The following is a 72,089-nucleotide window of genomic DNA, read 5'->3' as shown; positions in this document are numbered from 1 at the left end:
TTGAAGTTGCGAAGAGTGTTTTAACGAGTAAAGATCGAATATTTGATTGAAAATATCTTAATAAAAGTACCTTTTATCTCACTAAACCTTTTTAACCTATAAAGATTGAATCTTTGAAACAAAACATGTGACGACCCTGGTTTTTAGGCCAGCGTGTCCTGTGATGAACCGTAAGGATGATCCGATAACGGATCCGAATGCGGAAGCGAAAAAAGAAAACAAGACTCTAAGAAGTCAAAGTGACCTTCCATGAGGTCGTGGAACTCAACAAGAACTGATACTGAAGCAAAAGATCGAAAATATGACAAATAAGCCCCCAGGGGCAAAATAGTTATTTTTGAAAATTGTAGATTCGGGTGCCACCGAGCATACCGCTGGAAGGATAACGAAAAACTAATCAAGATGGACTCAAGAATCGCATGATTTGGAGTCCGGACGAAGGAGAAACGGCATGACGAAGAAAAACGAGCACTTAAGGCAAAAAGAGTAAACTGGTAATTATCCAGGAAGAACTGGGTGCAATCGAGCACACCGTTGGAAAGACAGCGAAAAATTAGTTAAGTTCAAAAAAAAATTCACTTGAATCGGAGTCCAAACGAAGGAGAAAAGCCCAAAAGAAGAGTTGACATCGCGGCGGCCCGAAGAGGGGGCCATGACAGCCCCCATACACGCCCATGCACGCCACGCTCGCGCTGGGTGCACCATCGCCGGCAGCAGCAACCCATAAAGCTGCTGTGGGCTTATTTTCCAGAAAAATCCCGAACAGAGGCTGAATTTGGAGGCCTAGATGAATTTTTTTTGCAAAAACACAAAGAAGAAACCCCCCTCAAAATTGAGTTTTCTACGTGACTCACGAGAGAGTTAAAAAAAACGCAATGTAAAATGCCCAAAATGCCCTCCCAAGAAATCTGGTCCAGAGGGTCGAAAAAGCTGCTATATAGAAAACTGAAAGCTGAACTTCGTAAGCGATTTCCGATGCCAAGACGACATTTTCTGGAAAAACACGGAAAAGAAACCCCCCCTAAAATCATGTTTTCTATTCAACCACCATGAAAGGTCCATAATTCCCCTAGATCAGAATATGCAAAAAAAATGCGAAATGAATTCACAAGAGGCTTAAAACACAAACGATAAGGTTTTGCCCGGAAACGACCATGCACGCAAACGTAACTTACCTATTTGGACGTGCTACAATGGTTCACGACTTAAAAATACCACCGATACAAAACCCGACCCCCCAATGAGCAAAAAGGTAAAAATAGAACTTGGAATGAAAACTCGGAATCCAAAAATATAAAACGGCATCAAATGACCGTTTGGCCCTTGGCCACACTTCATATAAGATTAATAAGACCCTATAAAAGAACGAAAATGGAATTCCCACACCCGATGCAACCATGGTGAAGCAATGACTTGCGATTTTTCAAGATTTTCACAATATTTCATGAAGTTAAAAAGTACATAGAACACAATATACATGTCATTGGCCTCCGGCCTTGTCTCGTACATATCAATTACATTGAAAGGAGTGTACTTAAGTACACATTACATACATGGAATCAAATATACATATTTTGACATATAAGTCTACAAAATGACATTTCATGCTAACATTTACGTGAAATGGAAACTTGAAAGCTACACGACATCCAAGGAATGCTAGGCTTCACGACCTAAGTCTTCGTACCTAAAATATGCCCCAGTATCGTAGGGGTGAGTAACATAAAGCTACTCGTAGGAGATGAGCATGCATCGACCTAGCATTTTACAAATTTATCACCTTAAGGTGAAACATGTTAAAGGGGCTCATGCCACCTGACGTCTATGTCCAAGTGAGACTCGGGGAGCATCCTAAGCTACCTTAGAGTCTAAGCAATAAGAATCATGATATACATACGTGTATGAAACGAATCATGGTTGGGATAATCCAAAGAACATGACAAGAAGGATGTTTGAGCATAGATTAACATGAATTGCATTTTCAATACAATTGAACTAGGTCTAGAGTAATTCATACAACATGACAAAAGCATATTTGAATACAAGTTAACAAGAATCGCATTATTCATGCAATTCAACAACAAAAGAGCATATTATACAATGAAACAAGGTTTAAGTTCTCAAAGCCATCAACTTAGAATCTAAAGCACAAAATAACAGTAGTGGTTCATGCCACCTAACGTCTATGTTATAAATGAATCAATAGGATCAATCCTAAGCTTTATTAGAACGTCAAAACACGATTTTCAATATCGATGCAATTTAACCAACATTGGAACTTCCAATACAACGCATAAAGCACAATTTCACAAAGTTAACATCGTGTAACTTAAAATGGAACGACAAATAAGAAACAACAAGTTACAACATCATCTAGTTATCAACTTGAAAATGAAATGCGAAATCAAACAAAGAGGATATTCGGACGTCACGCCGGATCAGACCGACAACATAGTTACTTTAGGGTTACTAGCCCATGGGTAACCTCCCTATATGCGCACTAGACCATATAGAGGGACTATCCCCCGTACTAGAACCACGTCATAGCCATAGTCAAATAACGACATCCCCAAGTTTCCAAAATCAACAAGTTGTGCAACAACGCATATATCAACAGGAATATGCAAGATAATTAACTATCTACTAAGCACAACCAAATTTGGAAACCTATACAATACATGCTCTAAATCCACAACTAATATGATATGATGAATGTCGAATCTTCAGTGTGCGATTCGTTACACGCTATGCATGAAAGATGTTAAACACGAAGTGTACAAATCATTACACAAGGCAACAATATATTCAATAAGGAAAGCATATTCTCATGAATACAAACATAGCAACTATGTTATCCAATGTTCAAAACATAACCAAATGAATATACAACAAGTTTAAGTCCATGATTTGAATGTAGAAACCACTTCTAAAACACAACTAGATCATGGAGCAAATTGATAGAATTTAAATAGATAAACACAATTAAATTCTCTAGATTTCCGATTCAATTTCAATTAACCTCAATTTAATACATGTTAAAGGGCATGGCAAGGTCATCACCTATATCCATTCTAAAACTCAATTAGGTTGTTGGAACAACAAAGTAGAACTTTAATTAAATCATGCTAATTTAAATCCCATGGTTCTAAAACAACTTCAAATAGTCCCAAATTAATATATACTAGTAAACAAGTCATGGCCAATACAAACATCAAGTTAAAACCTTAATTAAGCTAATGGGACCATAAAATAGATTTTAATTACTTCTTTTAATTAAAATCTCTAGATTTTCAAACTTAACCAAATGCTCTCAAATTAACCTATGTTGGAAAACATGTCAAGGACTAATGTAATATCACATTACAAGTTTATTTCATTCAATTTAAGACCATGTGAATTAAACTTTCACTGAAGTTAAATATAAATTAAAAGTTGCAATTCTCATGCAATTAATCCCAATTTAATATATGTGAACAACTATACCTAAGCTTAATTTTCTAGCATGCCACAATACAATTCCAAGTTGTATATCACCATGAGGATTAAATCTTAAACATGGAATTTAATTAAAAGAAAGGTTTCAAAACCTCACCGAATATTCTAAATCAAATATATGTGAAGCTATATGGCATGTAAATCAAGAATATCAAGTCGGAATTCAAATAGAGTGAATAGTGCACTCGGGGCAAATTAATTAATAATTACTAATTTTCAAAACACCTCCAATTACTTTCAAATTCAACTATGTTGAAGAGCATGCCAAGGCCTAATATAATATGCTAACACATATTAATTTCAAGCTAGTTAAGGCCATGTGATTTAATCTTTCACCTAAGATAAATATTAAATAAAATCTTTAATACTTATTCAAATGTTCCAATTTTAATACACGACAATGAGCATATTAAGGGGCAATATAAAATCATGCTATATGTTTAAACCAAGTCATGAGCAACCGGAAAAATTAGATCCCGTACAAGAAAAATAAATAATAAAATCTCTAGATTTTATATTTAATCATGCAAACAAGTAGTATAAGCATCACAAGCATGCTATATAACAAGAATTTAAACCTAGAACATCCCCTACCTCAATTTGAGATGAAAATCCCAAAGGCCCACTAAAATAAAAGTGCACCGAATTCGACGATACCGAGAGGTTTTGTCGGGGACAACACCGTGAACATAACCCTCATCAAAGCCCCATCAAAGTCATAACTTTACCTCAAAACCAAACTTAAGAAATGGTCAAATCTGAATTCTAATAAGGGGGAAAGGTAGAACACGGCGAGGGGAATAACAAACGTTAAGGCCGAAGACTTTCCATCAAGGAAAAGTGAACCAAAAGAGGAGAGAGAAGATGGAAGCACCCCTTGGGCTGCCGTGGGAGCTCCAGGTCATGCATAAAGAGGGGAGAAGATGAAAAATGAAATATCTCACCCCCCTTTTATAGAAATCTCGAAAAGTGCCCCGAACGGGCCCCGTCGGGTCCGAAAAAGTAAATTTGAGCAGACGCACTCAAATGGCAAAACTTTGTGAATGAAAAAGTTTCAAAGTGATAAAATATGAATAACGGAAGAAACAGCGTTAAAAACCGAGTCCCGAGTAGAAAGTTATGCCCAAAACAAGTTTGGGAAAAACCGGGGCTAAAAACCCTGAAACTGGAAAACATCGACCAGGAGGAAATTCCAAGAGTACACAACTCGACGAAATGTGAAAATGAATCCCGTACGAGGATCCAGGCTCAAAACAAGGCATTTTGTAATAACTTTCATTAATTGCACAATGGCCCCTCCAAAAAGTGAAAACTACACTTATGGCCCAGAATGAAAATATCTTCCAAAAATATTTTCTTAAAAACCCCTAAAATAAAATATCTTCAAAAGATATTTACGAAAAATACCCAAAGAAAAGAAAATAATTTCAAAGAACTTTGCATCCATGCCCCTATGGACACCGGGAGCAACCAGAGTACTTTCTTGCAAGAGTAAAGATACGTATTTCGTGGAAACCACTCAAGATGAAGACACGTGGAGTCAAAAACCAACTCCGAGCATGAGAAGTGAGGGTGTGCCAAAAACTGACAAACGGAGATAAGACAGAATAGGAAAAATGACGAAATAGCGCATAGTGTCGAAAAACGAAAAATATGAAAATGACTCGGTTCTCAAAGGAAGTTGTCAATCCACGGAAAAGAGTCTTAGGAACCAATTCGGAGCACTCGAGATGACACTAAGCGACACGAAACAGAGCTCAGAAAAGAAAATTAAACGAAAAAAATTCATTCGTAAAATTTCAAGAAAAAGAAAAAGAAGGCAAATGACCGGGTCGTTACAAAACAAGAGTTTTAATTTTAAATTATTCGCGTTACCTATTAAGTCGCGAAGAGTGTTTTAATGAGTATATGTGGAATCTTTAAAAGAAAGTACCTCAATAAAGGTACCTTTTATGAAACAAAATAAGGTTTTTGAGTTAGACTTATTTGAGTTTCCTTTGACGTCCCGTAGAGTGTTTTACAGAGTAAAGATTGAATCTTTGAATGAAAATACCACAATAAAGATACGCTGTATGTCACTAGACCTTTTTAATATAAAAAGATTGAATCTTTGAAAGAAAATGAGAGTTTTGAGATTAACTTTTTAGAGATACATATGAAGTTGCGAAGCGTGCTTTAAAGATCAAAGATTAAATCTTTGAATGAAAAAACCTAATAAAGGAACCTATTCTGTGATTAGTCCTTTTTAATGTATTAAGATTGAATCTTTGAAATAAAATGGTAGTTTTGAGTGAAACTTATTTGAGTTCCCTTTGACATCGCAAAGAGTGTTTTAATGAGTAAAAATGGAATCTTTGATTGAAAATATCTCAATAAAGGTAACTATTATGTTACTAGACATTTTTAATGTATAAACGTTGAATCTTTGACAGAAAATAAGAGTATTGATTTAAACTTATTCGAGTTACCTATGAAGTGGCGAAGAGTGTTTTAAGGAGTAAAGATCGAATCTTTGATTGAAAATATCTTAATAAAAGTACCTTTTACGTCACTAAACATTTTTAATATATATAAATTGAATATTCGAAACAAAATAAGAGTTTTAATTTAAAATTATTCGTGTTACAAGTGAAGTCGCGAAGAGTGTTTTAATGAGTATATGTTGAATCTTTAAAAGAATGTACCTCAATAAAGGTTTCTTTTATGTCACTACACATTTTCAATGTATAAAGATTGAATCTTTGGAACAAAATGAGATTTTTGAGTTAAACATATTCGAGTTCCCTTTGACGTCTAGTAGAGTGTTTTACAGAGTAAAGATTAAATCTTTGAATGAAAATACCTCAATAAAGGTACCTAGTATGTGACTAGACCTTTTTAATGTAAAAAGATTGAATCTTTGAAAGAAAATGAGGGTTTGGAGATTAACTTATTCGAGTTACCAATGAAGTCGCGAAGCGTGTTTTAATGACTAAAGATTAAATCTTTGAATAAAAATACCTAAATAAAGGAACCTATTATGTGATTAGACCCTTTTAATCTATAAAGATTGAATCTTTGAAAGAAAATGAGAGTTTTGAGTGAAACTTATTCGAGTTCCCTTTGACGTCCCGAAGAATGTTTTAATGAGTAAAAATTGAATCTTTGAATGAAAATACCTCAATAAAGGTACCTATTATGTTATTAGATCTTTTTAATGTATAAACGTTGAATCTTTGAAAGAAAATAAGAGTATTGATTTAAACTTATTCGAGTTACCTATGAAGTGGCGAAAAGTGTTTTAATGAGTAAAGATCGAATCTTTGATTGAAAAAATCTCAATAAATGTACCTTTTATGTCACTAAACCTTTTTAATCTATAAAGATTGAATCTTTGAAACAAAACAAGAGTTTTAATTTAAAATTGATCGTGTTACCTATGAAGTCGTGAATAGTGTTTTAATGAGTATATGTTGAATCTTTAAATGAAAGTACCTCAATAAAGGTACATTTTATGTCACTAGACCTTTTCAATGTATAAAGATTGAATCTTTGAAAGAAAATGAGGTTTTTGAGTTAAACTTATTCGAGTTTCGTTTGACCTCCCGTAGAGTGTTTTACAGGGTAAAGATTGAATTTTGAATGAAAATACCTCAATAAAGGTACTTAGCTTATAACTAGACCTTTTTAATGTAAAAAGATTGAATCTTTGAAAGAAAATGAGAGTTTTGAGATTAACTTATTCGAGGTACCTATGAAGTCGCGAAGCGTGTTATAATGACTAAAGATTAAATCTTCGAATGAAAATACCTCAATAAAGGAACCTATTATGTGACTACACCTTTTTAAAGTAAAAAGATTGAATCTTTGAAAGAAAATGAGAGTTTTGAGTGTAACTTTTTCGAGTTCCTTTTGACGTCCCGAAAAGTGTTTTAATGAGTAAAAATTGAATCTTTGAATGAAAATACCTCAATAAAGGTACCTATTATGTTAGTAGATCATTTTAATGTATAAACGTTGAATCTTTGAAAGAAAATAAGAGTATTGATTTAAACTTGTTCGAGTTACCTATGAAGTGGCGAAGAGTGTTTTAACGAGTAAAGATCGAATCTTTGATTGAAAATATATCAATAAAAGTACCTTTTATGTCACTAAATCTTTTTAATCTATTAAGATTGAATCTTTGAAACAAAACAAGAGTTTTAATTTAAAATTATTCGTGTTACCTATGAAGTTGCGAAGAGTGTTTTAATGAGTATATGCTGAATCTTTAAGTGAAAGTACTTCAATAAAGGTACCTTTTATGTCATTAGACCTTTTCAATGTATAAAGATTGAATCTTTGAAAGAAAATGAGATTTTTGAGTTAAACTTATTCGAGTTCCCTTTGACGTCCCGTAGAGTGTTTTACTGAGTAAAGATTGAATATTTAAATGAAAGTACTTCAATAAAGGTACCTAGTATGTCACTAGACCTTTTTAATGTAAAAAGATTGAATCTTTGAAGGAAAATGAGAGTTTTGAGATTAACATATTCGAGTTACCTATGTAGTTGCGAAGCGTGTTTTAATGACTAAAGATTAAATCCTTGAATGAAAATAGCTTAATAAAGGAACCTATTATGTGACTAGACCTTTTTAATTTATATAGATTGAATCTTTGAAAGAAAATGAGAGTTTTGAGGGAAACTTATTCGAGTTCCCTTTGACGTCTCGAAAAGTGTTTTAATTAGTAAAAATTAAATCTTTGAATAAAAATATCTCAATAAAGGTACCTATTATGTTACTAGACCTTAATGTATAAACGTTGAATCTTTGAAATAAAATAAGAGTATTGATTTAAACTTATTCGAGTTACCTATGAAGTAGCGAAGAGTGTTTTAATGAGTAAAGATCGAATCTTTGATTGAAAATTTCTCAATAAAAGTACCTTTTGTGTCACTAAACCTTTTTAATGTTTATAGATTGAATATTTGAAACAAAACAAGAGTTTTAATTTTAAATTATTAGTGTTACCTACGAAGTCGCGAAGAGTTATTCAATGAGTATATATTATGTAACGACCCAGATTTCTCAACCCGGTGCATTAGTGATGAACCGGAAGTTGACCCGATAACGAACCCGAAATGCGGAAGCGAAAGAAGCCAAATGACCTCAAGAGATGTACGTCATCCCTAAGACCCCAAAATGACTCTCCATGAAGCCACGGAACTCAAATGAGCAAAACAAATGAAGCAAGAATGCCTAACCCGAAAAGAGATGAACTAAAGGCAAAATGGTCATTTCTCACTGAAAAGGGTGCCACCGTGCACACCATTGGAAGGACAACAAGAAATATACAAAATTAGACTCTAGAATCCTCTGATTCTGAGTTTGGGCAGAAAAGATATGAAATTCCAACACCCGATGCGAAAGTTATGAAGCAATGACTTAACATTTTCTAATATTTTCATAATAAACTTTGAAAACAAAAGTGCATAGAAAACGAGATACATGTCATTGGCCTCCGGCCTCATCTCATACATGTTAAATACATTGAAAAGAGTGCACTTACATACACTTTACATATACGAATCAACGAATACAAGTTTAAACAAATAGGGCTACAAAGAGGCATCTTATGCTAACACTTGCATAAAATAAAAACATAGAAACTGTAAGCCATCCAAGGAGCAATGGAATCTTCAAATCTTGAGTCCTGTACCTGAAATATGCCCCAGTATTGTAGGGGTGTGTAACATAAAGCTACTCGTAGGAGATGAGCATGCATCGACCTAGCATTTTACAATTTTATCACCTTATGGTGAAACATGTTAAAGGGGCTCATGCCACCTAACGTCTATGTCAAGATGAGACCTAGGGAGCATCCTAAGCTACCTAGATCATTTCTATCATAATCACATTGTTCATGCAATTCAAACACCATGGAAACATGTTATACAAGGCAACAAGATATAGATTCTCAAAGTCTTCAACTTGAAATCCAAAATACGAAAACAACAAGTGTGGGTCATGCCACCTAACGTCTATGTTCAAAATAAATCTATAAGGTCATTTCTAAACTACATTTGAACATCAAAACATAAATTATGATATCGATGCAATTTAACCAACAATGGAACTTCCAATACCACGCATGAAGCGTGCTTTCACAAAGCTACATCTTAAGCTCAAAATAAGAAATCAAATAAGGAACAAAAAGTTACGATATCATCTAGTTATCAACTTGAAATGAAATACAAAATCAAACAAAGTGGATACTCGGACGTCACGCCGGATCAAACCGACAACATAGTTACTTTAGGGTTACTAACGCATGGGTAACCTCCCTATGTGCGCACTAGACTGTATAGAGGAACAATCCCCCGTACTAGAACCAAGTCCTAGCCGTAGCCAAACAACGACATCCCCAAGTTTCCAAAATCAACAAATTGTGTAACAACGTATATATATCAACATGTATATACAAGATATCAACTATTTATCAAGCACAATCCAAATTTTGGAAACTTATACAATACATGCTCAAAATTCACAAGTACTATGGCATGTAAAATGTCCAATACAAAGTATGCAATTCCTTACACATAGCAACAATATATTCAATAAGGAAAAACATATTCTCATGAATATAAAAGTAACAACTATGTTATCCAATGCTCAAAAGTAATCAAGTGAACATACATCAAATCCAAATCCATGAGTTAAATATAGAAACAACTTCCAAAATGCAATTAAATCCATGGAGTAATAAAGTAGAATTTAATTAAACATAAATAGTTAAATTCTCTAAATTCCAAGTTAATCCAAATAACCTCAATTTAATATATATTGAAAGACATGTCATGGTCATCATATATATAACATCAAATGACAAATTAAGTGATTAAAATACTTAAAACAAAATTAATCAAGCTAATTAATTAATTTCCTCTAGATTTTTAAACAATCTATGTTAGAGGACATGCCAAGGCCTATTTAAATACCACATTACAACTTGATTTAATGCTTGATACAACCATGTGATTTAAACTTTCATTAAAGATAAATATTAAATAAAAGTTGTAATTCTTAATCAAATGATCCAAATTTAATATATGTTAACCAACATATCTAAGCATAATTTCCTAGCAAGTTACAATTCAAATCCAAGTTATACATCATCATAAATTTTAAATCTTTTACAAAGAAATAAAAATTACTAACTTTCTAGATTTGATACAAGGCATACATATATGTTGTATAATCATGGCAAATACACAATACAACACACAAATAATCCTAAAACATTCCCTACCTCAATTGGAATGAAAATCCCAATTACCACCGAAATGAAATCGCCCCAAATTTTCGGTCCGCAAAACAGATTTTTCAGCTTGCTACCTTCAACTTGTAAAATTCATAAAAAATTCAATTCTAACCCAAATTGAATGAATCCAAAGCCCAATGAAAGCTTAAACACTGTAATTTGATAATATAAATTTAATTTAACAAAATATTTTCCCAATTGAAATAGTTTTGACCCGCAACTTTGAAACAAATTATGCCCAGAAAACACATTTTCAGCCTGTAGCTTCCAACTTTGAAAATTCATTTGACATCCAAATTGGGCAAACATAATTTATTTAGGAAGTAAACATATGAAAGTGTAAAACTAGAAATTTAAGTCATGATCCAATGTCAAAAGGTTAGTGAAATAAATCATCTAAAAATATGTTTTTCAGCTGCAATAAAAACATGGATAGTAGATAGTTTCGGATTTTTAAAAAAATTTAGAAATGCTCTAAAATCGTGAAAAAATTCTGAGTAGTGCAAAACCCATGGGAAAGTTTCAGTAAAAATTTCAAGGCAATTGAAGCACCACAGCTCCATATAAAAAATTCATTTCCGGACTGAAAAGGAAAAGCTCCAAATTTCCAGCAACTACCTTGCAACTGCAAAAATTCATAACTAATTCATTTTAAATCCAAATTACATGAAACCAAAACTAAATGAAAGCTAATTGAGTATATTTTCATATTCTATATTTAATTTAACAAGATTAATTTCAAGTTAAAACAGTTTAAGGGAAAAATACAAGTCCTTCTCTTCCATGCGTATAAAACACTCAATAATGACATAAAAATACTTCAAAATAATAGATCAATACCTCACTAGAGAATTGAATCTCTAGATACCAAAGTAAAACTAGGAGTTAGGTTAGATCCTTCAAGGGTTTTGAAGAGGAGAGTGGGAGGAGCCTAAAGTATTCCAAGTTCAAAGTTCTAAGGTGAGTGAAAGGGCACCAAAAATGAAGTCAAAGCTACTAGTCAAGCTTTTCTCCAATGGTGGCTTCCTTAGGGTTCTTGAGAGGAAAGTGATGAATGAATTAAAATGTGTAAACCCTAAGCTAAATTGGTGGGCTTCTCCACTCACTAGGTGCTCTTGCACTACCTCTCACACACACACTAATGCAAGACTAAAGGTGAGTCCTACACTTGTCATGAATCCAAGTAAGCTTCTAAGATTAAATATTAACCCTACACTTGTCAACCATTCATGCCAATAAGTGCACCAATCCTAGGACAACAAGTGGGTGAATCTCCACCCTCCATGTGTCATGAGATTAAGCCTCCAAGTGGTTCCACCACAAAATCAACAAGTGGCACCATAGGAATATGACACTTGTCACATTTTTCAAAAATTGCAAAAAGGTCCTTTTTGACAATATCTTCCAATTTAATTTGCAAAATGGTCCCTAAAAAAAAAATTACTTTATTTAATTACCCAAAAATCCCTCAAGTTATGGATAATTACAAAAAATCTTGTTTTTATGGCTTTTACAAAGAAAGTAAGCATTTAATATGCATTTCTACCAAAGTAAAAATGTAGATGTCATGGAATTTAAATATCATGGACGTATGCCAAACCAGAATCAAATCCGAGCACAAAAAGTGAGGTTAAGCAAGGAAAAATGAAAAACGACTAAAGGACAAAAAAGGGAAAAGACGAAAAAATGAATAGTGTCAAAAAAACAAAAAAAGTGGAAATGACTCGGTCCTCAAAGGAAGTTGTCAATCCAAAGGAAAGAGTCTCAGAAACCATTTCCGAGCACTCGAGACAACACTAAGAGGCGGGAAATCAAATCCGAAAAGGAAAAGACAAAGAAAAAAATTTATCCGCAAAATTTGAAGAAAGGGAAAGAAATGAAAATGACCGGGTCATTACATATTGAATCTTTAAATGAAAGTACCTCAATAAAGGTACCTTTTATGTCACTAGACTTTTTCAATGTATAAAGATTGAATCTTTGAAAGAAAATGAGGTTTTTGAGTTAAACTTACTCGAGTTCCCTTTGACGTCCCGTTGAGTGTTTTACAGAGTAAAGATTGAATTTTTGAATGAAAATATCCCAATCAAGGTACCTAGCATGTCACTAGACCTTTTTAATGTAAAAAAATTGATTCTTTGAAAGAAAATGAGAATTTTGAGATTACCTTATTCGAATTACCTATGACGTCGCGAAGCGTGTTTTAATGACTAAAGATTAAATCTTTAAATTAAAATACCTCAATAAAGGAACCTATTATGTGACTACACCTTTTTAATGTATAAAGATTGAATCTTTGAAAGAAAATGAGAGTTTTGAGATAAACTTATTCGAGTTCCCTTTGACGTCCCGAAAAATGTTTTAATGAGTAAAAATTGAATCGTTGAATGAAAATACCTCAATAAGGGTACCTATTATGTTACCAGACCTTTTTAATGTATAAACGTTGAACATTTGAAAGAAAATAAGGGTATTGATTTAAATTTATTCGAGTTACCTATGAAGTGACGAAGAGTGTTTTAACGAATAAAGATCGAATCTTTGATTGAAAATATCTCAATAAAAGTACCTCTTATGTCACTAAACCTTTTTAATGTATATAGATTGAATCTTTGAAACAAAACAAGAGTTTTAATTTAAAATTATTCGTGTTGCCTATAAAGTCGCGAAGAGTGTTTTTAATGAGTATATGTTGAATCTTTAAATGAAAGTACCTCAATAAACGTACCTTTTATGTCACTAGACCTTTTCGATGTATAAAAATTGAATCTTTGAAACAAAATGAGGTTTTTGAGTTAAACTTATTCGAGTTCCCTTTGACGTCCCATAAAGAGTTTTACAGGGTAAAGATTGAATCTTTGAATGAAAATACCTCAATAAAGGTACCTAGTATGTCACAAGACCTTTTTAATGTAAAAAGATTGAATCTTTGAAAGAAAATGAGAGTTTTGAGATTAACTTATTCGAGTTACCTATGAAGTCGCGAAGCGTGTTTTAATGACTAAAGATTAAATCTTTGAATAAAAATACCTCAATAAAAGAACCTATTATATGACTAGACCTTTTTAATGTATAAAGATTGAATCTTTGAAAGAAAATGAGAGTTTTCAGGGAAACTTATTCAAGCTCCCTTTGACGTCCCGAAAAGTGTTTTACTGAGTAAAAATTGAATCTTTGAATGAAAATACCTCAATAAGGGTACCTATTATGTTACCAGACCTTTTTAATGTATAAACGTTGAATCTTTGAAAGAAAATAAGAGTATTGATTTAAACTTATTCGGGTTACCTATGAAGTGGCGAAGAGTGTTTTAATGAGTAAAAATCGAATCTTTGAATGAAAATATCTTAATAAAAGTACCCATTATGTCACTAAACCTTTTTATTATATATAAATTAAATCTTTGAAACAAAACAAGAGTTTTAATTTATAATTATTCGTGTTACCTAAAAGTCACGAAGAGTGTTTTAATGAGTATATGTTGAATCTTTAAATGAAAGTACCTCAATAAAGGTACCTTTTATGTCACTAGACCTTTTCAATGTATAAAGATTGAATCTTTGAAAGTAAATGAAGTTTTTGAGTTAAACTTACTTGAGTTCCTTTAACATCCAGTTGAGTGTTTTACAGAGTAAAGATTGAATCTTCAAATGAAAATACCTCAATAAAAGTGCCTAGTATGTCACTAGACCTTTTTAATGTAAAAAATTTGATTCTTTGAAAGAAAATGAGAGTTTTGAGATTAACTTATTCGAGTTACGTATGAAGTCGCAAAGTGTGTTTTAATTACTAAATATTAAATCTTTGAATGAAAATACCTCAATAAAGGAACCTATTATGTGACTACACCTTTTTAAAGTAAAAAGATTGAATCTTTGAAAGAAAATGAGAGTTTTTAGTGTAACTTTTTCGAGTTCCTTTTGACGTCCCGAAAAGTGTTTTAATAAGTAAAAATTGAATCCTTGAATGAAAATACCTCAGTAAAGGTACCTATTATGTTACTAGATCATTTTAATGTATAAACGTTGAATCTTTGAAAGAAAATAAGAGTATTGATTTTAACTTATTCGAGTTAGCTATGAAGTGGCAAAGAGTGTTTTAACGAGTAAAGATAGAATCTTTGATTAAAAATATATCAATAAAAGTACCTTTTATGTCACTAAATCTTTTTAATCTATAAAGATTGAATCTTTGAAACAAAACAAGAGTTTTAATTTAAAATTATTCGTGTTACCGATGAAGTCGCGAAGAGTGTTTTAATGAGTATATGGTGAATCTTTAAATGAAAGTACCATAATAACGGTACCTTTTATGTCACTAGACCATTTCAATATATAAAGATTGAATCTTTGAAAGAAAATGAGATTTTTGAGTTAAACTTATTCGAGTTCCCTTTGACGTCCCGTACAGTGTTTTACAGAGCAAAGATTGAATTTTTGAATGAAAGTACTTCAATAAAGGTACCTAGTATGTCACTAGACCTTTTTAAAGTAAAAAGATTGAATCTTTGTAGGAAAATGAGAGTTTTGAGATTAACTTATTCGAGTTACCTATGAAGTCGCGAAGCGTGTTTTAATGACTAAAGATTAAAACTTTGAATGAAAATAGCTCAATAAAGGAACCTATTATGTGACTAGACCTTAATTTATAAATATTAAATCTTTGAAAGAAAATGAGATTTTTGAGTGAAACTTATTTGAGTTCCCTTTGACGTCTCGAAATGTGTTTTAATTAGTAAAAATAAAATCTTTGAATGAAAATACCTCAATAAAGGTACCTATTATGTTACTAGACCTTTTAAATGTATAAACGTTGAATCTTTGAAAGAAAATAAGAGTATTGATTTAAACTTATTCGAGTTACCTATGAAGTGGCGAAGAGTGTTTTAATGCGTAAAGATCGAATCTTTGATTGAAAATATCTCAATAAAAGTACCTTTTGTGTCACTAAACCTTTTTAATGTTTATAGATTGAATATTTGAAACAAAAAAAGAGTTATTTAATGAGTATGTATTGAATTTTTAAGTGAAAGTACCTCAATTAAAGGTACCTTTTATGTCAGTAGACCTTTTCAATGTATAAAGATTGAATCTTTGAAAGAAAATGAGGTTTTTGAGTTAAACTTACTCAAGTTCCCTTTGACGTCCCGTTGAGTGTTTTACAGAGTAAAGATTGAATCTTTGAATGAAAATATCTCAATAAAGGTACCTAGTATGTCCCTAGATCTTTTTTATGTAAAAAAGTTGATTCTTTCAAAGAAAATGAGAATTTTGAGATTACCTTATTCGAGTTACCTATGACGTCGCGAAGCGTGTTTTAATGACTAAAGATTAAATCTTTGAATGAAAATACCTCAATAAAGAAAACTATTATGTGACTAGACCTTTTCAATGTATAAAGATTGAATCTTTGAAAGAAAATTCGAGTTTTAGTTAAACTTATTCGAGTTCCCTTTGACGTTCCGAAAAGTGTTTTAATGAGTAAAAATTGAATCTTTGAATGAAAATACCTCAATAAGGGTACCTATTATGTTACTAGACCTTTGTAATGTATAAACGTTGAATCTTTGAAAGAAAATAAGAGTATTGATTTAAACTTATTCGAGTTACCTATGAAGTCGCGAAAAGTGTTTTAGTGAATAAAGATCGAATCTTTGATTGAAAATATCTCAATAAAAGTACCTTTTATGTCACTAAACTTTTTTAATGTATATAGAATGAATCTTTGAAACAAAACAAAAGTTTTAATTTAAAATTATTCGTGTTGCCTATAAAGTCGCGAAGAGTGTTTTAATGAGTATATGTTGAATCTTTAAATGAAAGTACCTCAATAAACGTACCTTTTATGTCACTAGACCTTTTCAATGTATAAAAATTGAATCTTTAAAAGAAAATGAGGTTTTTGAATTAAACTTATTCGAGTTCCCTTTGACGTCCCGTAGAGTGTTTTACAGAGTAAAGATTGAATCTTTGAATGAAAATACCTCAATAAAGGTACCTAGTATGTCACTAGACCTTTTTAATGTTAAAAGATTGAATCTTTAAAAGAAAATGAGTGTTTTGAGATTAACTTATTCGAGTTACCTATGAAGTCGCGAAGCGTGTTTTAAAGAATAAAGATTAAATCTTTAAATGAAAATACCTCAATAAAGGAACCTATTATATGACTAGACCTTTTTAATGTACAAAGATTGAATCTTTGAAAGAAAATGATAGTTTTCAGGGAAACTTATTCGAGCTCCCTTTGACGTCCCAAAAAGTGTTTTACTAAGTAAAAATTGAATCTTTGAATTAAAATACCTCAATAAGAGTACCTATTATGTTACCAGACCTTTTTAATGTATAAATGTTGAATCTTTGAATGAAAATAAGATTATTGATTTAAACTTATTCGAGTTACCTATGAAGTGGCGAAGAGTATTTTAATGAGTAAAGATCGAATCTTTAATTGAAAATATCTCAATAAAAGTACCTTTTATGTCACTAAACCTTTTTATTGTATGTAGATTGAATATTTGAAACAAAACAAGAGTTTTAATTTATAATTATTCGTGTTACCTAAAAGTCGCGAAGAGTGTTTTAATGAGTATATGTTGAATCTTTAAATGAAAGTGCCTCACTAAAGGTACATTTTATGTCACTAGACCTTTTCAATGTATAAAGATTGAATCTTTGAAAGTAAATGAAGTTTTTGTGTTAAATTTACTTGAGTGTCCTTTGACGTCCCGTTGAGTGTTTTGCAGAGTAAAGATTGAATCTTTGAATGAAAATACCTCAATAAAGGTACCTAATATGTCACTAGACCTTTTTAATGTAAAAACAATTGATTCTTTGAAAGAAAATGAGAGTTTTGAGATTAACTTATTCGAGTTACCTATGAAGTCGCGAAGCGTGTTTTAATGACTAAATATTAAATCTTTGAATTAAAATACCTCAATAAAGGAACCTATTATGTGACTACACCTTTTTAAAGTAAAAAGATTGAATCTTTGAAAGAAAATGAGAGTTTTTAGTGTAACTTTTTCAAGTTCCTTTTGAAGTCCCGAAAAGTGTTTTAATAAGTAAAAATTGAATCTTTGAATGAAAATACCTTAATAAAGGTACCTATTATGTTACTAGATCATTTTAATGTATAAACATTGAATCTTTGAAAGAAAATAAAAGTATTGATTTAACCTTGTTCGAGTTACCTATGAAGTGGCGAAGAGTGTTTTAACAAGTAAAGATCAAATCTTTGATTGAAAATATATCAGAAAAAGTACCTTTTATGTCACTAAAACTTTTTAATCTATAAAGATTGAATTTTTGAAACAAAACAAGAGTTTTAATTTAAAATTATTCGTGTTACCTATGAAGTCGCGAAGATTGTTTTAATGAGTATATGCTGAATCTTTAGACGAAAGTACCTCAATAAAGGTACCTTTTACGTCACTAGACCTTTTCAATTTATAAAGATTGAATCTTTGAAAGAAAATGAGATTTTGGAGTTAAACTTATTCGAGTTCCTTTTGACGTCCCGTATAGTGTTTTACAGAATAAAGATTGAATCTTTGAATGAAAGTACTTCAATAAAGGTACCTAGTATGTCACTAGACCTTTTTAATGTAAAAAGATTGAATCTTTGAAGGAAAATAAGAGTTTTGAGATAAACTTATTCGAGTTACCTATGAAGTCGCGAAGCATGTTTTAATGAATAAAGATTAAATCCTTGAATAAAAATACCTAAATAAAGGAACCTATTATGTGACTAGAGCTTTTTAATTTATAAAGATTGAATCTTTGAAAGAAAATGAGAGTTTTGAGTGAAACTTATTCGAGTTCCCTTTGACGTCTCGAAAAGTGTTTTAATTAGTAAAAATTAAATCTTTGAATGAAAATACCTCAATAAAGGTACCTATTATGTTACTAGACCTTTTTAATGTACAAATGTTGAATCTTTGAAAGAAAATAAGAGTATTGATTTAAACTTATTCGAGTTACCTATAAAGTGACGAAGAGTGTTTTAATGAGTAAAGATCGAATCTTTGACTGAAAATATCTCAATAAAAGTACCTTTTGTGTCCCTAAACCTTTTTAATATTTATAGATTGAATATTTGAATCAAAACAAGAGTTTTAATTTTTAATTATCCGTGTAACCTATGAAGTCACGAAGAGTTATTTAATGAGTATATGTTAAATTTTTAAATGAAAGTACCTCAATAAAGGTACCTTTTATGTCACTAGACCTTTTCAATGTATAAAGAATGAATCTTTGAAAGAAAATGAGGTTTTTGAGTTAAACTTACTCGAGTTCCCATTGACGTCCCTTTGAGTGTTTTACAGAGTAAAAATTGAATCTTTGAATGAAAATATCTCAATAAAGGTACCTAGTATGTCACTAGACCTTTTTAATGAAAAAAAAATTGATTCTTTAAAAGAAAATGGGAATTTTGAGATTACCTTATTCGATTTACCTATGACGTTGCGAAGCGTGTTTTAATGACTAAAGATTAAATCCTTGAATGAAAATACCTCAATTAAGGAACCTATTATGTGACTAGACCTTTTAATGTATAAAGAATGAATCTTTGAAAGAAAATGACAGTTTTGAGTGAAACTTATTCGTGTTCCCTTTGACGTCCCGAAAAGTGTTTTAATGAGTAAAAATTGAATCTTTGAATGAAAATACCTCAACAAGGGTACCTATTATGTTAGCAGACATTTTTAATGTATAAACGTTGAATCTTTGAAAGAAAATAAGAGTATTGATTTAAACTTATTCGCGTTACTTATGAAGTGGCGAAGAGTGTTTTAATAAATAAAGATTAAATCTTTGATTGAAAATATCTCAATAAAAATACATTTTATGTCACTAAACGTTTTTAATGTATATAGATTGAATCTTTGAAACACAACAAGAGTTTTAATTTAAAATTATTCGTGTTGCCTATAAAGTCGTGAAGAGTGTTTTAAGAAGTATATGTTGAATCTTTAAATGAAAATACCTCAATAAACGTACCTTTTATGTCAATAGACCTTTTCAATGTATAAAGATTGAATCTTTGAAAGAAAATGAGGTTTTTGAGTTAAACTTATTCGAGTTCCCTTTAACGTTCCGTAGAGTGTTTTACAGGGTAAAGATTGAATCTTTGAATGAAAATACCTCAATAAAGGTACCTAGTATGTCACTAGACCTTTTTAATGTAAAAAGATTGAATCTTTTAAAGAAAATGAGAGTTTTGAGATTAACTTATTCGAATTACCTATGAAGTCGCGAAGCGTGTTTTAATGACTAAAGATTAAATCTTTGAATGAAAATATCTCAATAAAGAAACCTATTATATGACTAGACCTTTTTAACGTATAAAGATTGAATCTTTGAATGAAAATAAGAGTTTTGAATAAAACTTATTCGAGTTCCTTTTGACGTCCCGAAGAGTGTTTTAATGAGTAAAAATTGAATCTTTGAATGAAAATACCTCAATAAAGGTACCTATTATGTTACTAGACCTTTTTAATGTATAAACGTTGAATCTTTGAAGGAAAATAAGAGTATTGATTTAAACTTATTCGAGTTACCTATGATGTGGCGAAGAGTGTTTTAATAAGTAAAGATCAAATCTTTGATTGAAAATATCTCAATAAATGTACCTTTTATGTCACTAAACCTTTTTAATCTTTAAATATTGAATCTTTGAAACAAAATAAGAGTTTTAATTTAAAATTATTCGTGTTACCTATGAAGTCGCGAATAGTATTTTAATCAGTATATGTTGAATCTTCAAATGGAAGTACCTCAATAAAGGTACATTTTATGTCACTAGACCTTTTCAATGTATAAAGATTGAATCTTTGAAAGAAAATGAGATTTTGAGTTAAAATTACTCGAGTTCCCTTTGACGTCCCGTTGAGTGTTTTACAGAATAAAGATTGAATCTTTGAATGAAAATATCTAAATAAAGGTACCTAGTATGTCACTAGAACTTTCTAATGTAAAAAAATTGATTCTTTGAAAGAAAATAAGAGTTTTGAGATTACCTTATTCGAGTTACCTATGACGTCGCGAAGCGTGTTTTAATGACTAAAGACTAATTCTTTGAAAGAAAATACCTCAATAAAGGAACCTATTATGTGACTAGACCTTTTTAATGTATAAAGATTGAATCTTTGAAAGAAAATGAGAGTTTTGAGTAAAACTTATTCGAATTCCCTTTGACGTCCCAAAAAGTGTTTTAATGAGTAAAAATTGAATCTTTGAATGAAAATACCTCAATAAGGGTACCTATTATTTTACTAGACCTTTCTAATGTATAAACGTTGAATCTTTAAAAGAAAATAAGAGTATTGATTTAAACTTATTCGAGTTACCTATGAAGTGGCGAAGAGTGTTTTAATGAATAAAGATCGAATCTTTGATTGAAAATATCTCAATAAAAGTACATTTTATGTCACTAAACGTTTTTAATGTATATAGATTGAATCTTCGAAACAAAACAAGATTTTAAATTTTAAAATATTCGTGTTGCTTATAAAGTCGCGAAAAGTATTTTAATGAGTATATGTTGAATTTTTAAATGAAAGTACTTCAATAAACGTACCTTTTATGTCATTAGACATTGTCAACCTATAAAGATTGAATCTTTGAAAGAAAATGAGGTTTTTGAGTTAAACTTATTCGAGTTCCCTTTAACGTCCCGTAGAGTGTTTTACAGAGTAAAGATTGAATCTTTGAATGAAAATACCTCAATAAAGGTACCTAGTATGTCACTAGACCTTTTTAATGTAAAAAGATTGAATCTTTGAAAGAAAATGAGAGTTTTGAGATTAACTTATTCGAGTTACCTATGAAGTCGCGAAGCGTGTTTTTATAACTAAAGATTAAATCTTTGAATGAAAATACCTAAATAAAGGAACCTATTATGTGACTAGATCCTTTTAATGTATAAAGATTCAATCTTTGAAAGAAAATAAGAGTTTTGAATAAAACTTATTCGAGTTCCTTTTGACGTCCCGAAGAGTGTTTTAATGAGTAAAAATTGAATCTTTGAATGAAAATACCTCAATAAAGGTACCTATTATGTTACCAGACATTTTAATGTATAAACGTTGAATCTTTGAAGGAAAATAAGAGTATTGATTTAAACTTATTCGAGTTACCTATGATGTGGCGAAGAATGTTTTAAAGAGTAAAGATCGAATATTTGATTGAAAATATCTTAGTAAAAGTACCTTTTATGTCACTAAACATTTTTAATCTTTAATGATTGAATCTTTAAAACAAAATAAGAGTTTTATTTTAAAATTATTCGTGTTACTTATGAAGTCGTGAATAGTGTTTTAATGAGTATATGTTGAATCTTTAAATGAAAGTACCTCAATAAATGTACCTTTTATGTCACTAGACCTTTTCAATGTATAAAGATTGAATCTTTGAAAGAAAATGAGGTTTTTGAGTTAAACTTATTCAAGTTCCCTTCGGCGTCCCGTAGAGTGTTTTACATAGTAAAGATTGAATCTTTGAATGAAAAAACCTCTATGAAGATACTTAGTATGTCACTAGACCTTTTTAATGTAAAAAGATTGAATCTTTGAAAGAAAATGAGAGTTTTGAGATTAACTTATTCGAGTTACCTATGAAGTCGCGAAGCGTGTTTTAAAGACTAAAGATTGAATCTTTGAATGAAAATACCTAAATAAAGGAACCTATTATGTGACTAGACCCTTTAATCTATAAAGATTGAATCTTTGAAAGAAAATGAGAGTTTTGAGTGAAACTTATTCGAGTTTCCTTTAACGTCCCGAAGAGTGTTTTAATGAGGAAAAATTGAATCTTTGAATGAAAATACCTTAATAAAGGTACCTATTAAGTTACTAGACCTTTTTAATGTATAAACGTTGAATCTTTGAAAGAAAAGAAGAGTATTGATTTAAACTTATTCGAGTTACCTATGAAGTGACGAAGAGTGTTTTAATGAGTAAAGATTGAATCTTTGATTGAAAATATCTCAATAAAAGTACCTTTTCGTCACTAAACCTTTTTAATCTATAAAGATTGAATCTTTGAAACAAAACAAGAGTTGTAATTTAAAATTATTCGTGTTACCTATGAAGTCGTGAATAGTGTTTTAATGAGTATATGTTGAATCTTTAAGTGAAAGTACCTCAATAAAGGTACTTTTTATGTCACAAGACCTTTTCAATATATAAAGATTGAATCTTTGAATGAAAATACCTCAATAAAGGTACCTAGTATGTCACTAGATCTTTTTAATGTAAAAAGATTAAATCTTTGAAAGAAATTGAGAGTTTTGAGATTAACTTATTCGAGTAACCTGGAAACTCGCGAAGCGTGTTTTGAAGACTAAATATTAAATCTTTGAATGAAAATACCTAAATAAAGGAACCTATTATGTGACTAGACCCTTTTAATGTATCAATATTGAATCTTTGAAAGAAAATGAGAGTTTTGAGTGAAACTTATTCGAGTTCCCTTTGACGTCCTAAAGAGTATTTTAATGAGTAAAAATTGAATCTTTGAAGGAAAATACTTCCATAAAGGTACCTATAATGTTACTAGACCTTTTTAAGGTATAAACGTTGAATCTTTCAAAGAAAATAAGAGTATTGATTTAAACTTATTCGAGTTACCTATGAAGTGGCGAAGATTGTTTCAATGAGTAAAGATCGAATCTTTGATTTAAAATATCTAAATAAAAGTACCTTTTTATGTCACTAAACCTTTTTGATGTACATAGATTGAATCTTTGAAACAAAACAAGAGTTTTAATTTAAAATTATTCATGTTACCTATGAAGTCACGAAGAGTGATTTAAAGAGTATATGTTGAATCTTTAAATGAAAGTACCTCAATAAAGGTACCTTTTATGTCACTAGACCTTTTCATTGTATAAAGATTGAATCTTTGAAAGAAAATGAGGTTTTGAGTTAAATTATTCAAGTTCCCTTTGACGTTCCGTAGAGTGTTTTACAGAGTAAAGATTGAATCGTAGAATGAAAATACCTTAATAAAGGTACCTATTATGTCACTAAACCTTTTTAATGTATAAAGATTGAATCCTTGAAAGAAAATAAGAGTTTTGAGTTAAACTTATTTGTATTTCCTATAAAGTCGTGAAGAGTGTTTTAATAAGTAATGATAGAATCTTTGAATGAAAAAACCTCTGTAAAGGTACCTAATATGTCACTAGACCTTTTTAATGTAAGAAGACTAAATCTTTGAAAGATAATGAGAGTTTCGAGATTAACATATTCGAGTTACCTATGAAGTCGCGAAACGTGTTTGAATGACTAAATATTAAATCTTTGAATGAAAATACATCAGTAAAGGAACCTATTATTTGACTAGACCTTTTTAATGTATAAAGATTGAATCTTTGAAAGAAAATGAGAGTTTTGAGTGTAACTTTTTCGAGTTCCCTTTGACGTCCCGAAAAGTGTTTTAATGAGAAAAAATTGAATCTTTGAATGAAAATACCTCAATAAAGGTACCTATTCTATTACAAGATCATTTTAATGTATAAACGTTGAATCTTTGAAAGAAAATAAGAGTATTGATTTAAACTTGTTAGAGTTACCTATGAAGTGGCGAAGAGTGTTTTAATGAGTAAAGATCGAATCTTTGATTGAAAATATCTCAATAAAAGTAACTTTTATGTTACAAAACCTTTTTAACCTATAAAGATTGAATCTTTGAAACCAAATAAGAGTTTTAATTTTAAATTATTCGCGTTACCTATGAAGTCGTGAAGAGTGTTTTAATGAGCATATGTTGAATCTTTAAAAGAAAGTAGCTCAATAAAGGTACCTTTTATGGCACTAGACCTTTTCAATGTATAAAAATTGAATCTTTGAAAGAAAAAAAGAGATTTTTGAGTTAGACTTATTCGAGTTTCCTTTGACGTCCCGTAGAGGGTTTTACAGAGTAAAGATTGAACCTTTGAATGAAAATACCTTAATAAAGGTACGTAGTATGCCACTAGACCTTTTTAATGTAAAAAGATTGAATCTTTGAAAGAAAATGAGTGTTTTGAGATTAACTTTTTCGAGTTACATATGAAGTGGCGAAGCGTGTTTTAAAGACTAAAGGTTAAATCTTTGAATGAAAAAACCTAATAAAGGAACCTATTATGTGACTAGACCTTTTTAATGTATTAAGATTGAATCTTTGAAATAAAATGAGAGTTTTGAGTGAAACTTATTCTAATTCCCTTTGACATCGCAAAGAGTGTTTTAATGAGTAAAAATTGAATCTTTGATTGAAAATATCTCAATAAAAGAAACTATTATGTTACTAGACATTTGTAATGTATAAATGTTGAATCTTTGATAGAAAATAAGAGTATTAATTTAAACTCATTCGAATTACCTATGAAGTGGCGAAAAGTGTTTTAATAAGTAAAGATTGAATCTTTGATTGAAAATATCTCAATAAAAGTACCTTTTACGTCACTAAACTTTTTAAATATATATAGATTGAATCTTTGAAACAAAATGAGAGTTTTAATTTAAAATTATTCATGTTACTTGTGAAGTGGCGAAGAGTGTTTTAATGAGTATACGTTGAATCTTTAAATAAATGTACCTCAATAAAGGTACCTTTTATGTCACTAGACATTTTCAATGTATAAAGATTGAATCTTTGAAACAAAATGAAGTTTTTGAGTTAAACTTATTCGAGTTCCCTTTAACGTCCTGTAGAGTGTTTTACAGAGTAAAGATTGAATCTTTGAATGAAAATATCTCAATGAAGGTACCTAGTATGTCACTAGGCCTTTTTAATGTAAAAAGATTGAATCTTTGAAAGAAAATGAGAGTTTTGAGATTAACTTGTTCGAGTTACCTATAATGTCGTGAAACGTGTTTTAATAAATAAAGATTAAATCCTTGAATGAAAATACCTAAATAAAGGAACCTATTTTGTGACTAGACCCTTTTAATCTATAAAGATTGAATCTTTGAAAGAAAATGAGAGTTTTGAGTGAAACTTATTCGAGTTCCCTTTGACGTCCCGAAGAGTGTTTTAATAAGTAAAAATTGAATCTTTGAATGAAAATACCTCAATAAAGGTACCTATTATGTTACTAGACCTTTTTAATGTATAAACGTTAAATCTTTGAAAGAAAATAAGAGTATTGATTTAAACTTATTCGAGTTACCTATAAAGTGGCGAAGAGTGTTTTAATGAGTAAAGATCGAATCTTTGATTGAAAATATCTCAATAAAAGTACCTTTTATGTCACTAAACCTTTTTAATCTATAAAGATTGAATCTTTGAAACAAAACAATAGTTTTAATTTAAAATTATTCGTGTTACCTATGAAGTCGCGAATAGTGTTTTAATGATTATATGTTCAATCTTTAAATGAAAGTACCTCAATAAAGGTACCTTTCATGTCGCTAGATGGCGCGACCGAGTGTGTGCACAAAATAATGCACAACACTTTAGGTTTAGAAATAATGTCAAGTGGGCATCATATTTTAAAATTTATAAAACCACTAAACACTTATACTATGGAGTATGAAGTGAGCAGGGATCGTCCCTAGAGATCTAAACAATTATAGGTTTTCCAGAATTGAATTATACTTTAGTACTTATGTAATTGCTAAAAAGGTTTGCTTTTGTGATTAGACTAATTTTAAACTTAATAATGCAAATAAAGAGTAGAGTATAAAAGATTGGAAAGAGACTTAGGGTGTTGAATTCACCACTAAGCACATTCCCTAACTCATTAACTTTTAACTAATTGGGGAATAAAAATGTGTAATCTAGAATGTGGCTAATAATTGCAATAAAAAGTATAAACCATCAATTTCAAGCATAAATTAACTACCTAATGACAATTAAACTAAGTGTAGTGTAATTCACCAATTCAAAGCATGATTCATCAATTTAAGTTACAATTTCAACACACATTAATCTAGAGGGTAATGCAATTGTGACAATTAGTATGGATTTCAAGCACTAGTATGGACTGTCTACTTACCTAGGAATTAAATTGCAATTAAATTAATTAACTTTTAATTAAACTAACTAAGCCTGAAATTAAACTATTTAGACAAGACATTAACCTAATTTTGTAGTACAACCTATCTAATAAAAACAATTTCCATCAAATCAAAACACAATTACATCAAATTAATATAATGTATAGCCATCACAAGATTCAAGTCATAAAGAAATCAAGTGTAGAAATTGATTATCATTCAAAAACATAAAAGATAATATGAAATTGACATAGATAATCAAATGAAAGAATTAATATATATATATATATATCAAGGCTGTAACATAAATTACACAAATTAATCCCCAAAAGTCAAGAGTTAAGAATTAGGTTACATGCTTAGGGTTTATCTAACCCTAAGTTGAAGAATCAGCCATTCATGGTTGATGGATGCAAGATGTCAACAAGCCCCATCCTTTGATTCATCTGGCTCCTCTTCTTCTTCTCTGAGCTTTTCTCAAGAACCCTCGCTTTTTCCTCTTCGTGTTTTCCAAAGAGAATAAAAATATCGATACAGAATACTAAAACTTAATAATTCTCATAATATTATTCACCTAAATAAAATAAATACTAACCCTAATCTAATGGCTCACTGGGCCTTAAGTAACAACCTTATTAAAGCCCAATAGTTCACAAAATAAGCCCAAATAATAAAAAAAAAAAATCTGTAATATTGCTAAGTCCTGGGGAATTGATCCCCCACCCTGGGGGATCAATCCCCTCAGAGTTGGAAATTTCCTTTAAGCCTTATTTACCTCTATTTTGGCTCCAGACTAATTGGTTTGCTTCTTCATCTTTGGGAACATCATCAAAGGCCCGAGATTGACCACTTTCGAAGAATAAACACACTATACGAGCAATGGGCTATGACCTCTTTTTGTCATTTTCTGAACTTTTTCTGAATATCTTTGCTTGACTCCAAAAAAACTTTAATGGACCGTTCTTAACTCATTTTAACTTTATTGTCCTGAAATACACATAAACATAAATTAAGACTAAAACATGAAATTAAGATAGATCAAAGACTGAAATATCCTAGCTTAGGTGCTGAAATGTGCAACATTTAAGCACTTATCATGCCCCCAAACTCAAATATTGCTATTCCCTAGCAATAAACTAAAGCATGGAAATGAAACAAACATATATACAACTATGAACTAATAAAGCAAATAAAGATAACACCACTTTCGTAGGGATCATGGTTGCATTTAGCATATGCAACAAGCCTTTTAAACCCCTAGGTTACCCCTAGTGGATGAGTGAAGTCTCGTGAGGGTTTCCAGAAATGGTACGCACAAACATCAAAAGCTCTTTCTTACTTGAGAAGCAACGACACATATTAAATAAGTGTTGAAAGTAGACTACCTCAAGTATGCAAATTTCTGCCATTTCTAAGCTCTTATCAACATTTCAACATCATGTAAGCAAAAATGGTCCTCCACACATCAATCAATTAATCATGCAAATTGAATCAATTATATCATCATTTTTTAGTGAACCGGAATCAAAATGTATTGCTATCATAGCAAATCAAAGTAATGGCATAGTCTTACCCTCAAACTAGCATACAGATATAGTACCAGACATCAAGACATTGAATGAATATTGTTATTCAATCATACATTCTTTTTTTTATTTTTATTTTTATTTTTTATTTTTTTATGTATGACCATGTGCAATGTCCAAGTTCCTTAAGCTCTCTAATCACCCCATGTAACAAGTGTTGAGCCAACGACTCCCAAACCAGATGGTCTTAGGGCGTTAAATGTAAAGACACTCCAAAGGGCGTAATGACTCAGAATGGCTAGGCTACGAACTCAAACTAATCATATATATTACATTATTTCCTTGTCTTCCTTTTTAATCAGTTGACATGTTGAAAGAATGCAGTTTTTTTTTTATTATTTATTTTTTTTATTCCTCACCTTTGGTGAGTGCTTTTATTTCTTTTCTTTACAAGGTCATTTTATTAAGAATGAAAGCTTTCAAAGCATACTAACTCAATTGGGATAAACCAAGACAATAATCAACTAAGCATGTACCCCACAAATTGAATGCTAGTGTGCGCAAGTGCAAGTGTAGAATTCTAGAATCAACTATCAAAGCATTTTCAACCAACAAGATGATGTATACCACAAGAGCAAACATGATATCAGAAATTAAAAATTAACCCCTAAATGGCATCCTAGAGCATACAAGAAGTATTAGAGCCTAACAACTTGCTTTTCAAAGGAACTATACTTCAAAAGTTCGAAATCATTGCCAAATACATCTCAAATCTCATCATGCATTTAAAGCTTAACTTAAATAGAATGAATCATGATGACCTTACCCCCAAACTTAAACTGTACATTGTCCTCAATGTGCAATGAGAACAATGAAAAATAATGGAAAGAGTATACCGTGATGGTAAAAACTATGAAGTCCGGTTATGATTCAGTAGGAAAGATGTCTTCCCCAAATTTGGATGCAAAAACCTATCTGTATAACCATACTAGCAAACTCACATCAAATATCACATGGGATAAACAATTCATACAATCCAAAATAATATATAATACATTGCAAAAAGATATGAGATGAAACCCTTAATAAAATCTGAAAACATTCCTAACCAATCAGAAGGGCATACTGGAAACACATATTTTTGATTTTTTTTTTTTTTGAATTTTTTATTTCAAGAATGTGATTGATCTCCCAGATGTTGTTGTTGTTGTTTTTTTTTTTTTTTTTTTTTAACAACAATTCAAAATTTTTTTGTTTTTATTTTTTATTATTTAAATTTTTTTATGTATATTTTTTATTTAATTTTTTATTAAATTATTTTTTTATATTTATTATTATTATTATATTTGTTATTTAATTTTTTTTTATATTTATTTAATTTTTTTCTTTTCTTTTTTTTTCTTTTTTCTTTTTTCTTTTTTCTTTTATTTTTTATTTTTATTTATTTAATTTTTTCCTTTTCTTTTTCCTTCCTTATTTTTTTTTTTTTTAAACATCACAAGCTCGTCGGAGAAGACAACCGGCAGTGTTGGGTAAACCCAGTCCAAGAATCACCGGCGAGACCCAGCAGCCAAGCCGTGACGCCGGAGGATGACCCAGATAACGGCGAAGAAAAGTGACCCAGATGACGTCGCTGGAAGAGAAATAGCCGCGAGAAGGGCCCAGCAACCAAGTCGAAGAACCAGCCTTGATCGTCGGCGAAACCAGCCGCCGGAATCGCTGGGGAAAACGACGAGTCACAAGCTCGCCGGAAGGAAACGGCGATTCAGAAACTCGCCGGAAGGAACCCAGCCGGAGGAAAATCGCCGGGAAAGAACAGCGAACAGCCGCGACACCGGAAAGACGAACAGCCACGATCGCTGGAGAAAACCAAATAAAAATCGCCGGAAGGAAAACGGCGATTCAAAAACTCAAAAACCGTCGGCCAAATCAAAATTGCCGAAAGAACAGCCGATTCGCGAACAGCCGCGAATCGCTGGGAAGCTCGCCGGAAGAACCTAGCTGCGACGCCGTTGAAAGAACAGAGATGCGACGCCGGAAAGACGACCCAGATACGACCGGAGAAGAACTTAAACATCGGCGCTGCTGTTTTTCAGGAACGGCAACCCCACCCTTGTAATCGCACCCAACAGCGTTTTACAAAGGAAAACAAAGCCGCCGGAATTGAACGATGAAATTGGGTTTAAAGATTTTTGGGGGAAGAAGTAGAATTTCAAGGAACAGAGAAGAGGAATGTATTCGTGGTTTCAATGGCTAAGGGGCGATTGATCTGCTTTGATGGGGGATCGACAATTTTAGGCAAAAAATGTCCCCTTCACTGTTTAATGAGAAGGGGGAAATACAAGTAAAATGGGATCGATCCCTTTGGACGGGGGATCAATCCACTTGGCCTATCTTTTTGTTGCTCTCTGCCAAGAAAATGGGATCGATCTCCCACCCATTTTGGGGATCGATCTTTTTTTTATTTTTTTATTTTTTTATTTTTTTTAATGCATAAATTTACAAAAGGAAAAATAAATATAAAATAAATATAAAATGAAAATTAAAATGCAACGAAGGAGAAACTCGATACAACTAGTGTTTAACGTCGCTAGAAAGACGTGAGATACTCTCAATCTTCAAAGTAAATGAGATCTATCAAGAGGGCAGATTCCACATTTCTTTGAAAAGTTTGTCCATCAATGTATGGTTTAATCCTTTGACCATTAACTTTGAAGGTCCCTTCATCTTTTAGATTTTTAAGTTCAACCGCCCCATGAGGTGAGACGGAGATAATTTGATAAGGGCCTTCCCATTTGGTTCAAAGCTTTCCAGGGAAAAATTTGAGCCTAGAGTTGAATAACCAAGCCTTTTGACCGGCTTCAAAGGACTTTTTCACAATATGTTTATCATGAATCCTTTTGTCCTTGCCTTATAAATTTTTAAACTATCATAGGCATCATTTCTCAATTCCTCTAGCTCATTGAGTTGGAGTAAACGGTCCTTTCCAGCCTTATCAAGATCAAAGTTGAGCCTTTTTATTGCCCAAAGTGCTTTGTGTTCTAGCTCAACTGGAAGATGACAAGGCTTCCCATAAACAAGTCTATATGGAAACACGCCTATTAGAGTCTTATAAGCTGTCCGGTAAGCCCACAAAGCATCGTTCAATTTTCTTAACCAATCTTTTCGGGTTGGATTGACAGTTTTCTCAAGAATATGCTTGATTTCCCTATTTGACACCTCGACTTGCCCACTTGTTTGAGGATGGTAGGGAGTGGCCACTTTATGTGTGATGGAGTATTTCAAAAAAAGTTGCTTCAAGAATTGATTACAGAAATGTTTTCCTCCATCACTTATCATAGCCCTTGGCATACCAAAACGAGCAAAGATATTTGATTTAACGAATGCAATTACCACGGAGTGGTCATTCATTTTGGTAGCATAAGCCTCAACCCATTTTGAAACATAATCAATGGCAACGAGGATGTATTGAAAGCCATAAAACATTGGGAATGGTCCCATAAAGTCTATGCCCCATACATCGAAGATTTCAACAACGAAGACTGAAGTTAAGGGCATCATGTCTCTCTTTGACATTGATCCCAACTTTTGGCACCAAACACACACCTTGCAAAAGTTATAGGCATCTCGGTGGATAATGGGCCAGAAGAGCCCACTTTGAAGAACCTTTAAAGCGGTCTTTTTTCCAGTGAAATGCCCACCACAAGCAAGTGTGTGACAAAACACAAGGATGCTCGGAACTTCACTTTCTGGCACACATCTTCTTATGATTTGATCCGAGCAATAACGAAACAGAATGGGATCTTCCCAATAGTATGTCCGGATGGTAGCAAAGAATCGGTCATTTTCTTGTTTTGACCAAGTAATGGGAAGTTTGCCGATTACAAGATAATTAACAATGTTGGCGAACCAAGGCAACGTCCCATTTGAGATTTGAAAGAGTTGTTCATCCGGAAATGATTCATGAATTTCAAGATTTGGAGAAGATTCAACCTTTAATCTAGACAGATGATTGGCAACGACATTGTCGGAGCCCTTTTTATCCTTGATTTCAAAGTCAAATTCTTGAAGAAGTAGGATCCATCTTATCAAGCGAGGTTTGGTTCCCTTTTTCATTAAAAGATGCCTAAGAGTGGCATGATCGGAAAACACAATTACCTTGGATCCTAAGAGATATGACCGAAATTTATCAAGGGCATATACTACGGCAAGTAATTCTTTCTCGGTGGTAGAATAGTTCAATTGGGCACCTGAGAAAGTCTTACTCGTATAGTATATAGTATATGGTAGTTTACCTCCCCTTTGCCCCAAAACAGCACCCATTGCGAAGTCGGAAGCATCACACATAATCTCAAATGGTAAGGACCAATTTGGAGGTTGCATGATGGGAGCGGATGATAGAAGAGTGCGAAGTTGATGAAAAGCATTTAGGCATGCTTCATCAAAGACAAGTGGAGTCTCCTTGGCAAGAAGGTTGCACAAGGGTCTAGCATTTTTGCTAAAGTCTTTGATGAACCGACGATAAAAACTGGCATGTCCTAGAAAGGAGCGGATTTCTCTCATCGTAGTAGGTGGAGACAATTCAAAAATTAGCTCAACTTTTGCTCTATCTACTTCTATTCCTCTTTTAGAGATGACATGTCCAAGCACGATTCTTTCTTGAACCATGAAATGGCTCTTTTCCCAACTTAACATAAGATTAGTCTCACGACATCTTTGAAACACTTTTTTGAGATTTTGGAGACACGAATCAAATGAGGACCCAAAAATCGAGAAGTCATCCATGAAGACTTCTAAATACTTCTCCACCATGTCCGAAAAAATTGACATCATACACCTTTGGAAAGTGGCAGGAGCATTGCACAATCTAAAAGGCATCCGTCGATAAGCAAATGTACTGAAAGGACATGTGAATGTGGTCTTTTCTTAATCCAATGGATCTAGGGCCACTTGATTGTACCCCGAATAACCATCTAGGAAGCAATAGGATTGTTGCCCAGCCAATCTTTCCAAGATTTGGTCAATGAAAGGCAATGGAAAATGGTCCTTCCTAGTGGCAGAATTCAGCTTTCGGTAATCTATGCAAACACGCCATGAAGTGGCGGTGCGTTTCGAGATGAGATCACCCTTAACATTTTCAACAACTGTGATTCCTGACTTTTTGGGAACCACTTGAGTTGGACTAACCCACTTGGAATCAGAGATAGGATAAATGATTCCCGCATCTAGAAGTTTCACAACCTCCTTCATGACAACTTCCCTCATATTTGGGTTCAACCTCCTTTGAGCATCCCTAAATGGCCTTTCATCCTCTTCCATGTGTATGCGATGCATACAAATAGAAGGGTCAATGCCTTTTAGGTCAGCCACACTCCATCCAATAGCTTCTTTGTTAGCTTTAAGCCCTTCCAAAAGATCATTCTCTTGGTCATTTTCAAGATTGGAAGCAATGATGACCGGAAGAGTCTCTTTTGGGCCTAAGAAGGCATATTTCAAATTTGATGGAAGGGGTTTAAGCTCAAGAATAGGAGGAGAGATGAGAGATGGAACTGGTAGAGTACTAGAGAGTGAAGGAAGAGGTTCTTTCTTGCTTTTCCAAGGTGGGTAATCCAAAGTGGCCACAGAGTCCATCAAAGCATTCACCTCACTTATGGATCCTTTTGTGTCAAAACCACAACTTTCAAACATTTCATAAAGGCACGCCTCAAGAGGGTCCTTAGAGAGAATAGAGGGAAGAGTCTCCTCTATGGTTTCATCTAATACATCTACTAGGAAACACTCGTCTTCATCTGTGGGATGTTGACTTGCATTGAAAACATTAAGTTTAACCATCATGTTGCCAAAAGAGATGTCCATAATGCCGGATCTATAATTAATAGTGGCATTGGTAGTGGCAAGGAATGGCCTTCCTAGGATGACTGGAATGTGATTGGTGAGATTAGGGACTGGCTCAGTATCTAATACCACAAAATCAACCGGGAAATAAAATTTATCAACCTTAATTAGAATATCCTCAACAATTCCCCTTGGTTTCTTAATTGATCTATCGGCTATTTAGATTACTACCGATGTTGGCTTCAAGTCCCCTAATCATAACTGCAAGTAAACAGAGTATGGAATGAGATTGATACTTGCACCTAAATCAAGGAGAGCTCTACGAACCTCTTGGTTTCCAATAACACAAGAAATGGTCGGAGCACCCGGATCCTTGAACTTACGAGGAGTGTTAGATAGAATGATGGAACTCACTTGTTCCGTTAAAAGCACTTTCTTAAGGTCCCTTCCCTTACTCTTCCTCTTTTGTGTGCACAAGTCCTTCAAAAACTTTGCATATGGTGGAATTTGCCTAATTGCATCTAGAAGAGGAAGATTGATTTTTACTTGTTTAAACACTTCCATCATATCATGAATTTTCCCTTCTTGTCTCCCAAATGATGAAGTCTCTCTCAAAGCTTGAGGAAATAGAGCTTTTGGCTCATAAGGCTTCTCTAATTGGGAAGATGATGATGAAGATAACGGAATGTCCATTTTGGAACCACTAGCATCCAAAGAAATAGGAATAGGATTTGGAATGGGACGGATGCTACCACTTGGTTGCTTCAGTTCATTATCCTCCTTAGGTACCTCTACCTTATTATCCACTTTCCTACCACTCCTCAAGGTAGTAATTGCTTGAACTTGCTCATTTCCAGAAAATTCTGATGAAGGACTTGCTTGTGCCATAAATTGCCCCTTAGGATTGGTCTCAGTTTGACTAGGCAACTTACCTTTCTCTCTCACATTTAAAGAATTAGCTAATTGCCCGATTTGAGCTTCAAGCTTTGCAATTGATTGAGAGTGAGAATGAAACAATTGATTATCTTTTCAAAGATCACCTAAGGCTTGCAAGACCTTGTCCTCAAAAGCGGAACTTTTAGGAGGCACTTGATTTGGATTAGAGTAAGATTGAGAATTTGATGCTTGAGGTTGAGAATAGGATTGAGAATTTGATGCTTGAGGTTGAGAGTATTGATTCAAATTCTGAGGATAGAATGAAGGACGGTAACCTTGAGAATTCTGATTTTGATTTTGGAGATGTGGGGGAACATATTTTGCTTGGTAACCTTGATTTTGAGGAGGGTTTGCATCGTCTCCTTGATTTCTCCATGCAAAGTTAGGATGATTTTTCCCACCCGGGATTGTAAGTATTGGAATAAGGGTTGTTCCCTTGATGAATGAAAACTGCATTTACTTGTTCTTAAGACTCACTTGGTATGACTTGTCCAAGAGGGCAATTTGAAGTATGGTGAGTGTAACTAGAACAAATCATGCACATTTCATTGGAAGGATGAGAATAAGATTGAATTGCCAGACCTTGATTCAAGAGAAATTTATCAAATCTTTGAGTAAGATTTTTGACCTCGGCGGCAATTTCCATGGAAGAGTCTATTTGATTTAGAGCTTTCTTGCCTCCCATATTTGCTAAGTGACCACTCCTAGAAGATGAAGATTTATGCATTGAGTTTTCACTCATTTTTTCGAAAAGCAGCCAAATTTCATCTTCGTGTTTTCCAGAGAGAATAAAAATATCGATACAGAATACTAAAACTTAATAATTCTCATAATATTATTCATCTAAATAAAATAAATACTAACCCTAATCTAATGGCTCACTGGGCCTTAAGTAACAACCCTATTAAAGCCCAATAGTTCACAAAATAAGCCCAAACAATTTTAAAAAATCTGTAATATTGCCAAGTCCTGGGGGATCGATCCCCCCAGAGATGGAAATTTCCTTTAAGCCTTATTTAGCTCCATTTTGGCTCCGGACTAATTGCTTTACTTCTTCATCTTTGGGAACATCATCAAAGGCCCGAGATTGACCGCTTTCGAAGAATAAACACATTATACGAGCAATGGGCTACGACCTTTTTTTGTCATTTTCTGAACTTTTTCTGAATATCTTTGCTTGACTCAAAAAAAACTTTAATGGACCGTTCTTAGCTCATTTTAACTTTATTGTCCTAAAATACACATAAACATAAATTAAGACTAAAACATGAAATTAAGATAGAAGCAAAGACTGAAATACCCTACCTTAGGTGCTGAAATGTGCAACATTTAAGCACTTATCACTAAACCTTTTCAATGTATAAAGATTGAATCTTTGAAAGAAAATGAGGTTTTTGAGTTAAACTTATTCGGGTTCCCTTTGACGTCCCGTAAAGTGTTTTACAGAGTAAAGATTGAATCTTTGAATGAAAATACCTCAATAAAGGTACTGATCGGTTGATCAACTATACATCAACCTTCGCAATAGCACGAATCATTGTGAAATAGGGCTATTGGTCGGGTACTGGGACTACGCTAGTCTAAGGCAACCTAAATGTCTAGAATCATTCTAGAGTGATGAGGGGTTGTTTATAAAGGTTTTGTTTGTTGTCACTTAAATTAGGAATTCAAAGCGCACAAAACACTAATTTGCATAGAATTTAGGATGAAATAGAACAATAGAGAAAAGGAGACTAGGGAAGTGAATCCGCCTTCATCCCTATACATATGCTAGATTAGACCTAAATTGGGGAAAAAACAACATATGATGGTCAAGACTTACATAGCAACACATGGTTGCCATATAAGTAATCAAGAGGTACATTAGGTCTCAAACAAGTATAATCCATCAAAAGATAAACATGCTTAGACTACCTAACTAAGGTGTAGCTTATACACATTTACTTAAATGAGAGACTATCAAGTTCTTGACAAAATGATAAAGCACATGGAGTTAGAGATTAAGCATACACCATCAAAGGATTTCCTAAGCAATGGTCTATCAAAGTCACCTATCAACATGCCATGAAACCATTTCATAACCTTGCTTCCACTCTCACCATGAAAAACTCAAGCAATATGATTACTCTAAGACATCATCTAAAGCAAGATAATCAACTTAAAGAAATCATCCATACATGTATCAACATTCATTACAACAAATGAGGTGCTCTTGGTTATGAAAAGACCATAAAATATACATGGCAAATCCCCAAAATAGACTATCCTAGGACATGCTTACAAGGGAGGGACTTCATCACCTCCCTAGAGAAAGAGTTAGTTACCCATTGCTAAGCTAGAAGAAGGAAGAAGCTCCATCTTCATGGCCATTTTCGTGCAACCTTCTTGGTGCTTGAAGAACACACCTCCTTTGCTCCTTTCTCTCTCTTCTAATCTTGTAAAAAAATGTAGGATAGCAAATGTGTGGCCTTTGGTAGCCTTTTATTCTCCAACAAAACCCTCTCTCTCCTCCAAGGAACACCTCCAACCACTTCATAAAGAAGGAAGATGGCATTGAGGAAACCAATGTGCAAGTGGCTGAAATTGAGCCATTTCCGAGTGCAATCTGCCTGATTTTCGAGCACTCGAAAAGTGGTCTCGAGCACTCTAAATTAGTGCAATGTGCAACATGCTCTTCTTGCTTAGCGCTGACCTACTTTGGTAAAACTGCTACAAGTTTGTGCCCCGAACTTCGAATGATGATCTGTTTGAAGATTTGGAGAGCTGATTCAGTGCTTTAAACACTTCATGTTTTGATGAAGACCCAATTCTCAAGTCTGGTTGGTCGAAAATGGGGAGAAAGGCAGTACTTCAGTGCTGCCAGGCAGTTCTGCGCACCTCTGTTAAGAAGATCATAACTCTCTGCTCCAAACTCTGAATGATGAACCGCTTGAAGATTTGGAAAGCTGATTCAGAGATCTAAATCTTTCATGTTATGATGGAAGTCCAGTTCTTGAGTTTGCTAGGTCGAAAATGGCGACAAAAGTCAGGATCACTGCTGCCAGAAATTCAGAAATGTTATCCTTTTTGTTCAAAATTCCACAAGGCATCATTTTTGCTTCCTTTTTGCACTTTAACCTGAAAATGCATAAAAACATGCAAATGGAGTTAATCTACATAAAATAATCAATTAATGGACTTTGTTAATGTAATTTAGGGCGCTTGAATATACAGTATTCAACGCTTATCACACCCCCAAACTTACATTTTGCTAGTCCCTTAGCAAAACCAAACTGCAAAGCTCAATGGAATGAAAACATGGGAATACTATTACAAAAATATTCACCATGGCAAAGATAAACATAAACATAGCTCAAATACAACTTGAAACAGATAAAGAGCTGGAGACGGGATCATTGGGAAGACTACCTTGCATATATGAAGCATTGATACAAAAATTGGGAAAAACCATTTCAACATGCATGCATCAATATCATAGTCCATATAAATAATTCAATTGTCATCTCTTAAATGGAAATAACTCAAACTCCAGTGAAAGTGAATTGGATTCTCAACAAGCGGCTTTTACTTTCTTTTCCAATTCCACAACACAAGTTTTCAAATCATTGAATTCCCCTTTAAATGAGGTCCCTAAGGCATGATTTTATTTACAAGACAACTTTTGTTGCTTGTTGACAATTTATTGCAACTCATAAGCGAAACATAGAATGGTTGTGCAATGCTGAAGTCCCTTAAGCTTTCTAACCAACCCTTGTAGCAAGCGTTAGGCCAACAGCTCCCAAACCAGATGGCTTTAGGGTGTTAAGTGTAGAGACACGCCTAGGGCTGAATAGCTCAAGTTGGAAAGGCTACGAACTCCAACGAACCATGTTTATTACAATTTTTTTTGAATGACCGTGCAATGTTTAAGTCCCTTAAGCTTTCTAACCAACCCTTGTAGCAAGCGTTAGGCCAACAACTCCCAAACCAGATGGCTTTAGGGTGCTAAGTGTAGAGACACTCCTAGAGCTTAATAGCTCGAGTTGGAAAGGCTACGAACGTCAACTGGTCAAAATTTTGTTTTATATTTTTTTATTTTTTTATTTTTTTATTTTTTAGAAACATGCCAAAGGTATACTTCTATCAGGTTCATCAAATCAGATTAACTAGGCCAAGGTCAAGGTTAATCAAGTTGCATGCCTCACAGTTAAGTTTCCAATGTGCATCTGTGCATTGTGAAGCTTATAAGAGTGTAAATCCAGCAAGAATCTAATTGAGGCATTTATACAGACTACATTGTATTTGCATGATCACATCAAATTCAAATTTCTTTATTTTCAAAAATTTCTCAATTGCTTCTATACACAAGGTATTAAACATATGCTTTGTCTCCGACAAGTTCCAAGTTACACTATAATTGCTTTACAAAAATATGATACCAAAACTATGCCAAGAATGCTTTGATGCACCCCCAAACTTAAATTACACAGTGTCCTCAATGTGGGACATGGATGTAAGTTAGAGACAAAAATGACAAAGAGTAAAAAAAAAAGGAACAACAATACCCAGGGGGAAGAAACGGCATCTTGATACAAAAACCCCCAAACTTGAATTGGACGGCTCAACCTGGAGAGCATCATGAAGAACAAAAAGAAACAACCACAAACAGCATGAATAGCAAAAGCATAAATATAGAAAAAGAATGTACCGAAAGTGAACAGAACAGAAAGAATTTGCATTGCAAAAAGAGTTTACATGATTACAAAAAGAGCTGTACAGGGATCACGTCTACTAGAGCAACCTACATAGCAAATTCTGATAGTTCAAAAGGAAAACAAAAGATACAAGAGAAATAGGTACATATGAAACAAAAAGATAAGGTCCAACACTCGCAACAAGCTACGGTCCAGAGGGTAAACGGGCGAGGATGGAATGGAGGAGAGATTGAGTCTTACGCCGTTCAGCGGAGGCCAAACGACATTCCTCAGTGGCGACACGGCGGTCTTCAGCAGCAAGACGACGATCGTCTTCAGCGCGTGAAGAAGTCTCACACAGAGTCCGAGTGTACGCGGACAAAGAATTCTCAAAACGATCCAGTCGCTCATGAATACTGGCAAAGCTAGCCCGGAGGAAAGCCTGGTCCTGGTGAGAGTCGACCGGAGGCTCTACCTTTGCAGCGGCTGCTGCGGTGGAAGCATCCTCAGAAGGAGGAGGAGATGGAGCATGGATGAACAGGGGGGCAGCAGGCTGAGGGGTACTAGAATGGCTAAGAACATTGATCCACCGGCGCTGGGTAAAAATTTTAATCTTTTCGCCTTTTGGTTCATGGGGAGGAACAATGAAACCCTTGTACTGAAGGAGCCGAGTGATGAAAAACGACAAAGGCAATTTCCGATTTTCAACTCGCGGAACCCGTGCATTATGAGCATCATGCCAAAACTTCATAAATGTGGTCCAAATGAGCTCTGGGACGGAGAACCATTGGCCTTGGTCCATGGCATATAAGGCTTGCAAAAGGAGGCCCCGACGCTCGGTGCTATGCACCAAAGGGCAGACATTGTGCTTGAAGACAGTGTCAATGAACCACAGGCGTTCCGGAAGATTGGTTTTGCGGATAAAAGACCGGGGCCTAGTAGGATCGTCAACAGTGCAAATGGCAGCGGCAATCTGCTCCATAGTTAATGTATCCGGCTCCTCATATAAAGGGAGATTCTCACTATTGACAATGTCATCGGGGCACTCAATGGGGCAACCAGAAACCTGAATGATGTCAGTCATAGTGAAAGCATAGGTGGTGCCATCAATGGATGTAGTGAGAGAAATGGGTGGCTCTTCGGGGCATTGGAGATTCTGGTAGAAGAGGCGCACTACACGGGGGTAGACAACCCTGGCAAGGGGTGCGCAAATGTGCTACAGACGCCGGTTAGTCAATTCGGCGACAGCCCACGAAGTAGTGGGTAGAATGTCAAATGCATCCGTGAGCGGAAATGAGAGTTCGTAGTTGAGTTGTTTGCGATCCCAAGGATCACGTGGTCGCTCACGATTGACAGCACGGGCACCCGAAGAGGGTCTAGGAGGGCGAGTAGGACCGGCACGAAACATTTAGAGAGGTGGACTTGGTTGAGGAATTTCAGCGAACATCTGGCGTGCACCACAAAAAGGAGAGGGTGAAAATGAGTGGGGTGGATGAAGCAAACCCAAAAATTTTGACAAGCAACGAAGCTCTAGCATAGAGCTAGGATCAACAAACCATCAACACAACAAAACACCAACATTGCAAGCCCATCCTCCTTGTAAAATCATCATGAATGAACAAAGGCAGGAAAAACAAAGGGAGAAGAGACTGACCTGAATTGCACTCTATCCTAGAGTAAGAAGAATGGTAGGAAGAGGGAGGGGAGATGATGGGGTGGTGGTTGTGGAGGAGGGTAGGTGGGTGAGTAGGGGGAATTGCATGGGGGAGAGAAAGGTGGTGGCTGTTGAGGGAGGTGATAAGAGGTTGCAGAGAGGGGGTGGCTGCCGAGAGGATGGATGAGAGAGGAAAGGTGGTGATGGTTGATGGATGTGGTGAGGGTTTAAAGAGAGAGAGAGGTGAGGTTTGGGTGAGTTGTTGTGGGTGAAGGGAGAGAGAGAGATGGGCCGAGAGGGAGAGAGAGATGAGCCGAGAGGGTGGGGATTGTTGGGGGTGAAATAGAGGAGGGCTGGGGGTTAAAAGGATTGAGGGGTTGGTTGGGTTCGAGTGCTCGAAGAGGCCCTTCAAGCACTCGAAATAAGGACAGAGGGCTCGGGCCAAGGGCAGGAAGAGGTCGAGCACTCGAAGCTTGGGCTTCGAGTGCTCGAAATAAGAGCAGTGGGTGAGGTTGAAAGAAGTAGGTTTGGAGATGGGGTGTGTGTGGTTGGTTGAAGGTTGTTGGAGATGTTTGGTGTGGTGTATGAGTGAAGTGGGCTGAGGTTTGTTGGGTTGAGTTGCCGAGAGTGAGGATGGTGGATGGTGGGTTGGTGAGGAGGTGGGTTGTGGTTTGCATGGATGGGGTTGGTGGTGTGAGGTTAAGGGGCATGGTAGAGAGTGGTGATGAGTTAGGGGAGAAAGCTGCGTGGGTTTGCATGCATGCATGCATGGAGCTTGCATGCATACATGGATGTCTTGGGTGGTGAAGGTGGTTAGTTTGGGTTGAGGGAGTGGTGCATGGTGTAGATGGTTGGGGTTGTATGGTTGAGTGTGGATGAGGTTTGTTTGGTTTGAGTGGCCGAGAGTGAGGGTGGTGGATGGTGGGTTGGTGAGGATGATGTCGGGATGGGGAGGTGGGGTTGAGGTTGAGTTGGTGTGGTGTGTGAGGTTGGTGAGGTGGTTAGAGGTTGGGATGGGTTTGCATGCAAGATTTGCATGCTTGGTTGGGGAGGTGTGGGTGGTTTTGGCATGCATAGGCATGCAGGGTTGGGGGTTGAGAGGAGGAAGAAAAGTGGAGGGGCATGCATGCATGGGGCTTGCATGCAAGAGGTTTGAGGTTGGTTGATGCTTGGTTGGCATGGTTGAGGCTGGGTTGGTGAGGAGGCTGATTCGAGTGCTCGAACTGAGCCTGCGAGCACTCGAATTGAAGGCAGCCAAGAGAGGTTGTAAGATGGATGCAGGTTGGTGGTTTGTGGAAGTTAGTCTGCATGGGTTTGGGGGGGTGGTTTGTTGATGGAGGTCGAGCACTCGAAGCTTGGTCTTCGAGTGCTCGAAATTTGGGCAGTGAGTTGGGTTAAGAAACTTGGGCACTCGGAAGGGGGTTAGGATTGCTCGAAAGTAAGGCAGAGAGTTGGGGTCTTTGGGTGAGAGAAGTTCGAGCACTCGAAGTTCAACTTCGAGGGCTCGAAGCCTGGACAGTGAGCTCAACTGATGAGTGCATGTGAGTGCAAAGTTTATGAGGGCATTTGAAGAGCAATCAAGCTGTTGCATGCAGTGGCTTGAGTGTTGGGGAGGAGGAGTTCGGATAAATGAAGCTTGGGAGGAAAACTGGAGCACTTAAAGCTTGCATGAGGATTAAAACAATGCATGAACGCAATGCAATGGTGCTTTAATGCCACATGTGAACCTAAACTCTAACATTTCTTGACCATTTCATGCAATGCAAGTTCTGGAACCTGAACTTAATACAATGCAAGTTCCTTTGCATGCATGAATAAACTGTGCATCATGTTGGCATCAAAGCTGCATGCATTATGATTATGATTATGATAAAAATATGTATATATATAAAGAGGTGATTAATGATTATTTATTTATTTATTTATTTATTTATTTATATATATATATATATATATATATATTATTATTATAATTTTTTTTTTTTTCCCAATTTGATCAATGCATTAGCAAGATGTTGCAAAGTTTGACAAATTATCCATCCAGGCATTGGATTGGAATAATGTGCCAAGTTTCAAATTTTCCATGCATGGCTTCAAATTTTTCCAATTTTGCACTTCACCCAATGCATGGATGAGTTTAAGAACATTTCAACAATGCATTGAAGATGAGAGTCTATGCATGTGAGTGCCATGTCGGAAGTCCGAGAAAATTGCCTGATAGGGCCGGAAACTTCCGGGAAAGAAAACAAGAGTTGAGAAGGTCTAAGAAGCCAGTCTAAAAATGTGGAACACAACTTAAGATAGTTCCAGAGAAAGTTAAATTTTGGCATTTCTACACCGTTTCCCAGAAAATTTGCAAGGCACGAGCAATTTCAAAGAGAAGGAAGCTTGGAAATTGAAAGAATTGCTTCCCTTGAGTTGCTAAATTTAATGTCGATAGCTAGACAAAGCTAGAGCAGGCACTAATCCTCATAAATTGGATCCGTCAAGAGGACTTCCTCAACTTTTCGGGTTAGGATTGTGCCGTCAATGCAAGGCTTAAGCCTTTGGCCATTTACCTTGAAGAGTGATCCACTTGCAGGATCATGAAGTTCGATTGCTCCATGAGGAAAGACGGTAGTGACAATGTATGGACCATCCCATCTTGACCGGAGTATACCGGGAAAGAGTTTCAAGCGGGAATTGAAAAGCCAGACCTTTTGTCCCGGGGCAAAAGACTTCTTGACGATGTGTTTGTCATGAAAAGCTTTAGTCTTTGCCTTGTAAATTTTTGCGCTTTCATACGCGTCATTACGCAATTCCTCAAGTTCATTTAATTGCAACGCACGATTAGAGCCGGCTTGTTTGAGATCAAAATTGAACCTTTTTATAGCCCAATAAGCACGGTGCTCTAATTCTACCGGGAGATGACATGCTTTGCCAAAGACAAGTCGATATGGTGACATGCCAATGGGTGTCTTATAAGCTGTCCGGTAAGCCCAAAGCGCATCGTTTAGCCTTACTGACCAATCTTTGCGGTCCGGTCTAACCGTTTTTTCCAAAATGTGCTTAATCTCCCGGTTAGAAATCTTTACTTGACCACTCGTTTGAGGGTGGTAAGGTGTAGCAACCTTATGAATGACGGAATACCTAACAAGGACGGATTTTAGATAACGATTTTGGAAATGAGATCCGCTATCATTAACGATTCCTCGGGGCGTACCAAAACGACTAAAGATGTGAGACTGAATGAAATGGATCACGACTTTATGATCATCGGTTTTGGTAGCCTCGGCTTCAACCCATTTAGACACATAATCCACCGCTACAAGGATGTACTCATAGCCATAAGAAGATGGAAATGGTCCCATGAAGTCAATCCCCCACACATCAAAAATTTCAACAATGAAAATGTTGGTGAGGGGCAACATGTCTCTACGGGACATGGATCCAAGTTTTTGAGATCGTTCACACGATTTGCAAAAATTGTATGCATCCCGAAACAAGGTAGGCCAAAAGAATCCGCTTTGAAGAACTTTGTTAGCGGTCTTTTTGGCACTAAAATGGCCTCCACAAGCAAGAGTATGGCAAAAATTTAGAAAGCTTGTGGCCTCGGTTTCAGGGATGCATCGCCATATGATTTGGTCCGGGCAATACTTGAATAGTTCCGGATCTTCCCAAAAGAAATGCTTGACTTGGGAGAAAAACCGATCCCTCTCTTGTTTGGACCAATGAGCTGGAATTTTGCCAACCGCAAGATAATTGACAATATCCGCAAACCATGGAAGAGTAGAATGTGAAACTTGAAGAAGTTGCTCATCCGGAAAGGAATCACGGATGGCTGCGAATTCTGAAGATTTCTCAATAAGTAAGTGAGAGAGATGATCGGCGACAACATTGTCGGTCCCTTTTTTGTCCCGGATGTCAATGTCAAACTCTTGAAGTAAGAGGATCCATCGAATTAAACGGGGTTTTGTCTCTTTTTTCGCTAACATATGCCTAAGAGTGGCATGATCTGAAAAGACGATGACCTTGGAGCCAAGAAGATAAGAGCGAAATTTATCCAAGGCGTACACCACATCTAGCAATTCTTTTTCAGTGGTGGTGTAGTTCAATTGGGCATCGTAGAGAGTTTTGCTAGCATAATAAATGACATGCGGAAGTTTATCCACACGTTGGCCCAAAACTGCCCCTAATGCATAGTCGGATGCATCACACATGATCTCAAAGGGAAGAGACCAATTAGGGGGTTTCATGATTGGGGCGGAGGAGAGGAGAATGCGAAGTTTGATGAAAGCTTCCACGCAAGCGTCATCAAAATTGAACGGAACATCCTTGGCTAAGAGATTACACAAGGGCCGTGAGATTTTGCTAAAATCTTTGATGAAGCGACGATAGAATCCGGCATGGCCAAGAAAAGAACGGATTTGACGGACGGAATTTGGAGGAGGAAGATTAGAGACTAACTCAACTTTTGCCTTGTCTACCTCGATTCCCCGCTTAGTAATGACATGTCCTAAAACAACGCCTTCTTGGACCATGAAGTGGCTTTTCTCCCAACTTAGAATGAGATTCGTCTCTTTGCATCTTTGGAGCACAAGAGATAAATTTTTGAGACACGAGTCAAAGGAGGAGCCAAATACGGAAAAATCGTCCATGAAAACTTCCAAGAAGCTTTCAACCATATCGGAGAATATGGACATCATGCACCTTTGGAACGTTGCCAGTGCATTGCATAGACCAAAAGGCATGCGTCGATAGGCAAAAGTACCAAAGGGACAGGTGAATGTTGTTTTCTCTTGATCTTGGGGGGCGATTGCCACTTGGTTATAGCCGGAATAACCATCAAGAAAACAATAGAAGCTTTGGCCGGCTAACCTTTCTAGGATTTGATCAATAAATGGGAGTGGGAAATGATCCTTCCTAGTTGATGAATTTAGTTTCCGATAGTCAATGCACACACGCCACCCGGTGGTGGTTCGTTGTGGCACGAGTTTACCCGCTGAATTTTCAACAACGGCGAGCCCGGATTTCTTGGGGACAACTTATGTGGGGCTCACCCACTTGCTATCAGAGATAGGATAGATGATTCCCGCATCTAGCAATTTGATCACCTCTTTCATGACCACTTCCTTCATATTAGGATTTAACCGGCGCTGGACCTCTCTAGTAGGCTTTGCGTCATCCTCCATGTGAATGTGGTGCATACAAATGGAGGGGTCAATTCCTTTCAAATCTGCCACTGTCCAACCAATAGCTTCTTTATGCTCTTGGAGCACCGTTAAAAGGTTGGTCTCTTGGTCGTTTTGAAGATCCGAGGCAATAATGACCGGAAGGGTTTGCTTTGGACCAAGGAACACATACTTGAGATGGGCTGGGAGCGGCTTAAGCTCAAGTTGTGGTGGAGATAACAATGATGGGACCGGAGGAGTGGTGGAAAGTTGGGGAAGTGGTTCTTTTGGGATTTTCCAAGGAGGTACATCCATGATAGCATTAATATCAAGCAAGGAATTTACTTCTTGAATGGCTTGATCAACATCAAAGTTTGAGAAGTCAAAATGGGACATGCAAGTTTCAAGAGGATCTTTGCTTAGAATGAAGGGGAGAGATTCTTCGACCACTTCATCAATGACATCCACAAGAAAACAATCATCCTCATTGGGGGGATGTTGAGTTGCATGAAAGATATGGAGTTTGACTTGCATGTTTCCAAAAGCAATGTCCATCACCCCGGTTCGGCAATTAATTGATGCATTAGCCGTGGCTAAAAATGGCCTACCAAGGATCACGGGAATGTGCTTTTTTGGGTCATGGACCGGTTCCGTATCAAGAACCACAAAATCTACCGGGAAGTAGAATTTGTCCACTTTGATGACAACGTCCTCGAGAATACCTCGTGGATGCTTGACCGATCTATCGGCAAGTTGCAAAACCACGGAAGTCGGCTTAAGATCTCCCAAACCAAGTTGTAAGTAGACTGAGTATGGAATTAAATTCACACTAGCTCCTAAGTCAAGGAGGGCCCTCTCGATTTTGCTGTCACCAATGACGCAAGAGATTGTGGGGGCACCCGGATCCTTATACTTCGGGGGAGTGCTGTGCTGAATGATAGCACTAACATTTTCAGTCAACCTCACTTTTTTTGGCAAATAATTTTTAGAAGTGCGCTTTTGAGTGCACAAATCTTTGAGAAATTTTGCATAGGGAGGGATTTGCTTGATAGCATCCAAGAGGGGCAAGTTAATCTTCACTTGCTTGAAAACTTCCCACATGTCTTGAATTTTACAATTCTTGTTCCCAAAATGTGTCGACTCTTGAAGACGTTGAGGAAACAGAGCTTTTGGCTCATAAGTAGTTTCCACATTTGGGGTGACATGTGTGGGATTTCCGTGAATGGTATTTGGACAAGAATTTGGATTAGAAGAGCTTGGATTCAGATTTTTCAAAGGAGAAAATTCCTCACTTTTGTCTCCATCGACCTTGTTGTCAACCACTCTACCACTCCGAAGGGTGGTGATAGCTTGAACTTGTTCATGAGTCGGCCCACTCGGAGGAGGGGTTTCGTCAATCACATGCATTCCTCTAGGATTTTCAAAAGGTTGAGAGGGAAGCTTACCCTTGTCCTTTTGAAGCAATTGATTCACCGAGTTAGCCATTTGGCCCACTTGATTTTCGAGATTAGCTATGGATTGAGTATGAGAGTGAACCATCTGGAGAGTAGGCTGCAAGGATGTCAAGAGTTGCTTGTTGGCATCCATTATTTGCTTATTTAATGATTCCATCATTTGCTTGTTTGCAGCTACTATCTCGTCAGTTGGACACACAGGAGGTTGATTGGAGACATTTGGATTGTAGGGAGGACGGTAGCTTGAAGAGGCTTGGAAAGGTCTACCTTGATATTGAGAAGAGGGCTGATTTTGCCGCCCTTGGTTTTGGAATTGGGAATTTTGTGGGGCTTGTTGCCGCCACGAGAAATTCGGATGATCTCGCCAACCTGGATTGTAGGTGTTGGAATATGGATTGTTCCCGGGCAGCGAGAACATGGCATTAGCTTGCTCTTGGTTGGGATTGGGAAATTGCTCCGGTGTGGGGCAATCTTCCGAGAGATGGAATTGACTAGTACATGAAGCACAAACTGAACTTGCCGAATTTTGAGACAATGAAGGAGGAAGATGTGGTGCCATCAATTGGTAGAATTTATGAGCGATGGCATCCACTTGAGATGATTCCTCCCTTATTGACTTTGGTTGACAAGGGTTGGTGTTGTTTGGAGTGGTTGTGGTCGGAGCCCTACGAGAATTGTGTTGAAGTGAATTTTCACTCAAATTCTCAAGTAAGGTCCAAGCCTCATCCGCATTCTTGGACATAAACATCCCACCACAAGAAGAATCAACCATGAATCTATGGGTTTCGGTCAAGCCAGCATAGAAAGCTTGCACTAATTTCCATTTTGGGATCAAATGATGAGGACATTTTCGAAGAAGATCTTGTAGCCTTTCCCAAGTCTCGTGGAGTTGTTCTCCATCAACTTGAGAAAAGCTTAGAATGGAACGCCTCATTTGGTTGGTTTTACTCACCGGATAATACTTCTTAAGAAATTCTTGTTGCAATTGAGCCCAAGAAGTAATAGAGTTGGGAGCGAGGGAGTTCAACCAATATTTTGCCCTATCCTTTAGGGAGAATGGGAAAAGATGGAGATGAAGTGCATTGTCCGGAAAACCTCTCAACCGGATGGTCGAACAGATTTCAAGGAACTCATCAAGATGCTTATATGGATCTTCATTATCAAAGCCATGAAATGATGGAAGCATTTGAATAGTACTAGACTTGATCTCATATTGAGCTGCATCGATGTTTGGCATCACTATACAAGAAGGAGAAGCATAGGTGGTAGGAATGAAATGATCTCTAAGAGTCATTGGTTCTACATTAGGAATTTCAGCCCTGTCATTCCCCGAATTTCCTACGTTATCCCCCATTATATTGAATTCAGTTTCGAGATCCCTTGTAAGAGTGGGTTCCCTAAGGTTCCGTCTAAGAGTTCTTTCAAGTGAATTTATATCAATAGGCGAGTCAAGTGTGGGTAGAGAGAGTGACCTATGGCCGAACATCAACAATTCACAACAACATCATCACAACAAATCTTTATCATCAACTCCACATACGATGTTCCCTTTCTCCTCAATTATCAAGACAGAAAATAAATGGCCACGACAAGGACCGATGCTTGGAATTAAAAATACACAATTGAAATAGCCTCGACAAGGGCTTGCAATTTATCTACTTCTAAGCTTAACACATGCACGATATTCACAATTTGAAACTAGAAGTCACGAGACTTACCTAGGGTCCTCTAGACTTATAATTTGCTAGCAATCCCACGGCGAGCTTCGAGTCCCTAGAATCTTACAACACGAAGATGATCAAAACACACAAGGAATATTCACAAGACACAATATGCACAATCAAACTAAATTTTAACTCTAGAACTTTAGTCGCTAAACCGTTTGCAAGTCCCAGGCAACGGCGCCAAAAATTGATCGGTTGATCAACTATACATCAACCTTCGCAACAGCACGAATCATTGTAAAATAAGGCTATTGGTCGGGTAAGTCGAACCACTGGGACTGCGCTAGTCTAAGGCAACCTAAATGTCTAGAATCATTCTAGAGTGATGAGGGGTTGTTTATAAAGGTTTTGTTTGTTGTCACTTAAATTAGGAATTCAAAGCGCATAAAACACTAATTTGCATGGAATTTAGGATGAAATAGAACAATAGAGAAAAGGAGACTAGGGAAGTGAATCCGCCTCCATCCCTATACATATGCTAGATTAGACCTAAATTGGGGGAAAAACAACATATGATGGTCAAGACTTACATAGCAACACATGGTTGCCATATAAGTAATCAAGAGGTACATTAGGTCTCAAACAAGTATAATCCATCAAAAGATAGACATGCTTAGACTACCTAACTAAGGTGTAACTTATACACATTTACTTAAATGAGAGACGCTCAAGTTCTTGACAAAATGATAAAGCACATGGAGTTAGAGATTAAGCATACACCATCAAAGGATTTCCTAAGCAATGGTCTATCAAAGTCACCTATCAACATGCCATGAAACCATTTCATAACCTTGCTTCCACTCTCACCATGAAAAACTCAAGCAATATGATTACTCTAAGACATCATCTAAAGCAAGATAATCAACTTAAAGAAATCATCCATACATGTATCAACATTCATTACAACAAATGAGGTGCTCTTGGTTATGAAAAGACCATAAAATATACATGGCAAATCCCCAAAATAGACTATCCTAGGACATGCTTACAAGGGAGGGACTTCATCACCTCCCTAGAGAAAGAGTTAGTTACCCATTGCTAAGCTAGAAGAAGGAAGAAGCTCCATCTTCATAGCCATTTTCGTGCAACCTTCTTGGTGCTTGAAGAACACACCTCCTTTGCTCCTTTCTCTCTCTTCTAATCTTGTAAAAAAATGTAGGATAGCAAATGTGGGGCCTTTGGTAGCCTTTTATTCTCCAACAAAACCCTCTCTCTCCTCCAAGGAACACCTCCAACCACTTCATAAAGAAGGAAGATGGCATTGAGGAAACCAATGTGCAAGTGGCTGAAATTGAGCCATTTCCGAGTGCAATCTGCCTGATTTTCGAGCACTCGAAAAGTGGTCTCGAGCACTCTAAATTAGTGCAATGTGCAACATGCTCTTCTTGCTCAGCGCTGACCTACTTTGGTAAAACTGCTACAAGTTTGTGTCCCGAACTCCGAATGATGATCTGTTTGAAGATTTGGAGAGCTGATTCAGTGCTTTAAAAACTTCATGTTTTGATGAAGACCCAATTCTCAAGTCTGGTTGGTCGAAAATGGGGAGAAAGGCAGTACTTCAGTGCTGCCAGGCAGTTCTGCGCACCTCTGTTAAGAAGATCATAACTCTCTGCTCCGAACTCCGAATGATGAACTGCTTAAAGATTTGGAAAGTTGATTCAGAGATCTAAATCTTGCATGTTATGATGGAAGTCCAGTTCTTGAGTTTGCTAGGTCGAAAATGGCGACAAAAGTCAGGATCACTGCTGCCAGAAATTCAGAAATGGCATCCTTTTTGTTCAAAATTCCACAAGGCATCATTTTTGCTTCCTTTTTGCACTTTAACTAGAAAATGCTTAAAAACATGCAAATGGAGTTAATCTACATAAAATAATCAATTAATGGACTTTGTTAATGTAATTTAGGGCGCTTGAATATACAGTATTCAACGCTTATCACACCCCCAAACTTACATTTTGCTAGTCCCTTAGCAAAACCAAAATGCAAAGCTCAATGGAATGAAAACATGGGAATGCTATTACAAAAATATTCACCATGGCAAAGATAAACATAAACATAGCTCAAATACAACTTGAAACAGATAAAGAGCTGGAGACGGGATCATTGGGAAGACTACCTTGCATATATGAAGCGTTGATACAAAAATTGGGAAAAACCATTTCAACATGCATGCATCAATATCATAGTCCATATAAATAATTCAATTGTCATCTCTTAAATGGAAATAACTCAAACTCCAATGAAAGTGAATTGGATTCTCAACATACGGCTTTTACTTTCTTTTCCAATTCCACAGCACAAGTTTTCAAATCATTGAATTCCTCTTTAAATGAGGTCCCTAAGGCATGATTTTATTTACAAGACAACTTTTGTTGCTTGTTGACAATTTATTGCAACTCATAAGCGAAACATAGAATGGTTGTGTAATGCTGAAGTCCCTTAAGCTTTCTAACCAACCCTTGTAGCAAGCGTTAGGCCAACAGCTCCCAAACCAGATGGCTTTAGGGTGTTAAGTGTAGAGACACTCCTAGGGCTTAATAGCTCAAGTTAGAAAGGCTACGAACTCCAACGAACCATGTTTATTACAATTTTTTTTTGAATGACCGTGCAATGTTTAAGTCCCTTAAGCTTTCTAACCAACCCTTATAGCAAGCGTTAGGCCAACAACTCCCAAACCAGACGGCTTTAGGGTGCTAAGTGTAGAGACACTCCTGGGGCTTAATAGCTCGAGTTGGAAAGGCTACGAACGTCAACTGGTCAAAATTTTGTTTTATATTTTTATATTTTTTTATTTTTTATTTTTTTAGAAACATGCCAAAGGTATACTTCTATCAGGTTCATCAAATCAGATTAACTAGGCCAAGGTCAAGGTTAATCAAGTTGCATGCCTCACAGTTAAGTTTCCAATGTGCATCTGTGCATTGTGAAGCTTATAAGAGTGTAAATCCAGCAAGAATCTAATTGAGGCATTTATACAGACAACATTGTATTTGCATGATCACATCAAATTCAAATTTCTTTATTTTCAAAAATTTCTCAATTGCTTCTATACACAAGGTATTAAACATATGCTTTGTCTCCGACAAGTTCCAAGTTACACTATCATTGCTTTACAAAAATATGATACCAAAACTATGCCAAGAATGCTTTGATGCACCCCCAAACTTAAATTACACAGTGTCCTCAATGTGGGACATGGATGTAAGTTAGAGACAAAAATGACAAAGAGTAAAAAAAAAAGGAACAACAATACCCAGGGGGAGGAAACGGCATCTTGATACAAAAACCCCCAAACTTGAATTGGACGGCGCAACCTGGAGAGCATCATGAAGAACAAAAAGAAATAACCACAAACAGCATGAATAGCACAAGCATAAATATAGAAACAGAATGTACCGAAAGTGAACAGAACAGAAAGAATTTGCATTGCAAAAAGAGTTTACATGATTACAAAAAGAGCTGTACAGGGATCATGTCTACTAGAGCAACCTATACATAGCAAATTCTGACAGTTCAAAAGGAAAACAAAAGATACAAGAGAAATAGGTACATATGAAACAAAAAGATAAGGTCCAACACTCGCAACAAGCTACGGTCCAGAGGGTAAACGGGCGAGGATGGAATGGAGGAGAGATTGAGTCTTACGCCGTTCAGCGGAGGCCAAACGACGTTCCTCTGTGGCGACACGGCGGTCTTCAGTAGCAAAACGACGATTGTCTTCAGCGCGTGAAGAAGTCTCACACAGAGTCCGAGTGTACGCGGACAAAGAATTCTCAAAACGATCCAGTCGCTCATGAATACTGGCAAAGCTAGCCCGGAGGAAAGCCTGGTCCTGGTGAGAGTCGACCGGAGGCTCTACCCTTGCAGCGGCTGCTGCGGTGGAAGCATCCTCAGAAGGAGGAGGAGGTGGAGCGTGGATGAACAGGGGGGCAGCAGGCTGAGGGGTACTAGAATGGCTAAGAACATTGATCCACCGGCGCTGGGTAAAAATTTTAATCTTTTCGCCTTTTGGTTTATGGGGAGGAACAATGAAACCCTTGTGCTGAAGGAGCCGAGTGATGAAAAACGGCAAAGGCAATTTCTGATTTTCAACTCGCGGAACCCGTGCATTATGAGCATCATGCCAAAACTTCATAAATGTGGTCCAAATGAGCTCTGGGATGGAGAACCATTGGCCTTGGTCTATGGCATATAAGGCTTGCAAAAGGAGGCCCGACGCTCGGTGCTATGCACCAAAGGGCAGACATTGTGCTTGAAGACAGTGTCAATGAACCACAGGCGTTCCGGAAGATTGGTTTTGCGGATAAAAGACCGGGGCCTAGTAGGATCGTCAACAGTGCAAATGGCAGCGGCAATCTGCTCCATAGTTAATGTATCCGGCTCCTCATATAAAGGGAGATTCTCACGATTGACAATGTCATCGGGGCACTCAATGGGGCAACCAGAAACCTGAATGATGTCAGTCATAGTGAAAGCATAGGTGGTGCCATCAATGGATGCAGTGAGAGAAATGGGTGGCTCTTTAGGGCATTGGAGATTCTGGTAGAAGAGGAGCACTACACGGGGGTAGGCAACCCTGGCAAGGGGTGCGTAAATGTGCTGCAGACGCCGGTTAGTCAATTCGGCGATAGCCCACGAAGTAGGGGGTAGAATGTCAAAGGCATCCGTGAGCGGAAATGAGAGTTCGTAGTTGAGTTGTTTGCGATCCCAAGGATCACGTGGTCGCTCATGGTTGACAGCACAGGCACCCGAAGAGGGTCTAGGAGGGCGAGAAGGATCGGCACGAGACATTTAGAGAGGTGGACTTGGTTGAGGAATTTTAGCGAACACCTGGCGTGCACCACAAAAAGGAGAGGGTGAAAATGAGTGGGGTGGATGAAGCAAACCCAAAAATTTTGACAAGCAACGAAGCTCTAGTATAGAGCTAGGATCAACAAACCATCAACAAAACAAAACACCAACATTGCAAGCCCATCCTCCTTGTAAAATCATCATGAATGAACAAAGGGAGAAGAGACTGACCTGAATTGCACTCTATCCTAGAGTAAGAAGAATGGTAGGAAGAGGGAGGGGAGATGATGGGGTGGTGGTTGTGGAGGAGGGTAGGTGGGTGAGTAGGGGGAATTGCATGGGGGAGAGAAAGGTGGTGGTTGTTGAGGGAGGTGATGAGAGGTTGCAGAGAGGGGGTGGCTGCCGAGAGGATGGATGAGAGAGGAAAGGTGGTGATGGTTGATGGAGGTGGTGAGGGTTTAGAGAGAGAGAGAGGTGAGGTTTGGGTAAATTGTTGTGGGTGAAGGGAGAGAGAGAGATGAGCCGAGAGGGAGAGAGAGATGAGCCGAGAGGGTAGGGATTGTTGGGGGTGAAATAGAGGAGGGCTGGGGGTTAAAAGGAGTGAGGGGTTGGTTGGGTTCGAGTGCTCGAAGAGGCCCTTCAAGCACTCGAAATAAGGGTAGAGGGCTCGGGCCAAGGGCAGGAAGAGGTCGAGCACTCGAAGCTTGGGCTTCGAGTGCTCGAAATAGGAGCAGTGGGTGAGGTTGAAAGAAGTGGGTTTGGAGATGGGGTGTATGTGGTTGGTTGAAGGTTGTTGGAGATGTTTGGTGTGGTGTATGAGTGAAGTGGGCTGAGGTTTGTTGGGTTGAGTTGCCGAGAGTGAGGGTGGTGGATGGTGGGTTGGTGAGGAGGTGGGTTGTGGTTTGCATAGATGGGGTTGGTGGTGTGAGGTTGAGGGGCATGGTGGAGAGTGGTGATGAGTTAGGGGAGAAAGCTGCGTGGGTTTGCATGCATGCATGCATGGAGCTTGCATCCATGCATGGATGTCTTGGGTGGTGAAGGTGGTTAGTTTGGGTTGAGGGAGTGGTGCATGGTGTAGATGGTTGGGGTTGCATGGTTGAGTGTGGATGAGGTTTGTTTGGTTTGAGTGGCCGAGAGTGAGGGTGGTGGATGGTGGGTTGGTGAGGATGATGTCGGGATGGGGAGGTGGGGTTGAGGTTGAGTTGGTGTGGTGTGTGAGGTTGGTTAGGTGGTTAGAGGTTGGGATGGGTTTGCATGCAAGATTTGCATGCTTGGTTGGGGAGGTGTGGGTGGTTTTTGCATGCATGGGCATGCAGGGTTGGGGGTTGAGAGGAGGAAGAAAGGTGGAGGGGCATGCATGTATGGGGCTTGCATGCAAGAGGTTTGAGGTTGGTTGATGCTTGGTTGGCATGGTTGAGGCTGGGTTTGTGAGGAGGTTGATTCGAGTGCTCGAACTGAGCCTGTGAGCACTCGAATTGAAGGCAGCCGAGAGAGGTTGTAAGATGGATGTAGGTTGGTGGTTTGTGGAAGTTGGTCTGCATGGGTTGGGGGGGGGTGGTTTGTTGATGGAGGTCGAGCACTCGAAGCTTGGTCTTCGAGTGCTCGAAATTTGGGCAGTGAGTTGGGTTAAGAAACTTGGGCACTCGGAAGGGGGTTGGGATTGCTCGAAAGTAAGGCAGAGAGTTGGGGTCTTTGGGTGAGAGAAGTTCGAGCTCTCGAAGTTCAACTTCGAGGGCTCGAAGCCTGGACAGTGAGCTCAACTGATGAGTGCATGTGAGTGCAAAGTTTATGAGGGCATTTGAAGAGCAATCAAGCTGTTGCATGCAGTGGCTTGAGTGTTGGGGAGGAGTAGTTCGGATGAATGAAGCTTGGGAGGAAAACTGGAGCACTCAAAGCTTGCATGAGGATTAAAACAATGCATGAATGCAATGCAATGGTGCTTTAATGCAACATGTGAACCTGAACTCTAACATTTCTTGACCATTTCATGCAATGCAAGTTCTGGAACCTGAACTTAATACAATGCAAGTTCCTTTGCATGCATGAATAAACTGTGCATCATGTTGGCATCAAAGCTGCATGCATTATGATTATGATTATGATAAAAATATGTATATATATAAAGAGGTGATTAATGATTATTTATTTATATATTTATTTATTGATTTATATATATATATATATATATATATATATATATATATTATTTTTTTTTTATTTTTTTCATTTATTTATTTTTTTTTTCCAATTTGATCAATGCATTAGCAAGATGTTGCAAAGTTTGACAAATTATCCATCCAGGCATTGGATTGGAATAATGTGCCAAGTTTCAAATTTTCCATGCATGGCTTCAAATTTTTCCAATTTTGCACTTCACCCAATGCATGGATGAGTTTAAGAACATTTCAACAATGCATTGAAGATGAGAGTCTATGCATGTGAGTGCCATGTCGGAAGTCCGAGAAAATTGCCTGATAGGGCCGGAAACTTCCGGGAAAGAAAACAAGAGTTGAGAAGGTCTAAGAAGCCAGTCTAAAAATGTGGAACACAACTTAAGATAGTTCCAGAGAAAGTTAGATTTTGGCATTTCTACACCGTTTCCCAGAAAATTTGCAAGGCACGAGCAATTTCAAAGAGAAGGAAGCTTGGAAATTGAAAGAATTGCTTCCCTTGAGTTGCTAAATTTAATGTCGATAGCTAGACAAAGCTAGAGCAGGCACTAATCCTCATAAATTGGATCCGTCAAGAGGACTTCCTCAACTTTTCGGGTTAGGATTGTGCCGTCAATGCAAGGCTTAAGCCTTTGGCCATTTACCTTGAAGAGTGATCCACTTGCAGGATCATGAAGTTCGATTGCTCCATGAGGAAAGACGGTAGTGACAATGTATGGACCATCCCATCTTGACCGGAGTTTACCGGGAAAGAGTTTCAAGCGGGAATTGAAAAGCCAGACCTTTTGTACCGGGGCAAAAGACTTCTTGACGATGTGTTTGTCATGAAAAGCTTTAGTCTTTGCCTTGTAAATTTTTGCGCTTTCATACGCGTCATTACGCAATTCCTCAAGTTCATTTAATTACAACGCACGATTAGAGCCGGCTTGTTTGAGATCAAAATTGAACCTTTTTATGGCCCAATAAGCACGGTGCTCTAATTCTACCGGGAGCTGACATGCTTTGCCAAAGACAAGTCGATATGGTGACATGCCAATGGGTGTCTTATAAGCTGTCCAGTAAGCCCAAAGCGCATCGTTTAGCCTTACTGACCAATCTTTGCGGTCCGGTCTAACCGTTTTTTCCAAAATGTGCTTAATCTCCCGGTTAGAAATCTCTACTTGACCACTCATTTGAGGGTGGTAAGGTGTAGCAACCTTATGAATGACGGAATACTTAGCAAGGACGGATTTTAGATAACGATTTCGAAAATGAGATCCGCCATCACTAATGATTGCTCGGGGCGTACCAAAACGACTAAAGATGTGAGACTGAATGAAATGGATCATGACTTTATGATCATCGATTTTGGTAGCCTCGGCTTCAACCCATTTAGACACATAATCCACCGCTACATGGATGTACTCATAGCCATAAGAAGATGGAAATGGTCCCATGAAGTCAATCCCCCACACATCAAAAATTTCAACAATTAAAATGTTGGTGAGGGGCATCATGTCTCTACGGGACATGGATCCAAGTTTTTGACATCGTTCACACGATTTGCAAAAATTGTATGCATCCTGAAACAAAGTAGGCCAAAAGAATCCGCTTTGAAGAACTTTGTTAGCGGTCTTTTTGGCACTAAAATGGCCTCCACAAGCAAGAGTATGGCAAAAATTTAGAATGCTTGTGGCCTCGGTTTCAGGGATGCATCGCCGTATGATTTGGTCCGGGCAATACTTGAATAATTCTGGATCTTCCCAAAAGAAATGCTTGACTTGGGAGAAAAACCGGTCCCTCTCTTGTTTGGACCAATGAGCTGGAATTTTGCCAACCGCAAGATAATTGACAATATCCGCAAACCATGGAAGAGTAGAATGTGAAACTTGAAGAAGTTGCTCATACGGAAAGGAATCACGGATGGCTGCGAATTCTGAAGATTTCTCAATAAGTAAGAGAGAGAGATGATCGGCGACAACATTGTCGGTCCCTTTTTTGTCCCGGATGTCAATGTCAAACTCTTGAAGTAAGAGGATCCATCGAATTAAACGAGGTTTTATCTCTTTTTTCGCTAACAAATGCCTAAGAGCGGCATGATCTGAAAAGACGATGACCTTGGAGCCAAGAAGATAAGAGCGAAATTTATCCAAGGCGTACACCACAGCTAGCAATTCTTTTTCAGTGGTGGTGTAGTTCAATTGGGCATCGCAGAGAGTTTTGCTAGCATAATAAATGACATGCGGAAGTTTATCCACACGTTGGCCCAAAACCGCCCCTAATGCATAGTCGGATGCATCACACATGATCTCAAAGGGAAGAGACCAATTAGGGGGTTTCATGATTGGGGCGGAGGAGAGGAGAATGCGAAGTTTGATGAAAGCTTCCATGCAAGCGTCATCAAAATTGAACGGAACATCCTTGGCTAAGAGATTACACAAGGGCCGTGAGATTTTGCTAAAATCTTTGATGAAGCGACGATAGAATCCGGAATGGCCAAGAAAAGAACGGATTTGACGGACAGAATTCGGAGGAGGAAGATTAGAGATTAACTCAACTTTTGCCTTGTCTACCTCGATTCCCCGCTTAGAAATGACATGTCCTAAAACAATGCCTTCTTGGACCATGAAGTGGCTTTTCTCCCAACTTAGAATGAGATTCGTCTCTTTGCATCTTTGGAGCACAAGAGATAAATTTTTGAGACACGAGTCAAAGGAGGAGCCAAATACGGAAAAATTGTCCATGAAAACTTCCAAGAACCTTTCAACCATATCGGAGAATATGGACATCATGCACCTTTGGAACGTTGCCGGTGCATTGCATAGACCAAAAGGCATGCGTCGATAGGCAAAAGTACCAAAGGGACAGGTGAATGTTGTTTTCTCTTGATCTTGGGGGGCGATTACAACTTGGTTATAGCCGGAATAACCATCAAGAAAATAATAGAAGCTTTAGCCGGCTAACCTTTCTAGGATTTGATCAATAAATGGGAGTGGGAAATGATCCTTCCTAGTTGATGAATTGAGTTTCCGATAGTCAATGCACACACGCCACCCGGTGGTGGTTCGTTGTGGCACGAGTTCACCCGCTGAATTTTCAACAACGGTGAGCCCGGATTTCTTGGGGACAACTTGTGTGGGGCTCACCCACTTGCTATCAGAGATAGGATAGATGATTCCCGCATCAAGCAATTTGATCACCTCTTTCATGACCACTTCCTTCATATTTGGATTTAACCGGCGCTGGACCTCTCTAGTAGGCTTTGCGTCATCCTCCATGTGAATGCGGTGCATACAAATGGAGGGGTCAATTCCTTTCAAATCTGCCACTGTCTAACCAATAGCTTCTTTATGCTCTTGGAGCACCGCTAAAAGGTTGGTCTCTTGGTCGTTTTGAAGATCCGAGGCAATAATGACCGGAAGGGTTTGCTTTGGACCAAGGAACACATACTTGAGATGAGCCGGGAGCGGCTTAAGCTCAAGTTGTGGTGGAGATAACAATGATGGGACCGGAGGAGTGGTGGAAAGTTGGGGAAGTGGTTCTTTTGGGATTTTCCAAGGAGGTACATCCATGATAGCATTAATATCAAGCAAGGAATTTACTTCTTGAATGGCTTGATCAACATCAAAGATTGAGAAGTCAAAATGGGACATGCAAGTTTCAAGAGGATCTTTGCTTAGAATGAAGGGGAGAGATTCTTCGACCACTTCATCAATGACATCCACAAGAAAACAATCATCCTCATTGGAGGGATGTTGAATTGCATGAAAGATGTGGAGTTTGACTTGCATGTTTCCAAAAGCAATGTCCATCACCCCGGTTCGGCAATTAATTGATGCATTAGCCGTGGCTAAAAATGGCCTACCAAGGATCACGGGAATGTGCTTTTTTGGTTCATGGACCGGTTCCGTATCAAGAACCACAAAATCTACCGGGAAGTAGAATTTGTCCACTTTGATGATAACGTCCTCGAGAATACCTCGTGGATGCTTGACCGATCTATCGGCAAGTTGCAAAACCACGGAAGTCGGCTTAAGATCTCCCAAACCAAGTTGTAGGTAGACTGAGTATGGAATTAAATTCACACTAGCTCCTAAGTCAAGGAGGGCCCTCTCGATTTTGCTGTCACCAATGACGCAAGAGATTGTGGGGGCACCCGGATCCTTATACTTCGGGGGAGTGCTGTGCTGAATGATAGCACTAACATTTTCAGTCAACCTCACTTTTTTTGGCAAATGATTTTTAGAAGTGCGCTTTTGAGTGCACAAATCTTTGAGAAATTTTGCATAGGGAGGGATTTGCTTGATAGCATCCAAGAGGGGCAAGTTAATCTTCACTTGCTTGAAAACTTCCCACATGTCTTGAATTTTACAATTCTTGTTCCCAAAATGTGTCGACTCTTGAAGACGTTGAGGAAACGGAGCTTTTGGCTCATAAGTAGTTTCCACATTTGGGGTGACATGTGTGGGATTCACGTGAATGGTATTTGGACAAGAATTTGGATTAGAAGAGCTTGGATTCGGATTTTTCAAAGGAGAAAATTCCTCACTTTTGTCTCCATCGACCTTGTTGTCAACCACTCTACCACTCCGATGGGTGGTGATAGCTTGAACTTGTTCATGAGTCGGCCCACTCGGAGGAGGGGTTTCGTCAATCACATGCATTCCTCTAGGATTTTCAAAAGGTTGAGAGGGAAGCTTGCCCTTGTCCTTTTGAAGCAATTGATTCACTGAGTTAGCTATTTGGCCCACTTAATTTTCGAGATTAGCTATGGATTGAGTATGAGAGTGAACCAACTGGAGAGTTGGCTGCAAGGATGTCAAGAGTTGCTTGTTGGCATCCATTATTTGCTTATTTAATGATTCCATCATTTGCTTGTTTGCAGCTACTATCTCGTCAGTTGGACACACAGGAGGTTGATTGGAGACATTTGGATTATAGGGAGGACGGTAGCTTGAAAAGGCTTGGAAAGGTCTACCTTGATATTGAGAAGAGGGCTGATTTTGCCGCCCTTGGTTTTGGAATTAGGAATTTTGTGGGGCTTGTTGCCGCCACGAGAAATTCGGATGATCTCGCCAACCTGGATTGTAGGTGTTGGAATATGGATTGTTCCCGGACCGCGAGAACATGGCATTAGCTTGCTCTTGGTTGGGATTGGGAAATTGCTCCGGTGTGGGGCAATCTTCCGAGAGATGGAATGGACTAGTACATGAAGCACAAACTGAACTTGCCGAATTTTGAGACAATGAAGGAGGAAGATGTGGTGCCATCAATTAGTAGAATTTATGAGTGATGGCATCCACTTGAGATGATTCCTCCCTTATTGACTTTGGTTGACAAGGGTTGGTGTTGTTTGGAGTGGTTGCGGTCGGAGCACTACGAGAATTGTGTTGAAGTGAATTTTCACTCAAATTCTCAAGTAAGGTCCTAGCCTCATCCGCATTCTTGGACATGAACATCCCACCACAAGAAGAATCAACCATGAATCTATGGGTTTCGGTCAAGCCAGCATAGAAAGCTTGCACTAATTGCCATTTTGGGATCAAATGATGAGGACATTTTCGAAGAAGATCTTGTAGCCTTTCCCAAGTCTCGTGGAGTTGTTCTCCATCAACTTGAGAAAAGCTTAGAATGGAACGCCTCATTTGGTTGGTTTTACTCACCGAATAATACTTCTTAAGAAATTCTTGTTGCAATTGAGCCCAAGAAGTAATAGAGTTGGGAGCGAGGGAGTTCAACCAATATTTTGCCCTATCCTTTAGGGAGAATGGGAAAAGATGGAGATGAAGTGCATTGTCCGGAAAACCTCTCAACCAGATGGTCGAACAGATTTCAAGGAACTCATCAAGATGCTTATATGGATCTTCATTATCAAAGCCATGAAATGATGGAAGCATTTGAATGGTACTAGACTTGATCTCATATTGAGCTGCATCGATGTTTGGCATCACTATACAAGAAGGAGAAGCATAGGTGGTAGGAATGAAATGATCTCTAAGAGTCATTGGTTCTACATTAGGAATTTTAGCCCTGTCATTCCCCGGATTTCCTACGTTATCCCCATTATATTGAATTCAGTTTCAAGATCCCTTGTAAGAGTGGGTTCCCTAAGGTTCCGTCTAAGAGTTCTTTCAAGTGAATTTATATCAATAGGCGAGTCAAGTGTAGGTAGAAAGAGTGACCTACGGCCGAACATCAAAAATTCACAACAACATCATCACAACAAATCTTTATCATCAACTCCACATACGATGTTCCCTTTCCCCTCAATTATTAAGACAGAAAATAAATGGCCACGACAAGGACCGATGCTTGGAATTAAAAATACACAATTGAAATAGCCTCGACAAGGGCTTGCAATTTATCTACTTCTAAGCTTAACACATGCACGATATTCACAATTTGAAGCTAGAAGTCACGAGACTTACCTGGGGTCCTCTAGACTTACAATTTGCTAGCAATCCTACGGCGAGCTTCGAGTCCGTAGAATCTTACAACACGAAGATGATCAAAACACACAAGGAATATTCACAAGACACAATATGCACAATCAAACTAAATTTTAACCCTAGAACTTTGGCCGCTAAACCGTTTGCAAGTCCCAGGCAACGACACCAAAAATTGATCGGTTGATCAACTATACATCAACCTTCGCAATAGCACAAATCATTGTAAAATAGGGCTATTGGTCGGGTAAGTCGAACCACTGGGACTGCGCTAGTCTAAGGCAACCTAAATGTCTAGAATCATTCTAGAGTGATGAGGGGTTGTTTATAAAGGTTTTGTTTGTTGTCACTTAAATTAGGAATTCAAAGCGCATAAAACACTAATTTGCATGGAATTTAGGATGAAATAGAACAATAGAGAAAAGGAGACTAGGGAATTGAATCCGCCTCCATCCCTATACATATGCTAGATTAGACCTAAATTGGGGGAAAAACAACATATGATGGTCAAGACTTACATAGCAACACATGGTTGCCATATAAGTAATCAAGAGGTACATTAGGTCTCAAACAAGTATAATCCATCAAAAGATAAACATGCTTAGACTACCTAACTAAGGTGTAGCTTATACACATTTACTTAAATGAGAGACTATCAAGTTCTTGACAAAATGATAAAGCACATGGAGTTAGAGATTAAGCATACACCATCAAAGGATTTCCTAAGCAATGGTCTATCGAAGTCACCTATCAACATGCCATGAAACCATTTCATAACCTTGCTTCCACTCTCACCATGAAAAACTCAAGCAATATGATTACTCTAAGACATCATCTAAAGCAAGATAATCAACTTAAAGAAATCATCCATACATGTATCAACATTCATTACAACAAATGAGGTGCTCTTGGTTATGAAAAGACCATAAAATATACATGGCAAATCCCCAAAATAGACTATCCTAGGACATGCTTACAAAGGAGGGACTTCATCACCTCCCTAGAGAAAGAGTTAGTTACCCATTGCTAAGCTAGAAGAAGGAAGAAGCTCCATCTTCATAGCCATTTTCGTGCAACCTTCTTGGTGCTTGAAGAACACACCTCCTTTGCTCCTTTCTCTCTCTTCTAATCTTGTAAAAAAATGTAGGATAGCAAATGTGTGGCCTTTGGTAGCCTTTTATTCTCCAACAAAACCCTCTCTCTCCTCCAAGGAACACCTCCAACCACTTCATAAAGAAGGAAGATGGCATTGAGGAAACCAATGTGCAAGTGGCTGAAATTGAGCCATTTCCGAGTGCAATCTGCCTGATTTTCGAGCACTCGAAAAGTGGTCTCGAGCACTCTAAATTAGTGCAATGTGCAATGTGCAACATGCTCTTCTTGCTCAGCGCTGACCTACTTTGGTAAAACTGCTATAACTTTGTGCCCCGAACTCCGAATGATGATCTGTTTGAAGATTTGGAGAGGTGATTCAGTGCTTTAAAAACTTCATGTTTTCATGAAGACCTAATTCTCAAGTATGGTTGGTCGAAAATGGGGAGAAAGGCAGTACTTCAGTGCTGCCAGGCAGTTCTGCGCACCTCTGTTAAGAAGATCATAACTCTCTGCTCCGAACTCCGAATGATGAACCGCTTGAAGATTTAGAAATCTGATTCAGAGATCTAAATCTTTCATGTTATGATGGAAGTCCAGTTCTTGAGTTTGTTAGGTCGAAAATGGTGACAAAAGTCCGGATCACTGCTGCCAGAAACTCAGAAATGGCATCCTTTTTGTTCAAAATTCCACAAGGCATCATTTTTGCTTCCTTTTTGCACTTTAACCTGAAAATGCATAAAAACATGCAAATGGAGTTAATCTACATAAAATAATCAATTAATGGACTTTATTAATGTAATTTAGGGCGCTTGAATATACAGTATTCAGCGCTTATCAGGTACCTAGTATGTCACTAGATATTTTTAATGTAAAAAGATTGAATCTTTGAATGAAAATGAGAGTTTTGAGATTAACTTATTCGAGTTACCTATGAACTCGCGAAGCGTGTTTTAATGACTAAAGATTAAATCTTTGAATGAAAATACCTAAATAATGGAACCTATTATGTGACTAGACCCTTTTATTGTATAAAGATTGAATCTTTGAAAGAAAATGAGAGTTTTGAGTGAAACTTAATCGAATTCCCTTTGACGTCCCGAAGAGTGTTTTAATGAGTAAAAATTGAATCTTTGAATGAAAATACCTCAATAAAGGTACCTATAATATTACTAGACCTTTTTAATGCATAAACGTTGAATCTTTGAAAGAAAATAAGAGTATTGATTTAAACTTATTCGAGTTACCTATGAAGTGGCGAAGAGTGTTTTAATGAGTAAATAACGAATCTTTGATTGAAAATATCTCAATAAAAGTACCTTTTATGTCAGTAAACCTTTTTAATGTATATAGATTGAATCTTTGAAATAAAATAAGAGTTTTAATTTAAAATTATTCGTGTTACCTATGAAGTCGCGAAGAGTGATTTAATGAGTATATCTTGAATCTCTAAATGAAAGTACCTCAATAAAGGTACCTTTTATGTCACTAGACCTGTTAATTGTATATGGATTGAATCTTTGAAAGAAAATGAGGATTTTAAGTTAAATTATTCGAGTTCCCTTTGACGTTCTTTCGAGTGTTTCACAAAGTAAAGATTGAATCTTTGAATAAAATACCTTAATAAAGGTACCTATTATGTCACTAAACCTTTTTAATGTACAAAGATTGAATCTTTGAAAGAAAATGAGAGTTTTTAATTAAACTTATTTGTATTTCCTATAAAGTCATGAAAAGTGTTTTAATAAGTAATGATCGAATCTTTGAATGAAAATACCTCAATAAAGGCACCTAGTATGTCACTAGACCTTTTAATGTAAAAATACTGAATCTTTGAAAGAAAATGAGAGTTTTGAAATTAATTTAAAACATATTCGAGTTACCTATGAAGTCGCGAAACGTGTTTTAATGACTAAAAATTAAATCTTTGAATAAAAATATCTCAATAAAGGAACCTATTATGTGACTAGACCTTATTAATGTATAAAGATTGAATCTTTGAATGAAAATGAGAGTTTTGAGTGAAACTTATTCGAGTTCCCTTTGACGTCCCGAAAAGTGTTTTAATGAGTAAAACTTAAATATTTGAATGAAAATACCTCAATGAAGGTACCTATTATGTTACTAGACCTTTTTAATGTATAAACGTTGAATCTTTGAAAGAAAATAAGAGTATTGATTCAAACTTATTCGAGTTACCTATGAAGTGGCGAAGAGTGTTTTAATAAGTAAAGATCGAATGTTTGACTGAAAATATCTCAATAAAAGAACCTTTTGTGTCACAAAACCTTTTTAATGTTTATAGATTGAATCTTTGACACAAAACAAGAGTTTCAATTTTAAATTATTCGTGTTACCTATGAAGTCGCGAGAGTGATTTAATGAGTATATATTGAATCTTTAAATAAAAGTACCTAAATAAAAGTACCTTTTATGTCACTAGACCTTTTCAATGTATAAAGATTGAATCTTTGAAAGAAAATGAGGCTTCTGAGTTAAACTTACTCGAGTTCCCTTTGACGTCCCGTAGAGTGTTTTACAGAGTAAAGATTAAATCTTTGAATGAATACCTCAATAAAGGTACCTATTATGACACTAGATCTTTTTAATGTAAAAAAATTGATTCTTTAAAAGAAAATGAAAGTTTTGAGATTGACTTATTCGAGTTACCTATGAAGTCGCAAAGCGTGTTTTAATGACTAAAGATTAAATCTTTGAATGAAAATACCTCAATAAAGGAACCTATTATGTGACTAGACCTTTTTAATGTATACAAATTGAATCTTTGAAAGAAAATGAGAGTTTTGAGTGAAACTTATTCGAGTTCCCTTTGACATCCCGAAAAGTGTTTTAATGAGTAAAAATTGAATCTTTGAATGAAAATACCTCAATAACGGTACCTATTATGTTACCAGATGTTTTTAATGTATAAACGTTGAATCTTATAAAGCAAATAAGAGTATTGATTTAAACTTATTTGAGTTACCAATGAAGTGGCGAAGAGTGTTTTAATGAGTAAAGATCGAATCTTTGTTTGAAAATATCTCAATAAAAGTGCCTTTTATGTCACTAAACCTTTTTAATGTATATAGATTGAACTTTGAAACAAAACAAGAGTTTTAATTTAAAATTATTCGTGTTACCTATAAAGTCACGAAGAGTGTTTTAATGAGTATATGTCGAATCTTTAAATGAAAGTACCTCAATAAAGGTACCTTTTATGTCACTAGACCTTTTCAATTTATAAAGATTGAATCTTAGAAAGAAAATAAGGTTTTTGAGTTAAACTTATTCGAGTTTCCTTTGACGTCCCGTAGAGTGTTTTATAGAGTAAAGATTGAATCTTTGAATGAAAATATCTCAATAAAGGTACCTAGTATGTCACTAGACCTTTTTAATGTAAAAAGATTGAATCTTTGAAAGAAAATAAGAGTTTTGAGATTAACTTATTCGAGTTACATATGAAGTCGCGAAGCGTGTTTTAAAGACTAAAGATTAAATTTTTGAACGAAAATACCTCAAAAAAGGAATCTATTATGTGACTAGACCTTTCTAATGTATAAAGATTGAATCTTTGAAAGAAAATGAAAGTTTTGAGTAAAACTTATTCGAGTTCTCTTTGACGTCCCGAAGAGTGTTTTAATGAGTAAAAATTGAATCTTTGAATGAAAATACCTCAATAAAGGTAACTATTACGTTACTAGACATTTTTAATGTATAAACGTTGAATCTTTGAAAGAAAATAAGAGTATTGATTTAAACTTATTCGAGTTAACTATGAAGTGGCGAAGAGTGTTTTAATTAGTAAAGATCGAATCTTTGATTGAAAATATCTCAATAAAAGTACCTTTTATGTAACTAAACATTTTTAGTGTATATGGATTGAATCTTTGAAACAAAATAACAGTTTTAATTTATAATTATTCATGTTACCTGTGAAGTTGCGTAGAGTGTTTTAATGAGTATATGTTGAATCTTTAAATGAAAGAACCTCAATAAAGGTACCTTTTATGTCACTAGACCTTTTCAATGTATAAAGATTGAATCTTTGAAAGAAAATGAGGTTTTTGAGTTAAACTTATTCGAGTTCCCTTTGGCGTCCCGTAGAGTGTTTTACAGAGTAAAGATTGAATATTTGAATAAAAATACCTCAATAAAGGTACCTAGTATGTCACTACACCTTTTTAACGTAAAAAGATTGAATCTTTGAAAGAAAATGAGAGTTTTGAGGTTAACTTATTCGAGTTACCTATGAAGTCGCGAAGCGTGTTTTAATGACTAAAGATTAAATCTTTGAATGAAAATACCTAAATAAAGGAACCTATTATGTGACTAGACCCTTTCAATGTATAAAGATCGAATCTTTGAAAGAAAATGAGAGTTTTGAGTGAAACTTATTCAAGTTCCTTTTGACGTCCCGAAGAGTGTTTTAATGAGTAAAAATTGAATCTTTGAATGAAAATACTTCAATAAAGGTACCTATTATGTTACTAAACCTTTTTAATGTATAAATGTTGAATCTTTGAAAGAAAATAAGAGTATTGATTCAAACTTATTCGAGTTACCTATGAAGTGGTGAAGAGTGTTTTAATAAGTAAAGATCGAATGTTTGACTGAAAATATCTCAATAAAAGTACCTTTTGTGTCACAAAACCTTTTTAATGTTTATAGATTGAATCTTTGACACAAAACAAGAGTTTCAATTTTAAATTATTCGTGTTACCTATGAAGTCGCGAAGAGTGATTTAATGAGTATATATTGAATCTTTAAATAAAAGTACCTAAATAAAAGTACCTTTTATGTCACTAGACCTTTTCAATGTATAAAGATTGAATCTTTGAAAGAAAATGAGGTTTCTGAGTTAAACTTACTCGAGTTCCCTCTAACGTCCCGTAGAGTGTTTTAAAGAGTAAATATTGAATGTTTGAATGAAAATACCTCAATAAAGTACCTAGTATGTCACTAGACCTTTTTAATGTAAAAAGATTTATATTTGAAAGAAAATGAGAGTTTTGAGATTAACTTATTCGAGTTACCTATGAAGTCGGGAAGCGTATTTTATTGACTAAATATTAGATTTTTGAATGAAAATACCTCAACAAAGGAACCTATTCTGTGACTAGGACATTTTAATGTATAAAGATTGAATCTTTGAAAGAAAATGAGAGTTTTGAGTGAAACTTACGCGAGTTCCCTTTGACGTCCCGAAGAGTGTTTTAATAAGTAAAAATTGAATCTTTGAATGAACGTACCTCCATAAAGGTAACTAATATGTTACTAGACATTTCTAATATATAAACGTTGAATCTTTGAAAAAAAACATAAGAGTATTGAGTTAAACTTATTCGAGTTACCTATGAAGTGGCGAAGAGTGTTTTAATGAGTAAAGATTGAATTTTTGATTGAAAATATCTCAATAAAAGTACCTTTTATGTCACTAAATCTTTTTAATCTATAAAGATTGAATCTTTGAAAGAAAATGAGAGTTTTGAGTGAAACTTATTCGAGTTCTCTTTGACGTACCGAAGAGTGTTTTAATGAGTAAAAATTGAATCTTTGAATGAAAATATCTCAATAAAGGTACCTATTATGCTACTAGACATTTTTAATATATAAACGTTGAATCTTTGAAAGAAAATAAGAGTATTGATTTAAACTTATTAGAGTTACCTATGAAGTGGCGAATAATGTTTTAATGTGTAAAGATTGAATCTTTGATTGAAAATATCTCAATAAAAATACCTTTTATGTCACTAAACCTTTTTAATGTATATAGATTGAATCTTTGAAACAAAACAAGAGTTTTAATTTAAAACTATTCGTGTTAAATTTGAAATCGCGAAGAGTGTTTTAATGAGTATATGTTGAATCTTTAAATGAAAGTATCTCAATAAAGGTACATTTTATGTCACTAGACATTTTCAATGTATAAGGATTGAATCTTTGAAAGAAAATAAGATTTTTGAGTTAAACTTATTCGAGTTCCGTTTATCGTCTCGTAGAGTGTTTTACAGAGTAAGATTGAATCTTTGAATGAAAATATCTTAATAAAGGTAACTAGTACGTCGCTAAACCTTTTTAATGTATTAAGACTGAATCCATGATAGAAAATTAGAGTTTTGAGTTAAACTTATTTATATTTCCTATAAAGTCGTGAAGAGTGTTTTAATAAGTAATGATTGAATCTTTGAATGAAAATATTTCATTAAAGGTACCTTTTATGTCACTAGACCTTTTTAATTTATAAAGATTGAATCTTTGAAAGAAAATGAGGTTTTTGAGTTAAACTTATTCGAGTTCCCTTTGACGTCCCGAAGAGTGTTTTACAGAGTAAAGTTTGAAACTTTGTATGAAAATACCTCAATAAAGGTACCTAGCATATCACTAGACATTTTTAATGTAAAAAGATTAAATCTTTGAAAGAAAATGAGAGTTTTCATATTAACTTATTCGAGTTACCTATGAAGTCGCGAAGCGTGTTTTAATGACTAAAGATTAAATCTTTGAATTAAAATACCTCAATAAAGGTATGTAACTAGACCTTTTTAATGCACAAAGATTGAATCTTTGAAAGAAAGTGAGACTTTTGAGTGAAATTTGTTCGAATTCCCTTTGACATCCCAAAGAGTGTTTTAATGAGTAAAAATTGGATCTTTGAATGAAAATACCTAAATAAAGGTACCTGTTATGTTACTAGACTTTTTTATTGTATAAACGTTGAATCTTTGAAAGAAAATAAGAGTATTGATTTAAACTTGTTCGAGTTACCTATGAAGTGGCGAAGAGTGTTTTATTGAGTAAAGATCGAATCTTTGATTGAAAATATCTCAATAAAAGTACCTTTTATGTCACTAAACCTTTTTAATCTATAAAGATTGAATCTTTGAAACAAAACAAGAGTTTTAATTTAAAATTATTCGTGTTACCTATGAAGTCGCGAATAGTGTTTTAATGAGTATATGTTCAATCTTTAAATGAAAGTACCTCAATAAAGGTACCTTTCATGTCACTACACCTTTTCAATGTATAAAGATTGAATCTTTGAAAGAAAATGAGGTTTTTGAGTTAAACTTATTCGGGTTCCCTTTGACGTCCCATAGAGTGTTTTACAGAGTAAAGATTGAATCATTGATTGAAAATACCTCAATAAAGGTACCTAGTATGTCACTAGACCTTTTTAATGTAAAAAGATTGAATTGTTGAAAGAAAATGAGAGTTTTGAGATTAATTTATTCGAGTTACCTATGAAGTCGCGAAGCGTATTTTAATGACTAAAGATTAAATCTTTGAATGAAAATACCTAAATAATGGAACCTATTATGTGACTAGACTCTTTTAATGTATAAAGATTGAATCTTTGAAGGAAAATGAGAGTTTTGAGTGAAACTTAATCGAGTTCCCTTTGACGTCCCAAAGAGTGTTTTAATGAGTAAAAATTGAATCTTTGAATGAAAATACCTCAATAAAGGTACTTATAATATTACTAGACCTTTGTAATGTATAAACGTTGAATCTTTGAAAGAAAATAAGAGTATTGATTTAAACTTATTCGAGTTACCTGTCGCGCCCCAAATTTTTTCTAAATAAATTCCTCGATTTATTAAATCAAAATTCTTCAATATACACCCAGGATCTCAAATAAATGAAATACTCTTTATTGATACGCAATCAAATTTCCTCAATATTAAGATACAACATCTCAAATTAAATTAAATTGACACTAAATCAATTTCCTCAGATAAAAACATAAAAATCTCTAAATAAAGTAATTTAATTCCTCAACTCCTATTCTTCCACCTAATCCCGAAACTAGCAATCCAAGCTTATCCTCGGTACCTGAAACTGTAAGGGGTGAGATGGGGAACGTCCCAGTAGGAAAAACCATAACAAGA

General features: G+C 36.1%; 1 long non-coding RNA gene and 1 pseudogene across 1 annotated transcript in view; both read right to left on the bottom strand.

The window, feature by feature from the left end:
- Nucleotides 1–29,779: 29,779 nt before the first annotated feature.
- Nucleotides 29,780–60,518, bottom strand: LOC132270573 (uncharacterized; annotated as a pseudogene).
- Nucleotides 60,519–71,831: 11,313 nt separating this feature from the next.
- The window catches only part of LOC132268711 (uncharacterized), a 794-nt gene continuing 536 nt past the window's right edge, over nucleotides 71,832–72,089 (bottom strand). The window contains exon 2 of the long non-coding RNA XR_009469348.1: nucleotides 71,832–72,039. This is a non-coding gene — a long non-coding RNA (uncharacterized LOC132268711). The remainder of the gene's footprint in view (nucleotides 72,040–72,089) is intronic.

The sequence above is a fragment of the Cornus florida genome, unplaced genomic scaffold (assembly GCF_030987335.1).
Source record: "Cornus florida cultivar Cherokee Brave unplaced genomic scaffold, ASM3098733v1 CherokeeBrave_3.0.0_Hap2_Chr08, whole genome shotgun sequence".
NCBI classification, from domain to species: Eukaryota; Viridiplantae; Streptophyta; class Magnoliopsida; order Cornales; family Cornaceae; genus Cornus; species Cornus florida.
Note: the sequence above shows the minus strand (reverse complement) of the source record. Positions and strands in the feature narration are given on the sequence as shown.